Source organism: Schistosoma mansoni, chromosome W, assembly GCF_000237925.1.
Source record: "Schistosoma mansoni strain Puerto Rico chromosome W, complete genome".
Taxonomy (NCBI): Eukaryota; Metazoa; Platyhelminthes; class Trematoda; order Strigeidida; family Schistosomatidae; genus Schistosoma; species Schistosoma mansoni.
Window position 1 is genome coordinate 9,239,909 of NC_031502.1, and position 57,160 is coordinate 9,297,068.

The 57,160-nt window shown below is 34.6% G+C and overlaps 2 protein-coding genes and 1 non-coding gene across 4 annotated transcripts; 2 read left to right on the top strand and 1 right to left on the bottom strand.

Moving 5' to 3' along the window:
* Positions 1–16,004: 16,004 nt before the first annotated feature.
* Smp_134390 (sterol O-acyltransferase 1) lies at positions 16,005–24,966 on the top strand (the record flags this gene model as incomplete). Its single annotated transcript, XM_018788455.1, has 2 exons — positions 16,005–16,421; positions 23,920–24,966. The coding sequence occupies 2 exons, from the start codon at positions 16,005–16,007 to the stop codon at positions 24,964–24,966; spliced, it is 1,464 nt and encodes a 487-aa protein (XP_018653995.1).
* On the top strand, positions 19,029–19,094 carry Smp_tRNA_01787_Gln_TTG.1.1. The gene has a single exon. It is a non-coding gene (tRNA).
* Positions 24,967–33,856: 8,890 nt separating the features above from the next.
* Smp_022810.1 (putative rab-2,4,14) lies at positions 33,857–47,041 on the bottom strand. 2 transcript variants are annotated; one of them, XM_018788457.1, is made up of 6 exons: positions 46,893–47,041; positions 46,762–46,849; positions 46,590–46,729; positions 44,536–44,618; positions 42,995–43,268; positions 33,857–34,821 (listed from the first exon to the last, which is right to left on the bottom strand). In XM_018788457.1, exons 2-6 carry the CDS (start codon positions 46,805–46,807, stop codon positions 34,774–34,776), a joined length of 591 nt encoding a protein of 196 aa, XP_018653997.1. In that variant the 5' UTR covers positions 46,808–46,849; positions 46,893–47,041; the 3' UTR covers positions 33,857–34,773. The 2 variants fall into 2 exon arrangements, with proteins under 2 accessions (XP_018653997.1, XP_018653996.1); XM_018788456.1 differs by having other exon boundaries at positions 33,857–34,773; positions 46,762–47,041.
* Positions 47,042–57,160: the final 10,119 nt, after the last annotated feature.

A 57,160-nucleotide genomic window follows, 5' to 3' on the forward strand; every position in this document is an offset into this window, starting at 1 on the left:
ATATAATAGTTAACTATAACTTCCTGATTTCCAGCCGCCACTCAGGTAATGTAGTTTAATTATGAAACTTATGTTTAAAGTATACGAAATCTGAACAAAATATACAATATATAAACACTACAAGTAATCTTTGATCCTTTATTTGTTCACTTTGTAATACGTTGACGTCATCTTTACTCTAGTAGTATTTTCACGTACACTCATTATATAGCTGAATAACTAACAAGCGTTTATACATTCATGTATTATTTTTGCTATCAACAGTATATCTCCTAAATGAAAAAATTATCCAGGTGTTGGTTCGTTTTATTGGTTACATTTTCTGCTACATCAGTGACCTTTATTATTTCTAACATTGGAGATCATTCATGTGTCCATCCAATGTACTAGTTTATTTCAGATGTTTCATGATTCCTCTCAATATCGTCTTTAGTGAACGTGAACATCTAGAGACGTATCATATTTTCTCGTTATTTAAGTAATTCTTATCATTACAAGCTGAATAGGATAATATTTATGTAGAATAGTTTTCTGACTAAGTATTCAACATTTACATTCGAATCTGTAAAAGTTTTGTGAAAAATAGTATACCTATGCTAGCAGAATATTTGTCCACTTATTTGTATTAATTATTTCCTTGCTACATGTTTATGAATGAAACTGTTGATGGACAGTAATCAGCTAAGAAAAGTTCCATCATAGATTAACTGTTTTTTCTTGATATTGATAAGTATGTGGTTTCTACCACTGATCGGTCATTAGTTGTAGCACTAAGGAAAATTATGACCAATTGAATATTGTTTTGTCGCGGTTTGAGGCTCTTCAGTGGTAATCATATGCAGTCCGTCAGAGTCTGAACAGAAGGCGTTTAGTTCTTGGGGCAGATACTTAACATAGAGAAACCTGATCTGGAGTAGAATAGCAAAAAATATCCAATTTCAATTAGGTGGGGGATATTATGTTGTGGTCAACTAACTGTCATGTGCTTACTTGTGACTTTACTCGGCATCCAGAGATTACAGGAAGAAATAATCATTACGTTTTATCACGAACTTATCAAAGCCACATATGTGGATCAGTGGGTTTAAACTCAGTATTCTTAAGGTTAAACACTTGTCACCAAACCTGACAGTCTTACATTTAGTCATTGACGGTGTTTTAGATGAATTTTGCTTAGGAATCATAAATCACAACAAAAAACGTCATACGCTCTCTGACTTTAAGTGACACTTCAACTGTTATTAATCTATGATGTAAAAACACAGACAAATCAAATGCATCTACATAAAATCTATCGACTATAATAGTAATAATATTTTTTAATATAAACTGAATTAGATAATAAAAAAATAAAGTGAATTTTAAACATCATTAGTTAGATGAATAATATGACCAATCACATTTTCCAATTTCATCACCATTCACATAACAATAATCACAGTAATCATAATTGTTATAAAGTGTATGTACAGATTTGTCTATATATACCAATGGACAGAGTAAAGTTCAACTGATGTATACAATCATAGATATAAATTAAATAAAATATAGATTAACTGTATTATCTCTTTAGTATTTACGTCTATAATATATTTTCCTTAAAAACAAACAAACAAACAGTAATTATAAAAAAGTAATCATAGGAAGGCACATTGATTTATGCAATTAATATAACCATTGAAAGGAATTTCAATATTGTTTACTATTGAGAAAAAGCAAAAAAAAATATTTATTCTGATTTAAAAAGGGATGCAAGAATCTTTAATTGATGAGATGAATATTCGTCGACGTCATGACGAGAAAAATATGAAAACTGCATCAACACAATCATTAAATAATTTAAATTTACAATCGAAAGAGTTTAAAATAGCAGAACAAACTAATTCAAGTAGTCCAGATAATGATAAGCATAGATTTGTACATGATGTTGTTTGGTGTGATTTAGCTGAACAATTTCGATTGAATTTAATTACACAGTTAGATGAACATCTAAAAGTATCATTAAATGATCTAGTTAGTACAGCAATTTCAAGAGATAGTTATCTACAAAATACACAAGCACTTAATGACTGGATGACTGATAAGTAAGTTGCTTCTATTTAGTTATATTTATTTCTTATTATTCTTACATGTGTATATATGTGTGTATTGTCTTTGATTTGAATAAGTTAAACATGGTTTATTTTTCCAAATTATCATCATCAATTATCGAACGGTGTTTTCTCTTGCATTATTATTAGTTAGCACTATGTTTATGAAATTTAGGCTCTCAATAAAATAAATGATACCTACTATTGAGTAGTACCAAACTAGAATGAAACAGTTGATAAGTAGTATAATGAGTTCCATTTCCATTCTGTCTTATTTATTTAAATGAGTTGAGATTCATTTCAACAAGTCTAGAATGTTGATTAGTGTTAAAGTAGTTGACAAATGTAAAGTGCTCATTGAATCGTATGATCTGCTTTAACACTTTATGAACATTTAATTTTTACCTGTTGATGCGCAGCAATAACCGCATAACCATTGGTCAAATTAAATTTGAAATATCAAAACATTCAATGTGGAAAAATGACATGTTTTATCATCTATTGTCCAATTGTTATATTTTGATTAACATTTTCATATGAATAAACATATTCAGAAGTATAGACTTTAAAGTAAATCAAAGAACACATTGAATTTTAAAGATCGTTTTTAATTCCGAGGGAAAGCAAACAAATAGATTTTATGATGATTAAAAAGTATAAACTATTTAATACCAGGAAATGTATATTAAATATTGATTTGAATGAACACTATTCAACTAGCAAGTATAAAATGGTTCCTGTAAAGTCCTTATAGCCAAGGAACTGCCTCAGTTAAAGCGAACAAATCCCACCCCCGATATTGATCTGTTTTTTTGTTTTATAAGATGTAAATTTAATATGTATAGTTTACAAGTTGTACCGAAGTGGTAAATATTCCTTATGATGACACAAAATTTTGATTACGTAACATTGTTTTACAATGACAGACTCATTTTTAAGTCATGACTTTGAGTCTGTATCAAAGTTGCCATTTAGACTAGCTTTAAAAAAATGTTTGCCTAAAACATGCTGCATAATTAAGTTTATATTCCTATGACAGTATATATATATATATATATATATATATTACCTTTACTATAAGTATAATCAACAGTGTTTTGATTTTATGTAACGTTCCATTTGACTTGGTTTGACCTTTCATTGTTTTTTGTTTCCATTTTGTTGCTTCCACACAAGATATCAGCTGTCGATTATGTTAGTTTTGTCAATGTTATAGGATTTTTTCCTCAATTCCACTTTGTTGGTATTGGATTGAAAATAGCTGAGTATGAAATGTTATCACTGTACGGTTACCAAATTAAGTTATTGTTCGATGATACCAGGGTGTTTTTTTCGTTTATATCAATCATTTAGGTAGATTTATTCAAGCATATTTTTCACCACAGACTAGTCTCAACTGAAAAAGCTTTTTAAAATGAAGGACTACTGGTGATTCGTCTCGTCATTGGTCAAGACTACTCAGTGAAAACAACTATGTGGGGAGGGGGGTAAATCAATTATCACTGATAACAGTAAATGGTTGTCGCAATAGCAATACCTAATGAATAGATTGACGTTAGAGCTATAAACCATAGGATTTCGACTCAGTAGTTTAAATATATTTTTATTCTCGTGCAATCTGAGTATATTGAGTTATAATCCTTGTGGGACTGTGAATGTACGTTCCAAGCTTAAAAAACACTTATTAAGTGGTTCTTACTTTCAAACGATTCCCCACTCAATACACGGCATCCTTTAGACGAATTATGCAAAAACAGAATAAATTTATAGTTGAATAACGGTTATGGTTAGATATCATCTACTTTCACTACTATTTTCCGACCCCTTTCATACGAGTATCATATATACAGGAAATAGACTTTTCCTAATGAAGTATTTAGTTCATCTAAGATGTAACTGGATTAGTTACTTTTCTTGCAGTCATAATATTTAGACAACCTGACGCTGATAATAGATTGATACTATCAAACGATCGTTTATATCCTTAGCAACGTTTTTGCAATAAAGGTAAAAATAAATGTCACTCTAGTCAGCTTAGTAGATTTGATTATTAAGACATTATGAATGTGCTTCTGCTAATAATATACTTAGTTCTAAACAATCGAATATCCCCAAAATATTACAGTCCCATATAAGAAATCATGAACTCATGACAGTTAGTATGAAGTTTAATGTTAGACAGTAGAAAATACAAATTGGAAGAGAAAATTGATTGAGTTGTAACATAAAGTATTATCGTGTGGCATTCAGTATGATTGACTAACTTAGCCTAAAAATCAGATATAAAATATAACAAGATACTCATCTATGAGAAAGCTTACGGGAATGAAACTCTGACTATAGTTTTCATTTAGTTTTAAATCAGGCTAAACAAAGATTCACCATACGTTTACTAATTTAACACTGAGTTAGAAGAATATGGACTATTAATTTACGATGCAGTAGGTAAAGGGCATTATGCTTACCGTAAGATCAGCAGAGTACAGGCTGAGGGTTATAGTGACGCGTTCCAAGTTGAGTCAAAAATAAACCGTTTACTGCTCTATTCTCTACAACTGTTTTTCAACTATTGTCAAGCTATGGTGTTTAAAATTTAAAACCCCCCATGAATAGTGAATGATACTTAAATGCATTCATTAACATTCCAGATACACTTTACGTATATATTTTGAAATGTTTGTCTGTCAGACATAGAAAGACATGATTCATTTGTATACAATTGTATCGTTTTCTGCAAAACATTTTCTCTCTATTCGATTATTCCATATCCTACATTGTCCAGGAATATCATTTGAAGTGTACTTTTATAATATTGACCATCATGTGCTAAAATGTATTTACTTGACGTTATTAGGTTTATAATTGTCAATGAATGAAAATGAGTATAGTTTTACTAATTAATTTTACCATGGCAAACTTTTTTTCAGTGTACAGTAGTGTGGTGAACTGAAAAACACTACATGTAACCTACGCTGTTTAAAATAAATATTTTCGTCCTGACATTTTTTAAAACAAAACAAAAGTTAATTGTCTCATCAACATTAGGAAGTTTTGTTTATAGTTTCGATTAACAGTAGTGAACTTCATCAAATATAATAAATAATTTGTTTTTTTTAAGGAATTATTCAACTTTTGATAACTACAAATTAAGTTCAACCTCAGCATAATAGACGAGGTGTATAATGGCTATCTGGATTGATATTTCTTAGTTACTCGGACAAGTATACGATACTCGGTTGTCACACTACTGAGGCGGCTAGGCAAGAATAACAAATACATCAGTCGTCATTTATATGGATATGAGAAAGTGTCTAGTATAGAACCAGTGTAGAAGATCTTAAGGAGTGATCAGACCGTGAAGTTGTTGGCTGTCGGTCTGAAACCTATGAGATGCTTTAGACTTTCGGGTTATGGTCTGCATGACCATTCCTGTATATGGTTGGAGATACTGAATGAGTGTCTTCGAAATTGTTGGTCGAGACAGATGTATTTATTCATTCGCTTGTTTAAATCTGGATATTTTATATTATTCATATTCGTCCTCACTCAGTTGTATTTTTGAAGTTTACCTCTCAACAATAAAAGATATTATTTTTTCAAGCACTTTCCCCTTAGTTTCTTATAGATTTTCTTTCCTATTACTAATGTAAAATTTAGTCGATGAACATTCGTTTATGACTGATTACCCGCTATTAACAAAATGTGAATCATGTTTTTAAACATAGTAACACATATATCACCTTTTCGAGAGGTAAGCTTACTAACTGTACACTCAACCCTTCTCCTTTACCCTTGTTTAGGATGGACAGCAGTCATAGATGGATTTGTTATGCACATATTATTAGGCTCACAGGATTTTCATCCAAATCCCTGGCTAACAGAAAAACCTATGATGATTCAGTAATCTTTGACTAACAAGAATTATCCTAACATAATTGAAACAAAGCAGTGTTTGGAAACAATATAGTCAATTAACGTAACCTGGAAGCTAATTAGTCTCAAAAAAGCAAAACAACAATATAACGCTACCTAATGTAAAGCTACATAGGAATATCGACAGAACAAAAAGAAAAAAAAATTATTCAAGCAGTAAAAATTACTACAGTTTTTTACGGGGATAAGTCAGGACGAGAACATTTCCAGAATTAAATAAAATACTAATGTTCAGGATACTAACCAAGAGAAATACAAAAACTTATGTTACTGAAATACATAGATTGGTCTTTCCAAGTTTATTCAATACAATATGCCCTCCATAAATAGTTTAAAATCGATATTGAAACAACCATAGATAATATGAAGTCTATTTATTATTATAAGAAAGTTTGATTCGAAGTATTTGAAGTAGTTTATTAAACAGTCGTTTATACACACACATGTTATTTTACTCATTTAGTTAATTTTCCTTTTTAACAAAAATCCAAGCCTAAAGGTTTTCACTTAATTGAACTATAGCGTTTGATTAATTAGCGTTTACCAAAACACAGATTGTATAAGGAATGATTTCATACACTGGAAAGCGAATATTCACAATACACCCGGCTTCCCTTACGAGTCATAAAAGTTAGGATAAGAATTTAGGTTACTCTATAGTTGTCTTATGATAGAACATACAGTCTTTATGATTAAACCAATAGACTAAGATGTAAATCGATGTTATATAAGTTGAAACCGATAGCTCTTGAAGATGAATAAAATTGTTTGTTGATTTTGTCAAACTTCTGAAAGAGAAGATGATGAGAACTAGGAACATTTCTCCACAAATTTGGTTAGTGTTTTTCAAATACAGTCAATAATGATGTTTAAGAATGTTAGAAAATAAATAGCACTTTTATTCATAGGACTTTCTAAAGATCAGAGGGGGTTTTGTGGAGAATTTTCACATTTGAAATCATGGGTCAATTGAAGCTAGACCACCATCGAAAAACCTGGAAGCACTGGACGGCCGTTTCGTCCTGTTATGGGACTCCTCAGCAGTGCGCACCCACGATCCCGCACTCGCGAGATTCGAAACCAGGACCTACCAGTCTCGAGCTGAAGCCCTTAACCGATAGACCACTGAGCCGGCAACCAGCGGTGTTAATGTCTAACTTCAACCAATCCACGATTTTGAGCGACCGTTCACCAATTGTCTTCAGTGAGTTGATATCTCTACAACAGACTTGGTAGAACTCCACTGGCCACTGCTTCCCACTAGAACTCAAGGAAATATCTCTTGAAGTCAGTCTAAAGATCACAAAATTTTTCTGAAATCATGAAACACTACAAATTCCATCAGTAAATATCGTTTCATATACTTCCAAAACATGGTACATTATTTTTCTCAAAAACTGATATTAATGAGACAACTGTTGAAAGTAAGAGACCATCAAACGGTTCGAGTCACCTCAGAGGTATCCCTTCATGGCTCCTTAGTTACTGTGTGACAAGTTTTGGAGAAGAATGCATCAAAGTTTCAATCAAAGCCATGATTTATCAAATCATTAATACGATTAAATCGCTCTACAATCCAAGCGCACTGATCACTGGGTTCTCATCCAATTTCTGGATCACATTCAGCTTTTCTCATGACATTAAGATCTTACATTTAACCTTTTAAGGAGTTGTAATTACTCAGTGCTGAATAGTTGGAAAGTCGTTCTTCTAAGTGCTTCCTGCTTTTCAACAACTTATTTGATGAAATATAGCTTCAACTCATACAAATTACAAAGTTACATGAATAGATAATCGTATTCGATGTTGTATTTTTTTTTGTATTTTTAACAAGATGAATCCTTCAGTTCAAAATACACATGTACTGACAAATAAAATAAACAATCGAATATGGTTATTGATTATCGTTAAGCTTATTATAGTAAAGTTAATGATCTTTTTAAACTGTACTAAACATGTCTTAAAATAAGTAATATAATCCATAGAAATCCATAGATTAATTGTCATGGTCATATTGATCAATTATTTTACAGTATTTTGACTAAAATAAATTTAGTAAAGGGGAGACCAATCAAATAAATAATTACAAATGATTTTTCCAAGAAAGTTTGATTTTTAATTTCCTCCTGAAACTATACAGCCAAATATTTATCTTAAAATAGACATATGTATTTTCAGTGTTTGAGCTGAAAATTTTAAGCAGAATTATCATTTCCAAGTAATAGTAGTAAGATGGAATTCTTCAGTTTAAAGGGAAAAAGGTTATGTTAAACTGAAGATTGGTATGATATCTTTGTAGTTAGTGAAACAAACTTACACCTATTTTATAGATTTCCAAATTAGGTTTTCAGTATATCACTTTTCGATTGACTGGTTTGTAAGTATATACTTAAAAAATTCATCAAAATTCTTCAAGGAACATGTGCCACGAATTATGAAAACTGACGATAATCCGTTGACAATTGATTTCGAAACACGATATGACTTGAGAAAGACGTCTTTCGAAAAGTTTCGATTTCATAAGCTAGATTATAGTTTTGATTATTTTTATCAGTATAGAATTGTGGAGATCGTTGAGTTGTATTTGAAATCATAAACCTATCTATGTTAGACCACTATTGAAAACCTGGAAGGCCTGGACGGCTGTTTCGTCTTAGTATGGGACTCCTCCTCAGTGCTCGTGCACGATTCCATACTTGAGACTCGAACCCAGGACATTTGATCTCGCGTGCAAACGCTTAGCCTCTAGACCACTTAGCAGGCCGGCATCCGACTGTGTTAATGTTACTTCGACTAGTCCGCGATATAACGCGAACATCTTCCATCGTCTTCGGTGTGTACCCGCCTCAAATCTGACACAGTTGAATTCTACTGGTAACGGCTTTTCATTAGGACTCCGAGAACTAGAATTTCGCGTGCGGGATCGTGGATGCGCATTCCTAAGGAGTCCCATACTGGTCCGACATGGCCGTTCAGTGCTTCCAGGTTTTCAATGGTGGTCTAATACTGATATGTTCGTGATTTCAAATAATACTTCATTTTTAACAGATTATTTCAGCAAGTTTAATGACTGGTAGTTCGTGATTTAATAAACCGTGAAATTGGATCGACCACTACAGATAATCTTTGAAGTGAAATTCAGTCAACATGAAGATTTTCCAAGGTGAGCTATTCTGTAACTGTGAACTATAGTCATATTTACAAGATGGGTTTTTGCACACCTGTGTTGTAAAGTTTCACGCAAAATATTACGTTGTTTTCATTAATTCACGAAATAATTTTCATCATCGTATTAAACTAAAATCAACAGATTCTTTATCATTTCCTAAATATTTTCACGTAAGACAGATAACTGTGGGATCCAGATAACCTCAGATGTGGAGTCCTAATTAGGATGGAACACACATCCTGGATTCAATTGAGTGTCACATTCCATTTGTTTTATAAAAAGGGGTAGGCTATAGTTCTATGGGAAAATTTTTAAAATAATGTGTGTCATGATTTACAATATGCTTTAGAAATAAATTTGCCATAAGTTTACAATGGTTGGGAAAATTTCAAACAATCATAGGGAAATCTGAGAGAATGTTGGTATGTTTAGATTAGTTAGTATGCTTATCGTTAGTATAATGAGTAGATAGTTTAGCGAGGTAAGTACACCTCTACATTCTAAAGTTATGAAAGTCACTTACTCTATTCTTTAGTATGTAACAGACTGAGGATTTTAAGGTTCAGATTAAACTAATACTATAGAAAAATTTAAACACTTTTAGGATCTATATATAAGCCTACTTTACATTGGGAAGGCCTTAGTTGTACAATTAAATCAAATTTTTTTATATAATCTATTTATCAGATCCTTTTTAGTTTTTATGACCTAAATTAATGATCTCTTACTTTCAAGTAATGTTTACACTAATGATTTCACTTCTTAACCTTCGTCTTCATTTACATTTCATGGTTGCCGCACTTATTATACAGCCTTTGTACATAATACGTTTGGTCTGATGACCGACGGTTTCCCACATTTCGTAAACTTCCATATTATATGCTACTTATTCAATAAAATTGTAACCGATATTATTAGGCTTGTATAAATTCCATTCTAATTTATAATTAACTTACTAAACACACTTATGAAAATAGACTAGTTGAAATGAATTCCTTCACAGAACTACTAAATAAATATGTGTATGCTGTGTAATTTGTGCACAGGTGTTATTTTATCAGACTCTAATAACATACATTTCGTTTGGTGATGAAATAGCTTGTTCATGCAGAAATGCTCACGTGTAAAATATACAATTTTCGCTAAATGAACAATAACAGATTTGCTAATCATATTTAATAAGGTCTTTATCACGTTTATACAAACCTCGTGTGACACGATGAATGTATGCACTGATTATTTCATTTTGTTTATAATGATTCAGTAATCTGACAAGGTCATTTTAGTTACGTTGTAAACGATAAGCACATAAACTAGATTTTAGGAATCATTTTCTGTCGATTTGACTTAATAATCTTTATTTTAGCCTTATTTGAAGTTGAGTGAATAAACAAGATGCCTATTTATAATCAAATTACGTAATGATCATTTGTCTTTATGGAATATTTCAATAAACATTTTATTTTGATGAGCTCTGAGCATCAGAGAATAATTTGAACTTAAAATATATACAAAATTCTCGGTAGTATCGGATCGGAGATGTTAAAATGTCAATGTAGAAATGTCGTAATTTATCATACTGTGAAGTTTCTAAAAAATTTCAAACCCGATAGGTAAAAATATCAAATATATATCATTACACACTTGAAATTTCTACTCATCCAAGTTCACCATTGTATATAATTGGAACTTTTCACTGTAATCGAGAAAATGTTAGTGTATATATGAAACAAATGATTAACGGACATTTTGTATACCCTAATTTATTATTGAGTTTACTGAGCATGTGGTCACCATTAATATCAGTTCCAAACATTTATTCCTCAGTTATTTAAAATTTTCTAGACTCAGATACTGATTGCCCAGTTGTGGTAATGGATCATTTTGTTCCAGACAACAGTTGATAATCTTAGAGACCATTGAAGTAAAAGGTGAACTTAGGTTATCAGGTATCCTATTTTAGTTTAACTCTAAAGCCAATCAACGGCGAATAATAAAAAAAGGGTAACTATTACTTTTAGCCAGTCGTTTGAAAGTTTACGTTTTCACTCAACTTTACAGATTAATAGGGAATCATTTCAATTCAGTAAAACCATATACTCAAAAATGAGAGTTCCTTTACTGATTTTAAATATTTAATTATAACCTTGATTCCAGTGTGAAAAAAGTGACCAGTTAAAACGAAGGAAATTCGTTTTATATGTGATTTAATGTATGTATTTTTAAATATACAGCAAAAAGATTACCTTGTTAGTCAATGAGTAGAGAATGATGTCTATCACTTTATTGGGAATTTTATTCTCTTTAAGTTTGATTTTTACTTGTTCATGTTAGGCATATTATCTGGTTTTAGCAGTCAATAATCAAATTTAAGAGAAAATATGAATCATACCACTAGTCGAACTCAATTTATGTTAATTATCAATTCATCAGTTAAATAAAAATAACTGTCAAACAAGTCCTGTATAGCCTTTAAATAGTGAATGCTTTCTTTAAATTCATTTGTATTGTTTGTTTTAATCTTCCCATTGATGTTTAGAACTGTAAATGATCAGACTCTTATTAGCATACGTGCATCTCGTGAGGATTGCCTCAATATTACATCAAGTCTTATGAATTATAAGCAAAGATGGATATTGGCAGTTCGAGTCCCGGAGGGAAGATCAACTCTGGAATACAGTTACATATAGCTGACGAGTCCCAGATAGGATGATTCCAATGCTAGCCAGCGTTCATCTTTGCTTATCAAACTCTTTGAAGTTTCTCATTTTTTTTCTTGATTGGTCATGCCTCTGAATATGGTAATTTCATTTCTTCATAGTTGATAAACTTTTCATATTACTTTTTATTGAATAGTAGTATATTTAAGAGCCTGAATTTTTACGACTAGACCAACTACTTTCGTCATGCAGCAAATAAGATAGCAGTTTTAGGATATTTCTTTGGATGTAATTAATTGCGTTTAAAATAATTCATTGTTTGTTGTAATAAATAATTTGTTGACAGTAATGCATATGAAGTCTTTCAGATGTGCACTTACATACACCTGTTAATTTTTGTGAGCCAAGGGACACCGACATGGGATGGCCAATAAACGCTGTCCTGGATTCTCCTTTCCAGTAGTCCACAACCTTAGATAGTAATATATTCCCAACCCAGTCATTGCTTACTCGATGGTCCAAAAATACACGAGCAATGCTTCATAGATGTCTATCGTTGAATACTAGTATCTTACAATATTCTTTAGGCTTAATGGTCATAAACCTGTGACCTGTCCAACATGTACTACGACTCTGAAGTACAGTCCCTCGTATGAGTTCTGTATGTTGATGAAGATCTCCTCACGTACTCCATGGTGTCGAAAGAGATTCCATAAGTTGTTTCCATTCACACTGTAGAATGTTTTCTAGTAATCAAGGAAGTTGATGTTCAGTAATGAGATCTATTCAATTAATTGTTCAACAATGATTTGTAGTGTGGCGATTTAGACAGAACCCGATCGAGCCTCACGAAATTCAAATTTTTGATCTGGAAGTTTGTATCATATATTGTTGGTAATTTGTTGCTTCGACCCACTCCGACCTTGCTGATCGTTGTAGGTCCTTGAAAAAACCTATATTAAGCTCTCATAGTGCTGTTCATCCATTTTTCCAAAGCTTCCTCATTTTCAGCTTGACTAATACCATGTGTTGGTGTGAGAGCAAATTTGTTCTTCTCTCTGTTTGTACATCTTCCATGGACCTTGTGGATATTTCATTGATGCCGATATGGTCGATCTGGTTTTTTGTGGTGTGTTTCTGTGATTCCCGTGTAGCTTTGTGTATAGATTTGTCAGGAGAAATGCTGTAGTTCATAGCCACCATGTTGTTGATAGTACATCCATTCTCCAGTCAGACACCATTCTCGTTACCCTCTCCTAGTCTATGTCGTCCCGTGATGCGTTAGTGTTCGGTATTGTCTGTCTTGACTTTGATTTCCAGGTTCCACGTCAGGATAAACAGTGTTTTCCTTCAACATTTGTTCAGGGTGAGTTGGAGCCGTTCGTAAAACTGGTATTTATGATGTTCTCCATAGTGACTGGCAAGTGCATTGTAAAGGATGACATTGATCATAGTCGTTCGTTTCTTTGTCTTGATTGATGCTTAAATGGTCCTGTAGCCTTGTGTTTCTCATCCTATAAGCGCTTATCGTGGTTCTTCGGATAGTGTGAGTGCGACTCGTTGTGCGTATTGAATTTTTCTGTTTCTGAACGAAACACAATGAGTGGTCTGTGGAAGTTAGTCTTTTTGTTCAGATTGTGTTTAGTGGGTTTTACTTATTCCAAACACATTCAGGTTGCGTCAACTCATTTTCACTGTTACTTGAATGGTTGTCCCAATCTCTATCAGTCTTCGACATTCCATGTATCTATATTAATTTTGGGTTTTGTTTTTTGTCGTAGGAGATATGGGGTTGATGGTTGCCGAAGAATGTGTGCTTTCATCATGAGGCGTGAATAACTGTTGTATCGGAAAACCCTTGAACTTCCATGACTGAGGTTAAGTGGGTTGATTGAGTATTGTAATTGATATATTTTCGCGAGGTAATTTGTACGATGTGTGGTTGTTGAGCCTACACTGAACCCTCCTTCTATGTCAATATTCGGATCTTCAGTATCCACAGTAAGGTTCCAGACGGATTTCCTCTTAGATATGCTTGGTATTAATTATTTCAGCTTATTTACATTTTATTGTTTTGACAAGAAAAGGTTCATTATGTCTGTCATAATCTGTTTATTTACGCTGTTACATCGAATAATAAAAATTCGGTTTTATAGTAGGCTGCATTGTTAACTGAATATACTTCAGAATCATTGCAAATTAAATGTTCCGCATTCTGACCTAGTTATTTAATTGTAACGTGATCACTACAGAGTTTGAACGTTTTTTGGGATCGTTCATGTGTTTTCCTGAGCGGTCTTGAAACCAAATATTTGTCCAATGTTATCTAATTTTTCGTAGTTTCCTACCACATGTCATTTTCTGATTAAATACATCTTCGAACTTCATTCATTAGTCTACAAGAACATCTAAATTAGTGCTTTAATTTTAGATTGTTCATTTAAAACTATTGATATGTGTTAGATATTACAATAAACTTTTGGGCGACATAAATGTCAAAACTATCGAAACGTGAGTTTACAGCTTCAAGAAGCAATCAGTTACGATCATATTTTAAACACTGTGTGGACTGATACTGTCAGAAGGATTCCCAACCATACCCTACAGCGCTATAGTTATGGATGTTACTACTGCATTATTTGGGTAATGGACGATCTTTTGAAAGACTAAGATGTATGTACACTAATTAAATGGATCAATCAAACTACTGAAAACATCGGAATGTAATCGATAGGATTTCGTCAGTACCAAGGACTAGACAAAATTATTTTTGGTACTACTTTAAGTAACTTTCATAGATGGTTAATTGTAATCGGGTTAAACAGAAATGGTATGAGTTCCTAGCTTATGTTGAAGTCACATCCCTCTATCAGTATCTAATCATGTCTATCTTGTCGTGATGACAATGTGAATCACCTTACTTGGTGACTGTCTCGAATACATAGAGTCTAACAGGGACAGTTCCATCTCTTAGTAGGAGCAGATTAGAGGAGTTATAATAAAAAGTAACACTGAGAACATAGAAAACTTCGAAACTATTAATCCTTTCGATTAATTTAGCTAGAGTAGAAAAAATATGACTTTTTTGATATATCTTAGTGATTTTAAAAGCAAATAAACCCCGAGGGTGAAAAATGAATCCTTATGTAATTTAGAAGAATATATTATAAACTAGTCATAAGATTGAGCCTTTCTGTGATGTGTACCAATAGTCAGAGATAAACCCCAGTCGAACAAAAATTCAAGTCTCCATAACTTATCGAAAATCTTGGAGTACATATTCTGGTGACGATGATTTCAACTTCTTCATTCAAAATGGTGTAAATGTTTTTGTTGTTATATTATGACCCGTCCAGTTAGGCAACTTTTGTTCCTTATATACATATCTTAAAAAGTTATAGAGTGATTAGATTGTTCAATATATACATATTCGATAACAAATAACCAACTTTAAGTATTTATCATATCAAATATTTTATTGTATTCGTGAATTATTCTAAGTTGGATCACCACTGAAAGCCTGTACGGCCAGTTAGTCCCAGAATGGGACGTGTCAGCAGTGCACATACACGATTCCGCACTGAGAACTGGGACCCAGGACCTTCGGTCTCGTGCGAACGCTTAACCTTTAGACCACTGAGCTAAAAACGGTTAGATTGGTTCATGATTTTAATGAAGTTCAACAGTTTCCATACCTCTATAATCCAATATTTTATATTAGACTAGGAGCATATGTAATCCCATGTTTAACTTTCGTCTATTTTCGTGGTTTAAACATTACTCTGTCCCTTCTAATTTGGACATTTAATGAGCCTTCATATAAGACTTACCCCAAAAAGTTTGTATACATACATAAAAACTCTTTGCTTTCAAAATACTGAAGAAATCTTGAATTCACTAAGTCAGCACCATTTTGACGAAAATCTCTCGTAAAATTGTCACATAAAGATCCAAACAACACATATGGAAATATCTAGAAGAGTTTAGTTATTCTGTAATCAAAATGCTCGTTAAAGGTTTCTAACTTATGAGTTGAAAATTTATTGCGAATATAATGAGTCACAGACGGTCTGTAATGCCAGACATTCTCGTTTTCTGAAAATCCCAGAAATTTTCAATCTTTTCACTAGTATTCCTACAGTTTTATCATATATGGCATATATTCCTTTATCTTACAGGCAAAAAACAGACTGTAAATCGTTAACATCCCACAGTCTACCAACGAAACATTATCGCACTCGTGACTCTGTACTGACTACACTGTTCCAAATCTCTCATATACGTACTGTTTACAATATATTTGTTGCTGTGACAATAATCTTCTCAGCGAATACAGTGATACAAGATTTTATTGATCCTAAGATTAATTTATATGCTTACGATATGGACATATTGAGGTTCACGTTTGGCAATTTAGATGATGTATTCCGTATATGGCTTTCAATGAAGATGTCCACTATTTTCATACCATTTTGGGGTGTTCTATTGTGGATGGCTTATAGACCAAAGATTGGCAAGAAAATCTGTTCAACGGACTGGGTTTTCTTCATTGCGTATATCATTTATCAGGTTAGTTAGTTCGTGGAACGTTGAATTTTAATGTCCGTTTTTTCTTCTGGATTTATATTTTTCATCTTCTACTTAAGTAAATTTGCTCGCAGTTTTAACCGTGCCGATCACATAAACAACCACTGATAGTTGTGGTTCATACTACTGAAAAAAGATATCAGTCTTCAGGATTAAATTGCATACACATTTTGTATAATGTATATCATAATCTACCATAGTTTAATTAGTTGGTTGGTAGTTTTTATTCCATTTCTTAAACTACTGAGAATCTGAAAACTAAACAAAATTATTTATTTTCAAGGCTGTACAACAGAGGGAATTTTCACGAAATACCATGACCAGTGATCTTAGTCAAGATTAGAGTAGCAGAATGTGTTTACTATTAATATTAGCCGACAGTTATGAAACACCAATGTACTATTCTTGAAATCGGAAAATGTTGTGTGGTGGAAATGTTTGAGGTGATGTTTTTGATTAGGTAAGTTGATGTCTACGAGGAACACATACTTCTACCTTTTCTAATGTGTTCTGTTGAAACACATCGATCATAAAATGTAAACGAGAAATTTATTAATAAATAAAACATCTTTAGAAAGTTTTGACAATATTAGTGAGTTTTTTTTTATCAAGAATTAGAAATGCCAAAAACTATTGAAAACCAGTAAGTACTGAATAGATGTTTCATTTTATATTGACTCACTTCGACAGTAAGTACTAACGATGAATAGTATTGAGTTTAACCTTTAGATTTACATATTGTCGTCATCATTTAGGAAAAACATTTATTGTTCTTTGAATTTATTGACTATCAAATGCAGGAAAAGAAGAACAAATAATATTATCTGATCTATTTCAAGAAAAACAGGACAGTAAACAGATGTTTCAATCATCAAACCCTGTAATCACATAACTGCCCTTATTTTTCTTATATAAAATGAAGTCGATAAAAATCCAAGGACTAAAATTCGTAAGCAACAGTAAAGAAAATAATGGCTCAACGGTTCAGTGTTATATTGTTAAGAACTTTCATCTAGGATTTGAAACATAATTTTCAGTATTTTCATAGTTGAAATCATGAGTCAATTGAAACTAGACCACCATGGAAAACCTGGAAGCACTAGACGGCTATTTCGTCCTATTATGGGACTCCTCAGCAGAAATAGGTCCTGAGTTCGAATCTCGCAAGGCGGGATCGTGGATGTGCACTGCTGAGGAGTCCCATAATAGGACGAAACGGCCGTCCAGTGCTTCCAGGTTTTCCATAGTGGTATAGCTTCAATGGACTCATGATTTCAACTATGAAAATACTGAAATCTCCACAAAATCTCCTTTTGATACATAATTTTCAATTAACAAGCCAATAAAATTGAATGTAAAAAAGTAAAACTAATCAACTATCCAACACATCGTTAGCTTCAAAGATTTTTCAAAACACAATTAGAGAATTAGGCTAGTGGATCACACGAATTGTTCAATATTTCAATATGATACGCACTATGAATAATAATACTATTGATAGTATAAACTAATAGAACTTCTATAGGATAATCAATTATTAAACTTTTATGATCATCATACTTTACTATAAGTTGTAAATTTCACCAATAAATACCATTGGGAATCACATGATAATAACGAGATGTAATTCATATGAAAAAAAAAGTAAAACAGATTAATTTCAAGGTTTAGTATATAGAAATTCGGAATGGTCGATTAGGGTCTGTATAACATTTTTAAAAATAATATGATACCCACCTTACGATTTATTAATTTACCTATGAAAAACATATTAAAATGATTCATCTTTAAATAACAATTCTAATAAAATCATCTTGGATTAATATCGCAGTTTTGTCTTACCACCAGGGTACTACAAAAAAATTAAAAAACATCTAGAAAACATTCGGAATTAAAGCTTTCTACAAGACAACCAACAATATACGAAGTGCTTTAGATAGAATTAAATATAAGATCCCGTTAACATCCAAACAAAGTTGTGTTTACAGGTTGTGTCGATTGTAATACACTTTTGTTGTTGGATGGTCTCCTCGTGAAAAGTGGACTCTCTTTAAGGGACACTTGAACTACACTAGAAGATCTAGTAATCCTGGGGAGTTGGGAAATCTATAAATTAAACCGGCAATAGCAGTACAGGTTATTTTGAATAACCACCAAATTGATATTACAAATATCAAGACAATCCTAAAAGGTTTTTCCAATTATAAAGAAAGGCGAGTAGCTGAAGCATTTCATATAATGCTAAACCCCTCTATCCTTAACAGGAAAGAATGCCTGACTACTTACTCATCCACCTTGACCTATTTATCTAAACAATAAATATTAAAGATTCCCATTGTGAAAATTAGAACAACATATGTAAGCGAACAATTGTTTTCAATTAGATCGTCATCAGGCTTTACTCTAATATACATGAATATTTATATGAAAATGTTAGACCAATCAAGGCTATTTGAGTCAATAATCACAATGAAATAGAATACGTAACCAAGCATAATAATACACTTAGTATTGTCTGTTTGAATCTTCCCATCGATACTAAGTGAATTTAAACTTCACCCCATCGCACAAGCAAGTGGCTATCAGGACTCAGTGGCCGAGTGGATAACGCGATGGCGTTTGAAGCGAGGGTACTGGGTTCGAGTCCCAGAGTGAACATCAACTCTGAGATGCAGGTACATCCAGCTGACGAGTCCCAAATAGGACGAAACGCGTGTCCTGGATTCCACTGCTAGCCACTATCCATCTTTGCTTATCAAGCATAATAATAGTTAAAAGTACAAGTTGATAGTGGGAAGACAGATGTACTGATAGTAGTAAGAATATTAAATTACGATAACAAAAGTCTTATCAATAATTAAACATAAGAAATAAGAGGTCAAACGTGGGTAAATAGACTGGAATAGTAATCATAAAACATTAAAATCATTACGTAATAAGAAGTATGTAAGTAAATAGATAGTGAAGAATACAAACGGAAAGAGGTAGAAAATTACAAAAAAAAATGATAACCAAATTAAGATAAAAATAAATTTTACAAATAATAATAATAATGTCATTTATTAAGTTATGTCCGGCCATGGAAGGGATAGGGGGGTTACGAATTTCTTCTGTACACATAAATTGGGATGGAATGTACGAATTCCTATGGCTTCTGCTATATGAAGTAGACGGGAGCGAACTCCGTTGGGAAATGATGGAGGTATACGATAGATCACTTGAAATGATTTCAATTTATCAACAATATATATAAACAATAAATGTAGCTTTGTTCATATCTTACACAACTAGCACATGCTTACACACACAGATTCTAATACTACTACTTTATACTGAAAATTTCACATTTTTTCATATCCATATAAATACACAAATCGATGTCTCACACAGAATTATTGACCAAAAATTAACATGACATTGACGTGACCAGACCTATTTTAACTTTGATATCGACTGAACTAAATATTCTGTCTTGTTCCTTTGCTCTATTTAAACTTGTGTTGATTTGAAACAGTCATTTATTTACGCTTAAGAAGTGATTTGCACTGAATCACAACATGCCAGGAATTCAAAATTTCACAATCGTTAGGATACTATTATTTGTCATAATAATTGTTATACGTCACTCATAAGTCTGATATGTAGTAGACATTTGTTTGTTAGCCATTCAGATAGTCGTAAACAACAATGCTTTGACGAAAATATGCGTTGGTTCAAGCTGTTACACAATATCACGACTACGAAAGAAACTAATAAGATTCTTTATAAAGAATTAGAATCAATAATCCTTTTACACTCAACTTTAAAACATGTGACACTCGTGATAGTACTAATGAGGATAGGAATATTGATAATAATAAATTTACAATATGTTAGTGCCTCTGTTTGTATAATTTCGAAATAAGTTTAGAGAGAGTTAAATGATACTTTGGAATGCTTTCATTCATTACCAAGTTTGTTCGTAAACTTGTTAACATTTTTACCGGGCAGTTGTTTACAAAGCTTCATGTACGCGAACGTACTCAGATTTTGGAGAAAATCATATCCTAACTAAAGGAGGTCAATTATTTGAAGCTTAATACTAAGGAGTGGCTTTGATTAAACAAACATTGAAAACTAGAATACGTCGGACAGCTGTTTCATCCTAGTATGGAGCTCCACAGAAGTGCACATTTATGAACTTGTAGGGGAAAGAACTCAGGACCTTCAACTTCAAAAATCTTCATAATACTCTATAAAAACTTGTCAAATATGATTTATAAGTTTCGTTCTCATTCAGTTTATTTGGCTATAACTAATGTGTTACAACACGAATTCTGTTAAAGTTGACAGGTTAGTTAGGATTATTAAATCTTTAGCGATGATCTGTAAATGTTTTGTAGAACTGTATTGAAAGACATGGAAATGTTTAACGTTATCCATTTATTCATATGTTAATCGTTAGATGCTTGATGAGATCTTAAACTTAATGAAATGGAATAATAATACTCACATTTAAAATTAATGGTCAGAAATTCATTTGTTTTGGTTGTTTCAATCTTTCCGTTGATGTGATCAGTCCCTCTTGACACATGGGCATCCTATGCGAATTGCCTCGATATTGCCATTAAGTCACAAGCATCTTAGGCAGAGTTACAGTGGTATCCAAGACAAGAGTTTTATTCTACTCGAGACTCGTCAGTAGGATGTCCCTGTACCTCTATGTTGTTGCCTACACCAGGACACGAACCCAACAAAACACATCTAGCTGACGTGTCCCAAATGGGATAAACCGCATGTTCTGATTCCTCTTCCTAGCCACTGTTCAACTTTGTTTAAAGTGTTCTGAAATTTCCAGCATCAAATGCTTTTCCTATGAATGATTCACAATTTAATTTAAAAAGACTGTAAAGACTTCAGATAATGGGATAATATTTCCATAGTTTCTTCAAATATTTACATGACATGAATTCTTAATGAAGTAATATTTTGGTAGCGAACTACTGCTTTGTACGAATCCCCATGCATTATGTAGGCTAAATAGCTCATCCTTCTGTAAGTTATGACTAGAAAGTTGTTGCTCAAGGAGACAACCCTAAATGATGTCAGTAAACTTATCAACCTCTGTAATATCTACCGTTACAATCAAGAACTATAGCCCCACCCTATTATACATTCATAATAAGGTCCTATGAAAAGCATTTTTCATGGTCCTGAAGGATAAATGATGTCCAACTGCTCTATGAAGTTTTAGTTTATGGCTCCATCTGCTGACAGATAAACATATCAACGGACCATATAAGCCTTATGGTTTTACTTGATATAAGCAGACAGATTGTACTGCCCAAAAATCATATAAACTTCCATTCGGTTGCATCACTTCATATTTGGCAACTTCATTTTTAAAGTACTTATTTATTTAAACCGATTAGTCCTTTGATAACTTTATATAATCCAGAGAGAAGAGGAATTGCTTCCTCCTACCTCTCAATTTGTCTTTTTCACCTTTTATTTTTCAGATAAAATGTCTTAACGAGTATATGTACATACATAGTTCCGATAACCTTCAGCTTCTAATTGCATTATCTGAACGTATTTATTTGTTTTCCAGTTTAGCTCAGATGAGATATCGAGTATTACCAAATTATACAATGTGTTTTTTATTGATTTAAAACCAAATGGAGTTAAATCATATGTTTTTAAATACAATACAGATATCTGATTAGCACTGACCTAATACTGCGTACAACTTTTAGATAACCTTCAATTATATCAACATTTTCTTACTGTGAAAATAATAGGAAATATGATTGAAACTAAATTAAACAACCAGAGAATAGTACAGTAGATGTAAATATATACTACAATTCATTTAAATGTATGTTCGAATAAGTACATGAACAACTATTGATTAGATTTATCACATATTAGCTGTACCCAAATTTCAATCGCCAGACAATGTTGCATTAGTCAGATTTTTAAGTAATAATCAGATCGTAGATTGGTTGAAGTTAGACATTAACACCGTTGGATGCCGGCTAGCTCAGTGGTCTAGAGGTTAAGCGTTAGGGCACGAGACCGAAGTTCCTGGGTCCGAGTCTCACATATGGGATTGTGGATGCGCACTTCTGAGGAGTCCCATACTAGGACGAAACGGCCGTCCAGTTCTTCCAGGTTTTCATGGTGGTCGACTTATAAATTCAAATATTAAATAATCTCATTTATTGATCAATAATTAATATGCAGTATTATTTTTGTTTTGCTCTCTCAGTTTTGTTGGAATGTTATCAATTGAGTTGTAATATGGGCGCTAGTCTAATTAACCCAACACTGAAGCACAATATTTCCAAAGTATTCTACGGGAATTCTTTGGCATAAAACTTGTTCCACTGTTTTCTCGAAGATATTCATCTGAAGAACAATAAACCACGTTTTTTTCACTAGTATAATACTATGCTACAAAGTGCAAGAGAAATCCATTTTAAATACTATTATTTATGCATGCGGATTTGTGACTTAAATACATCAGTGAAAGAAGCTATATTGTTATGATACTAAACAGGTTTTTTTCTTTCAACAATAACAAACTACCTGGTTGAGAAGTTTATAGGGATTATTATGATTACTATTAGTTTGGGTCTCCCAGCAGTGTACACCCACAATTTTACTAGGGTCGAACCGAAGACATCCAGACACTTCAGTGAGGAAAAATCTTCAAACCAGTAAGTTAGGGTCGAATGGTTCACATTTACGAATCCACACACCTCTTGATTGATAAACCGGGTGCTGAAAGTGTGTCATGTGCTGAGCATTTTGAAGATAAAAGCACTAAAATACTTAATACTCTTAATCACGTAAATTTGAAATTGCTTAAAAGTTTGCAATTCATAGAGTTGAATATTAAATCGAATTTTATTTAAAATAAAGTCCTTTGATTAACATAGAATAGATGACTTGATAAAGAATTGAGGGTTTTTATGTTTTTACTCACAAGTTGTTTCAATTGTAAGCGGATATAAATCGGTTAATCAATGGCATTTTTGTGCCTGGCTATTACTGATTATCATCATATTTTCAAAGTGTTTAGTTTTATGCAAATCTAACTTCAGATTTATGTGGGACCCCAACCATCCCTTAACCAATGCTGATGTTTACGTTCTTAAGAAGCATTTGAAATTTTGTAATTGGTCGGTTGTGTAAACTATCAATTTTATAGCTAATATATTCCAATTCTTGAATTAAGTAATCACCTTCAAGTATTAGAATTATCCTATTCACCTGATCATCATTCCAGGATATGACTAACTAGTCATCACTTGAAGAAGATTAATCTTATTATCAGTTCTTAATCATATATATGTATAATGTTACTTTGTTTTCTAAATGTCTAAGTGAGAATTTTAACCTTAATTGATTATATCTGTTCCAAAATGACTTCATGTTGATATTTTCCAAAGATTTTATCAATAACTGTTTTTTCTTTCAATAAACGTAAATATAGGTGGTGTTTTTTATGACGTCATTTCGGTTTACAATAATTTGTGACTTACCACCGGCTAGTACAGCAATCGTCACAGGTGAACAAGTTCGACTAATTATGAAATCACATGCATTCGTACGCTATGCAATTGGTAGAATATTTGAAGAAGGTCAAGATGAATCAACACCACCATCACCGACGACCACTGTAACAGCAGCAATCAATAATCATCACCATGTAAACCAATCAAATTCATGTGTTACAGAACTAGAGGAATTTCCTAATTTCTCACGTTATCTTTATTTTTTGCTAGCCCCAACTTTAGTTTATCGTGAAAAGTATCCACGCACACGTAGTATACGATGGTATTTTGTTTTTTCTAATTTCTTACAAGTAATTGTTTGTTTTATATTTAGTTATTATATTTTTATGCGTTTTTGTTTCTTACCATTTTCCCAACTTGGTAAATTGAAAAAGTTTTCATTCAAAAAATATATTCTAACATCAACAGCTTGTACATTACCAGGTGGTTTATTAATGCTAATTGCATTCTATTCATTTTTGCATTCATGGTTGAACGCATTTGCTGAAATGTTACGTTTTGGTGATCGTTTATTTTATAAAGATTGGTGGAATGCAACAACATTTAGTGTATGGTATCGTACATGGAATGTAATTGTACATGATTGGTTATATACCTATATTTATCGTGATATACAATTCTTAATTGGAAAACATTCACGTACATTGGCAGCAACCGCTGTTTTTTGGTTATCAGCTGGTGTACATGAGTATATACTAATGATGAGTTTAAGATATTGTTTACCAGTGTTATTTTTATTTTTTAGTGTAGGTGGTTATGTGTTATTTTTTGTACAGGGTAGTGGACGTGGTTGGAATGTAGCTATTTGGATATTACTATTTATTGGTTGGGGTCAAATGATTTGTTTATATTCAATGGAATGGTATGCACGAAAAAACTGTCCACCAGTTATGGATGGTTATCTGAATTTCTTTATGCCACATATTATATTATGTCCTAGTACTAACTATACTGGGCATGTTTGATATATTTAGGAAGAAACACAATATAAAATAAAACAGGCAACTTATTGAAATTTCTATGTATTTCATTTCTTCTCAATTTTATGTCACTGAAAAGCTCTTCAACTAATATTTACTCTGTCATCTTTCATAAACATATTTTCCATTTTGCTGTCATACAGTTCGATTTTTATTTACTTACATTTCTATTTTATTTTATAAATAATTAAATAGACCAAATACAAAGATGTTTCGTTGTTCACAAGATTTTGTTTTGCCGTTGAAATTAATTCACATGACGGTAGTGCTTAGATGAATATGATTAAATAATTATTGATATTAATGACCTTTTAGTTTTGAGGCGCTAACTGTATGGTTAATTTTGAATTTATTACAGATGGGAAGAGATTATAGATAAATGAATGTATCATTGCTAGAATATAATTTGGTAAGCAAGCTTCAACTTTTAAGCCTGAACAGTTTAGCAATAGATGTTGCAAAGTTCTGGGTCTAGGAAGTTAAATATTTATAAACATTTACATAAAATGCCAACTGTAAAAAGTAGTGGAGAGATGGTTTATAACAGTCATAAAGTTACTAACTTTTAGTAAGTCACAGGAAGTACTGGAAATATGTCTGAAATTGCTATTATTATTAGAAGCATTTGAAACTGCTGAAGGACGAGCTATGGGAAATTATGATATACTTTTAAACCACTGGTAATTAATGAAGAGTTTCCTATAGTTCAAATAAAGCGAATGTTTTGAGAAATGCTGATTCGTTATGACACGAGATTCTAATCGATATCAAGTACTATATTGGCCAGTTGGACCGGTGAAATATTTTATGAAGCTACACACTGGATAATGAACAACCGTCAAGATCTTATTGCTTTTAGGTTCCTGAGCCCTCTTTTAATCCACCAGCCAATAAGAAGACGATGACAGGAAGAAAATGAGTTTTCTATTGTACCCAATTTAATCATGACTCAAAACTCGTACAATAATATTGCTGGAAATGCCTGACCACATAGCGCACTGTATCAGAAATCGCACTTTAAGCACAATAATACCATAAGTGAAAGACTGCGGAGCAAACAGTACATAATTAATTAGCAGTGATTAGGGAATAATAAAAAGTATAACAACAGTCAATAGGTCCACTGAAAAAATACAATAACGGATACGTCGAAATGCAAGAATATAATTATCTGTTAACTATACAATAAAGATATAAATAATGGTAAAACGAAATATAGCTCTGAATTTTCAACTTTCCCAATATTCTATGTTAACAGACACCTATTTTGATTATTTCTGGCTGAGTTTAAATAAGTTAAACTTTAACTCCAAAAAAAGAGTTGATTAACAGATGTTAACTTGTAAGAAAGTTACACACGTGCTGGAACCAAACTTGGGGACTTTTGATTTATAAACGACACGTGTACATCCAGCTATACTCATTTAGTCTTTCGCTCCTAACGAACTCAAATAACAGGCCTATCAAGGCCACTTTAACTTTGCGTTAATAATATTACTGACTATTCGAGAATAATCACTCATAACCTAAATTTTAGGGCAGGAATTTTCATCAAAAAACTAAAATCTAACTAACATTTAAAAGCACTTCCTAGTTGTGTAGTATTTTATTTCAATTCACCAGTCCACAAATTTTCCTTCCTTCTCTTGTCCGAATTGTGTTCATTTTATTACAAAAAGTTATTTAATGACATGGGATTTTAAATTCAAGTAAACTGTTGTCTAAATGCGCTTCTCTATCAAATGTTAAGGATCCATATATTCTATAAGTATTCATTTTGAACCTAATTTGTTTGATATCACACTTTTTAAACATTAATTTCAAACAATACTTACTTTTGAACATGATATATGTATGTACATCGTTTTGTAAGTAACTTAGATAAACATTTGTAGTGTGTATAATTGGAAACAATAGATAAAACAAATATTATCACGGTCCAGATATACATCTTCACTTTGCTGTTTTAGTGAAACCATACATTAATGTACAAATAAATATATCTATTGAAATTCTGAATAAATTACCTCAACGTCATTTCTTTTCGAAGGATTCGCACCCACAACAACAATGAAATTTGAAACTAAAGTATTCCTTAAATCAACGTAAAATTTACTAAAACAACGTTGAGATAAAATGTTTGTAAAAATGTAACTGAGTGTATCTGAGTGAAGATTAAATTATGGGTAACTTCTGAGAACTATTTATGGATTAATATCATACATATGTTCTTATTGTATTACTGTTAAGAGACTGAACCATATATATTTATATTCCTTCTATTATAAGCTTTTATTTGACCTATTGGTTACTGTTATATGATTTACTATTCTCAAGTCACAGTTTCTCACAATCACAGACACTTTTGGCTAGATCTTGTACAAATGTTATTTTCTATTTTATGGTGTGATGTGGTCTGAATTTGCTTGTATATAAACCAAGTATGTTTGAAATATATGATGTGGATATAACGGAGGCTGATAATTGCGTTCTGGACTTAATCAGCTGGGTTGGACGAAAAGCTGCTATCTCAAGGTCCAATAAGAAGTCCAGGTCTCTCGTACTGGTTTGGTTAATAAGTCGGTGACTCTAATTGGCGACCGTATCATGTGACATATTAACAGGGTACAAATGCCACAAGTTATAACAGTAACAAAGCCCAGTATTTTTTACAGAAAGTTCAGATTCAAAAAAATATTTTTTATTGAGTATGAATATTTTTAGCGATATATTTAAGCCCTTTCAACTACCGCACGCGCCATCTATGAGCGTTTACAACTAGGTCTTTTAGATATCAATAATGATGTAGGTGTCTGTTGTTTTGAAAGAAAGTTTTCGTTTTCAATACCTTATTTAGGTTTTTCTATTCATTAGTTAGTTTTGACCATTATAAAAATAACTAACTAATTAACCTTCATCGGTTATACGTAAACATGGTCTGTTGTATGAAAGCATCTTTGTCTAACATCAGTCTTCAAGTGGAATACAGTCAGTCAGTCAGTCAAACACAACGTAAAACCTGGTACGTCTGTTCATCGATTCGAGTTGCCTTACAGCGTTAGCACAACGAAATGGAGTTGTTAGGATAAATCATACGGTATGAGAAGTTGTAACAGTATTAGTGGTAATTGAAAAGACTGAGAAACGAAGATTTGACTCAAGGAATTATAAATTAGTCAAATAAAATGATTATGGGGAATACAGAAGCTTAGAATTTGTGAGAAGACAAAGAGTGGACATACCTGGACCATTGCAAACGATTTTGTGTCATGTCATTTACAGTCCCCAACCACTAATTACGATAATCACGAGCACCCCAACCAGGTAGTCTATACTTGTTAACATGACTCAATCCACATGACAATACATTCATGGTATGGTGGCATGTTTGGATTTGGCCACCCTTAGTTTTCTTCCATCATACTCCAACACCAGACCACGTTGCCCGTCGAGGTAGGTGGTTGTCGAGCATGGGTAACTCACGTCTCAAATACCTCAGTTAATGAAAATTTACTTCCTCATCAATCGACTCACCAACCCCACTTAATACCTTATTCCTAACCCAGTAATTGCTTACCCAATGGTCCAAAAGACATGAACAATGCTTAGAAGGCATCTATTCTCGAACACTAGTATCCGACAATATTCTTTGGGCTTGATGGTCATAAACCTGTGACCTGTCCAACATGTACTACGACTCTGAAATACAGTCCCTCGTATGAGTTCTGTATGTTGATGAAGATCTCCTCACGTACTCCATGGTGTCGAAAGAGATTCCATAAGCTGTTTCCATTCACACTGTAGAACGTTTTCTAGTAATCAAGGAAGTTGATGTTCAGTAATGAGATCTATTTCATAAAATCGTCACATAATCCGTAGTGTGGTGATTTGGACAAAATATGATCGAACCTTAAAAGATTCAACATGTTGATTTTGACGTTAAACATCTACTGAATCTTTTACTCGGTTTAGTAACACTGTTGGAATCTATGCTTGTCACTGAGATTAATGTGTTACTTCTGTAGTTTGTACAATTACTAAGACCTCCCTTCTTCGGTGTATTGGTGAGTCATCCTTCTTCCCAGTCTGTATGTACTTGTTATTCTTCCCGAATCTTGATGGAGAGGACGTGAAACATCTTTGTAGTTAACATTGTATCAAACTTCAATGCTTTAGCTGGTGTGCTGTCTAGTCCAACTGCTGCTTTTCGATTGTTGATTTACCCGATTACCGTTGAGTGTGATTTATGCAGTAGTGTAATGTGTGTGATGCTTGGACATCCGGTGAGTTCATTGGTACTAGTCTATTCAAGAGCTCTTCACAGTGATCCACCCACCTGTTCAGTTTTTCCTGAATCTAAGTGGTCGCTCTGGTTTACAATATTTTCATATTAGTTTCTTCGTTGTATCATGTAGTCGTCCCGTATTTTTTCCTACAGCTTTTTCCGTTGTCATTGCTAGGTCTTGCGGTTATTTTCTCTTGTCGGCTCCGATGTTCCTCTCCATTCTCTTATTTGCTTCTATGTATTCGACCTATGGATTTGCTTTCTCTGCTGTTGTCGACTGTTATCTTTTTTTCCTTTCTTGAATCTTGTACAGTCTGTCTACAACGATAGATTCGTTATAATTGTGTTTCTGGAGTCCGAATAGTTGGACAGATTTTGAAGTTATTGCCTCCTCAACTCTTCTCTAGCTGGCCTACATGTTATGATAATAGTCAGGGTAGATCATATTGTATTCCTTGTGTTCATACATAATGTAGTTGATTTTAAATGTTACAAACTCCAAAATGTTATATATATATATATATATATATATATATATAAACCGCGTTACGTCCTTTCACTTGATATTATGGCCTCCGAAGGACCAGTCTCTACTGGCTCAAGTTTATCATGTTTAGAGCAAATAACTAAGTTCAACATTTGTAAAATAAATGAGTAATAAAATACTATATTCTTTCAACTTGGTCATTGTTCCGAACGTAGAAACCGATGTAATAAAACAAAGAACTCTAAAATTATCCAAATCCAATTATTAATGCTGGATATTGTAGGGTTAAAATCTGATCGCAGTTCAATTGTCATAATGTCATGTTTGTTAACGTGACAGTAAATTATATGCATTGGATTTAGCAACGGGCGTACATGAGCACACACAATTGTATCAAGTTCATTGACAATCTAGATAACAACATACAGAAGTATATTGTGGTTAAAATTACTTAATGTGACCTTATCAATTTCAGTTGGACATTCAATATGATTTAACGACAATACTAACCAACATAATCGTTAACAGTAATTGTGAACGAGACAAATTTATTTTATAAGCTGAAATTTGATCTCAACAGAAAAAAGGACGTGGATAGTTTGGCCCCAGTTAATTTTATTGCGTTGAGCATAATCAAAGCTTGAGTCAAGTGTACATAATCGACACTTAAACACCGAGTGGGCTTGTGATATCAATAACTAACTAGGTAAAATTTCGATAAGCAAGTTTACATATGAAATAGTAAGCGTTTTTGGTTTCTGATATCCCTGACTGAACATGATTTGTAAGTCATAGATATTCAGATAATAACTTTTAATTAGGAGCATTTTCGCTCAACAGAGCATCAGGCTCCATACCAATTTAGTTTATTAAAGAACCATCTTTAACACGTTTACTCTAAGTTCAATCTGTTGTTATTAACAGGAGAAAATCTCTAAAAGACAATTGTTATTATGACAAGTTGTCCGAGATAGGATTCATTCAGAAAAGTGTCTAAATACGACATCTTTCGAAGTTAGTTTTGAGAACTAGAAATTTTAGACCGAATAGTGTAAGCTAACTAGGATATTATTAACAACATTATTTCTAATAAACATATGCATGAGACATACTATTGATTGGTATGTGCAGAAATCCCAATTAGTTTCTGTTTGTTTTCATTACCAATACATAGTACTGTGATTAGTATATCAGTCAAGGACTATACCACTCTTTAAGCTTATTTAATGCTTTATTGAAGCCTCTGACCCAAAACCAAAACAGACACATGCTTATAAATAAACAGTAGTAAATTATTTCAATCTGATAACTTACTTAAAAACTGACACTGGCGTCATTAAGCATAAATTTTACGGAGATCTCCAGATACGTTAACTGAAAACATACTTTTGGAATTAACACCACATTGAATTCATAACTACATTTAAAAAAAACATATTTCGATGAAAACGTTCCTGTCGATTCCATTTATAATAGCATTTATAACAGAAAATAAATGTGTTGAATCAAGCACTTTCGTACATTTGTGTATGCTTAGCATATTAGACTTTGATTTTCATTAAAAATTTCATTTCAAAACCTGAATCTTACTAGATTTAAGTACTTCTCCCGGCATGTTGTGCTGCGCTACACTGATTTCATAAATGATCACGAAAGCTGACTTCGATTTTGAATAGTCATGATCAACTTCGAAATAGGATAAATCTACACTTCTGCGTTATCCTTTATTACCGTCCTAGTAGGTGCTCTCTTATACGTCGGGGCATGTCCGTCGATAAATAACTTGTTCACCTAGCTTCATATAACCAGATGAACTAACAAACGCATATTAAAGTGGTAAAACGAGACAATCTGCCTTTTGTAAAAGTCTGAACTAATGAGAGATTATTATTGTTATTATTAATAGTAGTAGTATTATTACATGTTCAGTACAACATGAAATTCTCAGAACGAAGCATTTTAACATGCTCCTTTCGTGAAACAATATAACCGGTAACTGCACACATATACATATGAATTAAGTAGATAAAATATCTGGAATTAAATGAAATGCTTTTTAATAAGGATATGCACAGCTTTTAGTAAGAAACATGTTTAAGAATACAGGTCACTGATTAGGTCAGCTCTTAAGACTTGTTCGTCACACTGTATTTGATAGATAAAGTTATTAGCGTATTAACAGTAAATTTCTAATGTTTCCCGCAGTTATTTGCCCGGACAATCCCATAAGGCTTATTATGCAATATTATCCTTAAGCTTCAAATTAGTATATTTTACCCCTGAACGTTTATTAATCTTGAATACTTCAGTGGTACGCTTCATATTTACTCAAATAAAGTTATGAGGACGAATATTGTACGAATACATACTAACACGAAAAGCCTGTTCATCACATTTATTGTTTCATAACACCGCATTGATGATTTTGAACGTGGATCTCTAAGATATCAAGACATTTCCAAAAGTACTATCAAAATAAATGGATTTAAAATAGTTTCTCACACCCACATATCAGCAAGTGACAATGTTAAACAAAGTCTTTAAATAAATTATCCGGTTAAGCAGCACTAACCAGTTACACAATGTTGATAGTCAATACAAAGTCACGTAAATCGTTTAATGGTGCATAAGGTGTGGCTCAAAATGTACAAATAAACATACTCTGTGAGAGTTAGAGTTGCTGTCCAGATGGGATTGGCATAGACCTGTGAACATCGTATGAGCCAAAAGCTCACACAAGGTAGATAGTTTCAAACAATGTTTTGTTGGCATATGTAAGAAATTTAGTAGACGTTCTGAAAAGCTAACGACTTTGTATAGATACCTCTTGTTTTACTGAGCTGCCAGGGGACAAGAAACTCAAAACAGTTATGCCAAAAAATATTCACGTTCATCTGTTGCGTCTACATTTCGACAAACAGGTAGCTTATAGTCCATAACTGTCATAAAAGTGTCTCCATACTTTATAAACTAGTCAAGTAGTGAGAACAGAAAAGATGCAGTAGACCGAATGACATAGATTACAAAAACGATATACTTTTTATCCTTGCCTATTGATACTTATTTTACAATTAAAACGTATACATGAACTCATTAGATTAACAATGTATTATGACCACTATCGGATTTTAATTTCCTTATTTAACTGCTAGGTTTTCAACAAGACTTATTCGGATGTTAAATATAGGTTGTTTTTATTAGCAAAGATAAAACCAACTTAACAAGAAAGCAAACTATTTGCTTGTTGACTTTTTGAAATACAAATAAAAGGGCGCAAGAATCGTTAAGGAAATTTAGTATTAATTCACATCCTCTAGTTATTGTGGTTGTTTGTACGCGTCTAACAACTAAGTTCTTACCTGAGAAAAATCAACCATTTGATATCAGTACTAGGAACATTATCATATTGGAGATGATTTCACTATCTTAAAACACGTCTCTTTAGCATAGTAACATATTGAGCTAAATTAACTAGATAGCTTAACTGAATCGTACAACCAAATATGTCTATTATGATGCAAATTACATCTGAAGAATCATCAAAGAAACATTAGCTTCGTCATATAAGAATCTATACTTGAAATATAAATCAAAATGTTTATAGATTACATACATCATTACTGAGTCTGTTTAAATAAAACAATTATTGACAGTAGAATAATTAATCTAATTGTACTTAGAATCATGGTGTTTGAATAATAAGACAAAACTTCACGGAGAACTTGTAATATTTGTTTAAATAAATCGTGAAAATAACTTGCACTGTCTGAAATTATGCATCCATGGAAATGTAATAGCATTTTAGGCGTGTTATCTATTATCTCTAAGCACTCACAAAAACATTCTGATTAATATTACCTAATTTTATATTGTTATCAAATCATATCAATAGGATAAAAGTACTAGAAAGCAAACATCGTATCAATGCTCAAAATGTTTTCCAAATAATTGCAAATAAATCTGGCTTACGGAAGCATATTGAAGTAATAAACGTGAATGTTATAAATATGGCTTAATAAGAAAAATCCTTTAGATTATCTTTATCAATTAAAGATCATCTGACGTAAAGTATAAGCTAAAATGAGTAGCTCATGAGAAGAATTAAACGAGTAATAAGGTTTATTCTGATATCTGACAAAAAGAATATTTATAAAAGAACCTCTCAATTACGATAGAAATTTTTATACACACTTGAGCACATTTCAATAAAATGATTATTGCTAGCGACTCAACAGTTAAACAAATAAGAATACAACCACAAAAGTGTGTGTGGAGAAAATTCGACACAAAACAATTAATTTTGTTTCACAAAACTGTCTATGAAAGATACACATTTGGTAGCTAAAAAAATGTCAGGAACAATATTTCCGTACATCGGGATACACAAACACAGGATGAAAATAAAAGTTAACAAGTAACGACAGTAAAATTAAATAATGCGAAGGCAAGATGATAAACTTCTTGCTTCTTGAGGAGGAAATGAAGGAATGTGTTTTCACAGCATGTATCATTTTATAGCTATTTTGTAACATTAATGTTGCATGATTAGAATTTGGATTTTCATTTGGAATGAATAAATATCTGCATTCTTTTATAACGTATTTATAGAGATAATATAGACAACTAATTGATCGAGAATAGTGAATAAAGTCAAAACAAGAAAAACCAAGAAATATAAAGTACAGAGAAGTTGTCGAACAACAACGTACAGACAAAAAGACAATAAAAGTATTCATTCAAAACAATGGGATACAAATAAAGCACATGAAATTACAAGGTATAAAAAAGAGCAAAATAAATGAAATAAAATAGTGAATGAGAATCATAGAATGGTTGAACTTAACATAAAAATAATTAATCGCAGTTGTAACTTTTACTATCTTTCCATAAATTGATCTTTCTTTGGTATCACCTAACAACAACGCCTTCTTAGATTACCTCCAGAATCTGAGCCAACCGGACCGTAGGAACCAGTTTGTCGAGTATTTATTTGCTGGGGACCTAACTTTATGCCATTTGCCTAAGTTACAAAAAACAAGTACATTGTTAGGCGAGTACGGAGATATATCTGGCCATAAAACGGGATAAGAAAAATTTTTTAGAAATAAAAGTTAGTTAGCAAGCTAGTTACAATTGGATTGTTAAACAAAATTAAGTCTACTTATAATTGAAAATCATTAAAACTGAGAATTATTCTTATACGTGGGAAAAATAGTGTCTTATCGGAAGCCAACAAGCAAGGACACTAGTTATGCAGTCAGTCAGTTACAACGTAGAACTTCGTAAGTACGTACATCAGTTCGAGTTGCCATACCACATTAGCACAGAGATGAAGTTGTCAATTCAAATCCCATAGTGGTAGAAGTAGTAAGAGTATAAGTATTATGTGAAAGATAAGGGTTTGAAGATGTTATTGAAGGAGTATAATCCAGTGAAATAAATTTGGAAAGAGAAAAAGGATACGGACATGAAGAATTCAGAAGATTAGAATTTGGTAGAACACAAAGAGTGGATGTGCCTTCGCCATTGCAAACGATTTTGAGCCATGTCATTCAAGGTCTCTAACCATCGATTGCTATCGTCTCGCGAATCCCAATCAGGTAGTTTACACCTACCAACATGGCTCAGTTCACTTGTCAGTGACTTCATGGATTTGTGCCACGTTTTGGTTTGCCCGCCCCTAGCTTTCTTCCAACCTACTCCTATACCATAAAACATTGCACGTCGGTGGTTGGGCATACGTAACACGTGTCCCAGCCATCTCAACTGATGAAGTTTCACTTCATCAATCGATTTGCCATCCTTACCTAGTACCCGTTTCCTAACATCTGCATTACTTACCCGGTAGTCCAGGATATACGAGCAATGCGTCAAAGACACCTATAATCGAACACTAGTAGCCTACGAATATCCTCTACTCTTATCGGCCATGTTTCACTGCCATAAAGTAGGACGGAACGGACTACTGCACAGTAAACCCGTCCTTTTGTTGCTAGACGGATATCTCGCCTACGCCATAAATGGCGCAAGTTGGCGAAAGCTAGACGAGCCTTCTGTATCCGTGCTGAGATTTCGTCACACATCAGACCGCAAGGGCTGATGAGACTCCCAAGATTAGTGAAGCTGTCAACACGCTCAACCACTTCGCTCCCTATCATTAGTTCAGGTGTCGATGCAACCCAATCCTGAAGTAACAATTTGCACTTTGAGGGAGAGAATCGCATCCCGAACATGCCTGCATCGTTGCTTATAGTGGTCAGAAGACTCTGCATTTTGTCAGCGTCTTCACCGAATAAAACTATGTCGTCGGCGTATTCTAAGTCAACAAGTGAGTCTCCCGGTAAAAGTTCAACTGGAAATTTAGATGATGAAAGTGTTATCGCTAAAGGCATGTCAACGACAAAGTTAAACAAGAATGGGGAGAGTGGACAGCCCTGACGAACACCACTTGAGGTAACCAATTCTGATGACAGTTCGCCATAGGCTGTAACTCGACCAGTTGTGTCCGAGTAGAGAGCCTTTATGAGGTTAATGTACTTCTTTGGTACTCCTTTCAGTGACAAACACTGCCATAGAACCTCATGATCAACGGAGTCAAGTGCCGCCTTAAAATCAAAAACTACTACTATTGTGGGGCGTCTCAATGTGTGTCTGTGTTCTAGGACCTGACGTAGAGTGAATATCTGGTCTATGCAACTACGTCCAGGTCGAAAACCAGCCTGGTTTTCTCTAGTCTGCTCTTCACGAGCTTTGGTTAGGCGTCCAAGTATTATTGAAGCTAATATTTTAGACACTATATTAGTCAAACTGATTCCTCTGTGATTGTCACAGGAGGACTTTTGTCCTTTCTTATAGACTGGCACAATCAGTGACTGGGACCAGTCAGATGGAATTACGTCCAGTTCCCAGATTCTACCTAAGACCTCAGTCAATTTCGCTGCTAGTACTGGACCACCATCCTTAAAAATCTCAGGGGTAAACATGTCAGGGCCTGCGGCTCTCCCTCGCTTTAGATTTCCTATAGCTTTTTCAACCTCGTAGAGAGTTGGAGGACTTACCTCAATTTGCCAATCAGGACGACTGGGGATCGTGGGTAACTGAAGTGTGGCTGAAGGCCAGTTGAACTGATCCCTAAAGTGTTCTGCCCATCGATCCAATCTCCTGGATTGAGAATGAATGATATGCCCATCTTTGTCTGAGATAGTTTCGCTAATAGTTGGGTTCCTAATGCCGGTTTCTTTAATAAGTCTGAATAGCTGTCTGCTGTTACCTATTGCCGCTGCCTTTGCCATCTCTCTTGCTTTCGCTACCCACCACTGTTCACGATCATTGCGTAGGCATCTTATTAACCTTCGCTTAAGCTGACTCCGCTCTTCGTTATGTTCGGAGCCAGGTGGGATGAGTTTTCGAGCATATATCAGTGCGGTAGATGCTGCCGAAATCCATTGTTTCTCCCTGACCTTATGGCTTACCTTACTAGCGGATATCACTGCTGTTTCCACAGCTTTTCGGATGTCATTCCACGCTGCTTCGGGGTGGGCACAACTTACATGTCTGTCTAACTGTTTTTCCAGTTGTTCCTGAAATATATTCTTAGCTTGCCTATCATTAAGTAGAACCCTTAGAGGCTTCCCTGCAGTGTCTTTCCTACATCCAGTAAGACGCAGAGAGATACGTGCTCTCACTAGAGCATGATCTCAGTCTAAACATGTGCTCTAGAATGAGCGACAGTCTTCTATCGAGCCCCTCCATCGGTGGCTGATAGCGATGTGATCTAATTGGGTCCAACGTTGGGACGAATTCGGGGGTCGCCATGTCAAAAGATGTTTTTACTTATGCTTAAATTTAGTATTTGCAAGAAATAGGCGGTTATCTGAGCACAGCTGCAACAGACAGTCGCCATTATCTGTTCTTTTAGCCACGACACCATAAGATCCTCCCAGGTGTCTTTCCCTTTCAGTTAGTTTACCTACTTGGGCATTAAGGTCACCAGCTACTATTACTACATCAGAACGCCTAGCTTTTCGGAGAAGGTCAGAAAGTTTCCTGTAGAACCCATCTTTTATATCGTCTGAGCTGCAGTCAGTGGGAGAGTAGGCAGAGACGACGAAGAGATAACGACGAGTTTCCCTATTTTTCCGAGTCCTTACTGATCCGTTTAGTCGGACAGCGCATAGACGACTGTCTACTGGGATCCAGTCTAAAAGAGCTAGTTCTGCCCTAGGACTTAATGTTATACCTACTCCAGCGAGGCCACGGGAAGCAGCATCAGGCCTTCCAGATACACGAAGCGTGTATCGAGATGGTTCTTTATTTTGATTAGGTGAGGTCAAATGAATGACACTACTCGGATCTTGTATGCTCGTTTCGGAGACGCAGCACACATCGATGGTGTAAGATTCTAGAGTCCTAGCTAAGGAAGCCTGTTGTCCTATTTGGCACAATGTTCGGACATTAAAAGTTCCTACATGTAGTTTAGAGCGTGGTTTCAGGAGACCAGGAATAACGTTCCGTGTACTCGAATCGTTAGCCCTAGCGATGCGAGGTGATAAAAGGACGTGGGAAGGGTTAGTCGTGGAGATAAGAGAGTTATTAGGAGGTGTAGGAAGGATTTGAAAGTGACCAACTTGATCTCGTGTGCTGTTACGGGTATGAGGGCTAATATCACTTCCCGGTTGCCCAAACCGTGGAAGGGTATTTCTTGAGGGACCTGAAAAAGAAGTTGGATTAGTGTTGGTCTTAACGACCTGGGAGCGTGACCGCAGTGCCCAATGGACAACAGCTTGAGGCTGGTCACGCACGGCCTTTTTGTGGGGGATTTTTGACGTGTTAGCTCCGTTCTTCAAAGGACCTTACCGCCGGAGACGGAAATCCGTGGGATAAGGCGAGGTGTGCATTTTCTAACCCCACTCCTAATTGTGGGAAGGCAGCATCGCTGTCATGCTGGTTGTCTGAAGGAAACTTCACTGCCGTCACACCTCTGTACAGTCGGCGGTACGACTTCGCCTTCGGACCTTGGGATTGCTGCTTTTAGTCTTACCGCTTTTCAACCGACCTGTCTGGCATGGTAGGACCTTGAGGAACGATTGTTCCAGCCAGCATAGCTCGATTGGTTCATCACGATAAGCAAGCCCGACCACCACGTCAAGGTAGCAGCAACGGTCGGGTTATGCATGCATGCATGAAAAAGGTTTGTTGCAGTTTATGAATCCAAGCAAATGTTTCTTATGGCGTATTCCTTACTGAATTAAGGAGGTTTACTGAAGGTTCAAAGACCAAAGTAAACATACAACTCATAGCAAAAAACCTGTTGATGAGCGATATAAAAGCATTAGAAGATATCAACAGCACAATTGACAGATACTTCCATCGAAATACTTTATACTAACACTACTAGGATACGGTTTCTCTTTATCTTCAGAATACAATAACGCGACAGATTTAAGCTTTGCCATCTACTTTGGTAGGGCCATTACAAACTCCATAAAAACTGAATGGACAGCTTCAATTTAGTACTAAAATCTCCTGGACTTTGTACGAATAGTTCGTACTCCATTAGTAAAAACTAACAACTATGAACCGTTTAGCTATATCATGCGAACAACAGATAACGACCTATGCATTTCAAATGTCAATGACAATATTAAGATGCGTTCTACGTAAACACACACTTAAGTTATCTAACAATAAACAAGACTAGATTACAATTATTGTAAAAAATTAAATGGGTCATCTTGATAAAATTTGACGTCAGTGATATGAATGTTAACTTATATTGTATGATGAAAATATCTAATTTCATTGGCAGTGAATTATTTATTATGAATAAATAAATAAAATTTCTAAAACCAATGTGCAAACTCGTTTGGAAATCTAGTGAAATAAAGATTCACGTGATATCAAAAACCAATGAAATAAATACTTGGATATATTTATTCACAATTCGGTCGACTTCACAGCTACTTCAATATTATAAATAAACAAATGATGACAGTTGATTTATACGAACACTGGTCAATATTTGAATAAATAGTAGGACAGAAGTTAAGATCAGAGTATATAGAAGACATTATTTTCGAAAACTATACTTAAAATAATCGGAGATAAAAAAGACGACGGCTTGTGGGAAGACATTTAACTACGCCTGCAGCACCCTTGGATTGCTGACAACTTTAAACCTTAATAAAGGAGGAAGGCTAATTGCAGGCTCAATAACCACACCTCGTAAAAGTAACCCAATCAACCCACTTAACCTTAGTCATGGAAGTTCAAGGGTTTTCCGATACAACAGTTATTCACGCCTCATGATGAAAGCACACATTCTTCGGCAACCATCAACCCCATATCTCCTACGACAAAAAACAAAACCCAAAATTAATATAGATACATGGAATGTCGAAGACTGATAGAGATTGGGACAACCATTCAAGTAACAGTGAAAATGAGTTGACGCAACCTGAATGTGTTTGGAATAAGTAAAACCCACTAAACACAATCTGAACAAAAAGACTAACTTCCACAGACCACTCATTGTGTTTCGTTCAGAAACAGAAAAATTCAATACGCACAACGAGTCGCACTCACACTATCCGAAGAACCACGATAAGCGCTTATAGGATGAGAAACACAAGGCTACAGGACCATTTAAGCATCACTCAAGACAAAGAAACGAACGACTACGATCAACGCCATCCTGTACAACGCACTTGCCAGTCACTACGGAGAACATCATAAATACCAGTTTTACGAATGGCTCTCTTCAACCAAGGTCAAAGTCAGCATTCTCAGCACTAGCGTCGAACAATCTTATTGTACGAAGCTGAGACGTAAAGAACTACCACACTCACCACCTAAAATGTGCAGAAATTTACAAACAGCTGTCTGCGTAAGATACTTAAGATATTTATTGGTCAGAGACTATCAACAATAACTTACTCTGTCAGAGAACATTCCAGCTACTAGTTAAGAAAATTAGGGAATGACACTGGAGGTGGACTGGACACACTTTGAGAAAACTGTTAGCCCCTATCATAAGGCCAACCCTAACTTGCTAAGTCAGCTAAAACGTAGGACCAGGCACATATATGCATCGGTTCAAGTTGCTACACCTCATTGACACACCAAGATGGAGCTAATTCACCTGGCTTTTGGAACTTCAATGTTCCATTCAGGCTGTTTGGGAATGATGGGTAGTTGTGCAGTAGCTGAAGGTAAGCCGAACTGCTCCCTAAAGTGTTCCGTCCATCGTTCTAAACGTCTGGGCTGAGAGCAGATGATAGTTTTATCCTTTCTGAGATTGTCTCGCGTACACTTGACTTCTTAATGCCGGTTTCTTTTACTACTCTGAAGAAATGTCTGGTGTTACCTTCATCCCCCGCCTTTTTCATCTCTTTTGCTTTTGTTGCCCACCATTGCTCACAGTCGTTCCTTAGATTTTTGGTTAACCTAGATCTGATTTGTTTTTGCTCTTCATCATGTTCAGAGCCTGATGATTTTACGAGAACCCATTAGTGCAATAGACTTAGTAGAAATCCATTAGTTTTTTATAACCTTTTGGTTTAAATTACTAATAGATGTTACTGATGTTTCCACAGCTGTTCGTATATCTTTCGAAGTAACATCTGGTTCGGCCTCGTTTTCAGAACTGCCTAGATTTGACCTCAGTTGTTCCTGGAATCTACTTTTGGTTTTCTCATCCTGCAGTTCAATCCTAATGGGTCTTCTTAGTGTGGGTTTTCCACGTCCAGTGAAGCGCAAACAAATGCGTGCTTGTATTAGAGCATGATCAGAGTCCAAACAGGTATTCCAGAACGAGCGACAGTCTTCCATCGAGCCTCTCCAACGATAACTGATGGCAATATGGTCTATTTGAGTTTATCGCAGTGCCCAAGGGACAACTGCTTGAGATCGGTCACACACCTTTTTGTGAGTAATTTTCGTGTTAGCCCCGTACTTATTGGAACCTTACCGCTAGAGACGGATATCCATGAAATAAGGCGAGATGTGCATTTTCAGGGTCGACAATTTCTAACCTCACCTAACCCTCCTTGTGGGAAGGCAGCATCGCTGTTATGCTGGTTGTCTGAAGGAAACTTCACTGCCGTCAAACATCTGTACAGTCAGCAGTACGGCCTTGCCTTCGGACCTTGGGTTTACTGCTTTGAGTCATACCGCTTTTTAATCGACCTGTCTGGCATGGTAGGACCTTGAGGAACGATTGTTCCGGCCAGTATAGCCCGATCGGTTCATCACGATAGACAAGCCCGACCACCACGTCCAGGTAGCAGCAACGGTCGGAACACGGAACGTGGAGTCGTTAGGGAAATGGAAAAGAGGTAAAAAAAGGACACATGGCGTCGAGAATCGGAGGTAGACGTCAAGACAATAAATAGTACTTGGCAACAACTAGAAAGGAGAAGTCATGACTTTGTTGTAGATTTCCGATCAGTGACCTGTGCCCCAAAGAGGTAACAGGCCTAAGGATGTAGTGTGGAGATAATTGGAAACTTCTTATTTTCACCAAATTGTTCGATATAAATTCAACGGCACTATGAAATTAATTCACAAATTAATTTTTTTGGAAGTCAAGATAATAGCTGATACGTGGACATGTCATTTCTGAAAGGATTAACACGTGCATTCAAGCATAAGAAAAATAGATTATAAAAGACAAGTTCGGAATGGTCGAGTGTTTAAAACATTGATCTTCAGAAATGATGCGGCAGGTTCCAACTCCCCTTCACCTTATTTGGTTTGAGCAGTTGGGTGGTATTCCTGATATTTGCCACACAAAAAGCCCTACCAATCTTCAACTCCTTGGGAATGACCTCCAAGGAATTTCAAGCGGATTTAATACGTATAAATTGGACTTGCGATGCTCGGTGATATGGAGACTGAGATATAGAATTTTCATGATAAGTGATACTTTGTTAAGATACAAATATAACAAGAAAGTATTTGCAATTTTGTCAGAGTCCATTTGCTCAAAATTTAACTTTCATTCTACTTCACAGTAGAATATTTGAGGGTCAAGAAAACTTACGTCAAAATAACAACCTCTGAATAACCACAGGTTTAAGGAAGACTGCTTTTATACAACAGACCATGTTTACGTATATCCGATGAAGGTTAATTAGTTAGTTATTTTTATAATGATCAAAACTAATGAATAAAGTATCTTTATACAAACCTAAATAAGGTATTGAAAACGAAAACTTTCTTTCAAAACAAAAGACACCTACATCATTATTGATATCTAAAAGACCTAGTTGTAAACGTTCATAGATAGCGCGTGCGGTAGTAGCAAAAGCTTGTTCTACATTTACTCCGGTTTTAGCTGATGTTTCTACAAATAATAAATTATTCTCTCGTGCGAATGCTTCAGCTTCTTCCTGTTTAACCTCTCGTCGAGCATCCAAATCACACTTATTTCCAACCAATGTAATAACCATATTTGGGCTTGCATGCTGCCGAGCATCTTGTAACCAGGATGCCAAATGGTTGAATGTATCACGCCTAATAAACATCAAGCATTGAAATGAAATCAACATAAAATATGACCGATTGATTTTACAAAATACTGTAGAGAAAAGTAAAGTTATTCAACATATTAGATTACGACTAGCATTTAATAACTGTGGAACAAGCATTTTACTCAATAAATTGACTTTCATAGGCCTTGAACTTATGCAACATTGATTAATAAAATGAAGATGCAGATGTCAACGTCAAAACAGAAGATAAAATTTATAGCTGGGTATTACAACTATAATGACGAAAGATCAGTATTGAACCTGAAGCTATCTAAGTAAAAGATCTAAGTGGAGTGTACGAATTCGGACTCACCACATTAACATGCACTTCGCTGGTAAACATTTCAGAACTTGGAAGAGGGAGGTTAGCCTCAACTAAAAATCAGTTTTTACACAGAACTTAAAGAACAAGAGTGTTTCTGCATTGAATTTTACACCTACGGTTACTGGGAAAGACTGAAAGGAGAACTCAGCAACATGACAAGACGTAAGCTGAGGCTACTGATAGACTTGGTGGTATCAAGTTATGGGGTAGTGATTTCGTGCTGAAAGTTCAGTTGTAGGTCCGAACCCCATTTCAGCTACTTTGATTTGGATAATCAGGTGATGTCATTAGCCCCTAAACGTGTTGGTAAATGATGTACTTAAAAACTTACTTGATATATGAGTTACATCAAGCGAAAACCATAAGCTGTAACCCGAAAACTTCAATGAACCGTTAAAATTATTTATCTTTCTTGTGCCTGAATTACTATGATTATTGAGGTAAACCTATAAACGGTTGGCTTGGTCTCAGTAGTAATAGTTTAAGCAATTTATCAGTCAATACAAGTAAAAATAACTTTTACTAAGTCCGTTGGATTGAACGAAAGTTTATTTTATCATTTTGGTAACATTTAAATTCAATTAAGCCACACTAATCGTTTTATTTCTGATCCATTATGATATATTAACGATGGCCTGTAAAGCTAAGTAAACTTGAAAAGTGCCCACACTCAACTGTCTACTAAACTGAAATAACAGCTAAGAAACGTGACATTCAATTTGCCATTTACAAATCTAGCTAAGAAAAAAATAAGCACCAATATCTACAGTGACGTTGAGGTGCCTAGGACGCTCTAGTTCTTCATACTGAGTCGATATAAAGGGAAAACGTATCAAAATAAATGCAGTTATTGCTTTCAATTAATATTTACAATAAGTTAGTGGAGAAGTGAGGAAATCTAAAAATCACGGGTTTTATAACAAACCTGGTAACATCGTAAACTAGAAGAGCACCTGCCGCACCCCGATAATACGACCTGGTTATGGAACGGAAACTTTCTTGCCCAGCCTGCACAAGAATTAAAGTAACGGTAAATAAAATGTAGTGAAGATGAACTGAAGTTTCTGGAATTAGTGTGATTAGATAGAAATCTAGATAGACGGCTAATTAACTTTAAATGTAGAATATTGAGTACATATCCAAGCAAATAACTAGTCTTTACTTAAACAATGATCATCAACACGACACTAATGTCCTAGTACGAATGTACTCCTGAGGTTTAAGAGCCCACAAACTTCGAAGACAGTCGTTAAGATGAATATACAGTAATACTGTTTAAGAATGTGAACGACTGCAGAAATTTTGTTGTAGAAAATAAATAATTGATACGAAATAACCTTAAAATTAATTTTTATCAATAGTTAACGTCAGTTGGGACTTATTTTCGCACATAATATATAGGTAAAGTACACTATTTAGGGACACAACGAAGTGTTTTAAACCCAAGATATTTCATAATTACAGCTCGACATTTATAAAATATACAGTATTCGAGGTTAGTATTGAGACCATTTAAATAACAAGAATAAAGTTGAACCAATCAGTATCAATTAGTACAATAGATATAATGCCATAAACCTAATGTTTATTTATTTGACCACATAAATATTGGTACAAGGGGGCACCAGATATATATGCGCAACACAAAAAATTGTCATTTCATTTGATTGTGTAAGGACTATGATACTGCCCGGATGCCCAGACCGAAGCAGGTGGTTTCTTAAGGGGCCACACCCCGAGCCTTTGACCTAAAGGTCTAACCCACAAGGCAGTGGAGCATCGTGAGGAGATGCAGTCCCATGGTAGCCGGTGACCAATAATTGGTTCATACGTCATTTTTTCCCTCAGGATCCTAGAGCCCATGTACACCATTGGTTTGAATCAGGGTTTTCCAACTCCCCTGGGTGGACTTTCGCTGTCCACCAACCCGGTTGAAGCGCCGGACATTTGCTTTTCGTCCTCTCGATTTCGTAATCAACACCCCCGCCACGAGAAGGCAGTGAGTAGGACTTCCCTGGTAGAGGCTATGTACGCGTGGTCGTGTGAGAGCATTTCGACAGAGGGCGGGCCCTCCCCACTCTCAGCTGTACCAGGGCATTTGTCACTATAAAAAGAGAAATATCACTGGTACCAGTTACTGAACACCGATGAAAATACAATCGAAGGTGAATAGCAGGCTCCATATTTAACATACAAATGTAATTAGTCGATCAGGATGAGAAGTGGAAGTCCCTTGTCACGAACGGTGAACAGTCTCAAAGTACTCATATTATTTACATGGTAAATTGCAGTTTTACTAGATCAAAAGAACTACAAAATGGACTACAGCATTGACCCACCGAAGCCCAGATTTTGGACGTCAGGTAATTCTAAATGAAACTGATTGGTTATAAATACTTCTTAAAATAGAGACTTATACAGCGAAGCTTAAAATGATATATTGGTGATTAACTAATTTAGGTACAACTAATCAGAAAAAGTCCCATGACCCACCTACCACTACATAAGTACCAGCTTTAGAGCTTACGTGCTTACACGAAAAATACTTCAGTAGGATTAGAGCTGTCATAAATGCCTAGATTTAGCCAAACGTTTTTACAGTTAGATTACAATTGATGGACGAACCAATAAAATTTAGGGTAACAGGTCTCGGAATTCGGCCTGAAATTTACTCATCTAAATAGTTTTTGACACATAAGCTGATGTCAGGTCGTAGAGAAAACTATGAATATAAATCTTAACCCCTACCATCAACTGTAAATCATAATCCTTTTTCTTCACAATGCTTTATAAACCCTCATTTCGCCCTAGTAAGTAAGCGGACATTCTAAAGTTCACTTTAACGTCCCTCAAAGGTCGTCCATAAGTTATCGTCTCACCAATTTTAGGCTGTACCTTTGTTTCAGTTTGTTTCCGAGGGAAGGTGTATTGATTACTTAATAAAAGCTCGGATAAGTCTGGCTTTAAAAGGAAACTAACCGTGTCCCAGACTTGAAGTTTTATTTGCTTGTCACCAATATTCACCATTCGAGCGCCAAACTCTACCCCAATCGTTAAATCATATACAGGTTGGAACCGTTGGTCCGTAAATTGGAGAAGCAAACATGATTTACCAACAGCTAACGAGGTAATTTCCACGTACACAACATACCAGTGTCCCCAATTATAATATATTTGAACAGATATGCATAAGACATTCTCAGTTTAGTTTAAAGTATGTGGCCAAAAGTGTGCTATTCCTAAAAACACCACCCAATATATGCGCAGTCACGTGTAACGTACAAGTTACTGTCACAGTTAGGTATTCGATCAAAAATTAATGTCAGAGATCTGCTCAAATGTGTTCAACCCGCAAGACAGGATACAGATTGAAACTACTGACAGTCGACATTCAGCAAGGCCAACCTGCGACAGTACAAATGACCTAGACCTGTCAAATGTCCTCCCTTATATTCAATATACCCAATATCAATGCGATGAGCTTTATTTCTTTGCACCTGCTTCATGTTTTGTCGGTACGGCTCTAGGTATTTAGTAATGTCTAAAGGCCACTAAACCGTTGAAATACGAAATTTGTGAAATCGGTCGGCATAAACTTATTCTTTTCTTTGTTCCCCACTCTTAGTGTTACAGAACAGCTCTGAACTTTTGAGAACTTCAGATGAAATCATGCTAATCGATCAGACGCACCACTACCAGTGAATTTGACGGAATTTCGGTTTTGTATATTTTCAGTTTAAATGAGTGACCTCGTCCTAGACCAGTATAGTTCCCTGAACCAACAGCCATCACACTACCAGACAGAAGATTGGTCAATTGCAACACAGTAATTATGAGTTTAATGTGCAGATGGGTTAAGGGCTGACAAGTATTAGGTAGAAAAGGCCTCAGCTATTCTTAAAAAATTGAGGACTTGGCCTAAGCCCATCAATTCTCAGAGAGGATGAATAGATTAAATGTAATCTTATGACGAAACAAAGCAGCAAGCCCTGATGATTTAACCCTACCGGTGTTCAAGGTTAGTGGTCCAGTTTTGCTGTTTATTTGGCCAGGCTATTAGCCAGAGTCTATGAACTGGATGTAATCCCATCTGATTTGTCTCTATCGCGAACCGTTTTAGAATATTGGAAAGGGCAGCAACTTTCATGAGATCTATCTAAAATACTACTCTCAATAATCATCCAATCCCTAACATGGGCTTCGGAAGAGTGGACTTGGAGACCTAGACCCTTTTCCAGACCTCGATGTAAGTAGCCCAAACATACACAATTCCTCAACGTCCGAGGCACAAACGTACCTGTCAACTCTGAACAACAGCTGTTTTTCTCAACCTTAATACAGGATCGAACTCCGTGGATTAACAGTTTGTATGGCAATGTCTACAATTGTAAGGGGTACCAAAAAACTACATTGACCTTGTACAGGCTTCCACTCGAAAACCACTAGTCGAGCTACAGCTTACGGTGAAATCGCATAGGAATTAACAATTTTATTCAGTCTTCAAGTCTGTATGCTCTCTCTATTATTGTTTAACTTTATCATAGACATTATTTTAGAGATAACACTCACATCGTCCAACATCTCATGGGTTGATCCACCAAGAGGTTCTCTTAAAGACGTAGAAAAAGCATATGAAATGATTTCGTTTGGTGAAGACGCTGAAAAAACAATCTTCTCAATTCTTTGAGCAATAGTGTAAGACCTTTTCGGAATATCTTTCTCTATCGCGATGCGAAATTCCGCTTCAAGAACGGGTCTAATCAAGCCTGAAACTCAGGATAGGGAGTGAGGTAGCTGAGTATATTTATAACTTTACTTATATTTAAAGTTCCATCAGCCATGAAAAGTTGGTTTCAGACAAAACCCCGGCACCGATTCCGAAAGGCCAGTAATAATGGAATTCGGTATGGCTAGGAGTCGTTTTTACACAAGTATCCAAACTGAGGAGAACACAGTGACAGCTGGAATAATTGAATTTGCAAATCAAATCAACCGCGGAACCATGTACATAGGTATTATTACTACATACAAACCTCTCACTTTCGTCAATATACGGGATATCTGTTTTATCAACTCAAGGATGAGTTTACTGCGCAGCAATTCACTCTCTCCTACTTTACAGGTATAAAACGCAACCTTTAAAAATGGAGGATATTCGTGGGTTACTAATATTATCCCATATGTGTCTTCGAAGTATTACTCGTATATTGTGTAATTCAGTAATTCTGAAGTTAGACGCAGAGTATTAGTTAGGTATGAAAAACCAGTTGACAAGGTGGTGAATATTTATGGACTTCGATGGTTGGGGCATGTTTTACTAATACCTATCCAACGACTATATCAACCGGCAATATTGTCTGGTGTAGAAGTAGGGACAGAAAAACCGAAAAATGACGTCAATTCATAGAGCCACCGACTGCTGGACTGAGGCATGTAGTAAGTGTGTACTACCTGGATGGTGTCCAAGCGATTATCTCAACCAGTGGTTGAGACCTTTCAATAACATGACTAAGAATAGTTCTCAATGGAGCAGATTGATTCACTCCTTGTTTACTCTAAGAACCAAAGTTTTTAAACTCCCCAAAAACTTCTATTGTTATTTCACTAGTTTATGTTTCCTTCTGTTACCACTAATATGTTGCTGCCTCTACTACACTGGGACTTACTCCGATAATTTCATTTCACTGTGCTAATGAAGTGTACAAACCTGAAAGTCAAAAAAGAAGTTATAGAATTTCAGTCAGTCAGTCAGTCTCAACGTATAACTTCGTAAGTACGTACAACAGTTCGAGTTGCCATACCAAATTAGCACAGAGATGAAGTTGTCAATTCAAATCCCATAGTGGTAGAAGTAGTAAGAGTATAAGTATTATGTGAAAGATAAGGGTTTGAAGATGTTATTGAAGGAGTATAATCCAGTGAAATAAATTTGGAAAGAGAAAAAGGATACGGACATGAAGAATTCAGAAGATTAGAATTTGGTAGAACACAAAGAGTGGATGTGCCTTCGCCATTGCAAACGATTTTGAGCCATGTCATTCAAGGTCTCTAACCATCGATTGCTATCGTCTCGCGAATCCCAATCAGGTAGTTTACACCTACCAACATGGCTCAGTTCACTTGTCAGTGACTTCATGGATTTGTGCCACGTTTTGGTTTGCCCGCCCCTAGCTTTCTTCCAACCTACTCCTATACCATAAAACATTGCACGTCGGTGGTTGGGCATACGTAACACGTGTCCCAGCCATCTCAACTGATGAAGTTTCACTTCATCAATCGATTTGCCATCCTTACCTAGTACCCGTTTCCTAACATCTGCATTACTTACCCGGTAGTCCAGGATATACGAGCAATGCGTCAAAGACACCTATAATCGAACACTAGTAGCCTACGAATATCCTCTACTCTTATCGGCCATGTTTCACTGCCATAAAGTAGGACGGAACGGACTACTGCACAGTAAACCCGTCCTTTTGTTGCTAGACGGATATCTCGCCTGAGCCATAAATGATGCAACTTTATATTTTTATTTAGTTATAAAATTTAAGAACAGCGAGTGAAATTAAACGTTATATGTAGCGGTTATCAGGGGTCTTTCAGGTGAAGTTAAACTGTGACGTCTATGTTGACAAAAATGAAATTACTGATGTCACCATAGATACTGACGTCTTTACAATCTTGTTGACATGTGAATTTAACTCAGAATTATACTCAAACAAATGAAATGAACAACAAATCTTTTTATGAAGTCATTTGGCCAAAAGGTTTCTTAAAATATTCTGATTTAGTTTTTGTCTACACTGAATGCTGTAATGTGTCAGTAAACTAAATAACAATTACAGTGATCTTGAAATAACGGATTTCTAAGTGTTTATTTAATGTGAAGTCACTTAAATTCTAGCCATTAAATTACGTTTTCTAATTGAACCACTCTGTCTTACAGTCAGCCATTATGTATCACGATGTATGTTGAAGTGGTAGGTATCATTACCAAGGTGTGAACTGTGAATTATATCAGACATGGTAGCTTGAACAGATGGCTCAAGTTGGACGTATAATGAGGCCTTCTTTTCTATTTAGAACAGTAGGATTAAGCATGATATGGAAAGCTTCAGCTAATTTCCTTTCTTTGTAGTTGGGAAAAACTTTTTGTAATATTTTAATGTTTTTGATATCGATTTGGTGGTTATTGAAAATGGTGTGAACAGCTATTACTGATTTGCTTTGAAGTCTCTTCAGTTCAACAGGATTATTAGGCGGTTTCTTTGTGTACCTAATATGTTCTTCTGCTCGAGTCAAGACTTCGCGAAACGTCAGAAAAAACGAATTTTTATACTCATTGTGTATTACAAATATATTATTTTATTTATGGTGAAGTAGGTTTTTAGAACCATGAACTTATGTATTTAAGTAAAAATGTAAATGCGAAGTTTTTATTCACCGGAAAAATTCTCATGTTATTATACAATAGGAACAATAAAAATGAAATATTTGTTCGCTTGAAGCGTAGTTTCCCTATAGAAGACATTAATAAACTATTTAAACGTAGAAATTCAGTTGGTGTTGTTTGTTTGTATCTTCCCACTGCAATTGATTAGTCTCTTATTGGCATATGTGCATCCTGTGCGGATTGCCTCGATATTGCCTTAAGTCACAAGCTTTTTAAGCAAAGATGGATAGTGGATAGAACGCGCGTTTCGTTCTATTCAGCACTCGTCAGCTGGATGTACCTGCATCACAGAGTTGATGTCCACTTCAGGCCCTGGATTCCACTGCTAGCCACTATCCATCTTCGAATATTTAAAAGTTTTTTTTAGTTATTTCTGACGGCATAACAAAGACGTTGATTGTACTTTGAGTATTCTGAGGTTAAATCAGAATATAATGTTTGGTAGAAAATTAAAAAAGAAATAATCTGTTCATTAAATTATGTTAATTAAAAGTAGTCAAATCATCTAGCTCTGTGAATTCAATTTCATCATTATTAGTAAAATGTAGTGTCAATTTTGTTAAAAGACAAATGATAAATATATGTTAAATGTTTGGTCAGTCCATTTAGGTATGTAAAATGTGAAGACCCGAACAGTTTTCTTTTTTTAAGCAAACAAGTGAAATCAATCATCAAAAAAATAAAACAAAAAACCAATACAACAAACTTTTAACACTCATTTCTTTAGGGTTTAGATAGTGAGAATAAGTGTGTTTGTTGCACTACTGTTTGTTGTTGGAGAAAAACAATTAGCCATGCTACAAGTCAAACAAAATATACTATTAAAAAAACTAGAATAGAGTATGCCCACTTGCTATATAAGTAGTAAAAGTATTGAATATTGAAACTTTCAGTGTAGCCTAGTTAACTTGATGAAGCTTCTTATCCTTGTTTTTGTTTAATTTTCATTAAATATTATGATTTCAAGTTGGGAAGTAGACCAATGTTTTGAATTATTTATTAGGAATTCTGTTCATTACCGATACAAGTTGAAGTCATTTGGTAGTAAGGCTAACACTACATTATAGGGAGCTTCAATAACTGATTTAGATATGTATAGGTCTATACTTGTAAGTATATACTTCGATTTAAGACAGAACAAGAAGTACCTAATACACTGAAATTGCAGAATACATTTACACAGACTTTTATCATTTTACAATAACATGATTGGAAACCTGACTTTTTTCAATTTCTTTTTTTAATTTCTCTTAATTAATTATTTTTACGTGAATGAATCCCGTGACTTTGCCAATTAATCAATTCTACCAATTAATGTTCTGTTAATCAGTTTAAGCTTTACGTCAAAGATCTAGGTGAATAAATCGAAACTCAGACAGTCTATTTCTATTATTCCAGAAATGTTTATTTATAGTTTGGTTAATTATTGTTCAGTTACCAAGATTATGTTATACTTTTCCTAGAAGATAACAATTATACATTGTTCAAAACAAAATGTTGCGATTAGCATCTACTACGTTCTTATGTTTAATCATTGCACGAAACGTTAAATTACTAAATTATGTTATCTGCTATACTAAATAATCACCAGTCTCACCATGTTATGCCATTTTACGAGCTTCTAGTGAATTGAAATGTATGTTTCTATGTAATATAACTTATAATAGCCATTTTCATCGCAAAAATTGTGTGATGTGCATGTTGGCGTATATGATTCTAAGTGAGTGTAGAATAAATGCCTTTTAAGTTTAAATGCTATGAAAAAATTAAAGATGAAACTGCAGTGAAGTTATAATGAAATTCTAGTATAAGAGCGTATATCCATGTTACGTCTTGTAAGTTGAACGCTATATTCAGATACTAAGCTAGTTCCGTAACCCCCGAGCTAGAACTACTCAGCGCGACTTGAAGACCAGAGAAAAGGCACAAAGTATGAGGGAAGCACTTTACTACAGGGTTCATTTATGTACAGAAAATATAGGGATTTTACAGTAATTTAAGAGTCCTTGAGTTTTACCGAAAATTCTAGAATACTGCTAAACATAGTAGCAGTGTATCAATCAGTCAATCAGGATCTCCACATGTGACTTTTCCATTTTCGTTATTTTAGTAACATAACTTCACATAACTTCTAATTAATCGCTGATTGGTTGAAATGCACCTTGATGACTCCTGGGCTTGTCATGTCGCTTGCGAGAAAATTGCAGGGTCATCCCAACAATCCAAAAAATAGGAACCAACAAATATTTGAATAATATAAATAAAATGTAGTGTAACGGGTTTTTCAGAGGACTTCCATCCCTTACTCACCAACAATTGCAGTCAAGACAAAAAGTATAGCAGAAGCCTCTGAACCAGTAGACCTCAACATACACAAAGGCAAAAGCAAAGTCCTCAAATACAACAAGAAAAACACTAACACAATCACACTTGATGCAGAAACTCTGGAAAATGTGGAATCTTTCACCTATCTGAGTAGCATCATCGATGAATGTGGAGGATCTGATGCAGACGTAAAGGCAAGGATTGACAAAGCAAGGACTGCATTCCTACAATTGAAGAACATATGGAACTCAAAACAACTATCAACTAATTTCAAAGTGAGAATCTTCAATACAAACGTCAAGACAGTTCTACTGTACAGAGCTGAAATTTGGAGAACTACTAGAACCACAATCAAAAACGTACAAGTATTTACAAACAATTTTTTACGTAAGATACTGAATGTCCGTTGACTGGATACCATCAGCAGCAGCCTACTTGAAAGAGAGCAAACCAGGTTCTAGCTGAAGAGGAAATTAGGGAAAGACTTTGGACGTGGATAGTACATACATTGAAGAAATCATCAAACCGCTTCACTAGGGAAGCCCTAACTTGGAATTCTGAAGGGAAACGGAGAAGAAGACCAGAGAACACATCGCGCCGAGAATTGGAAGCAGACATGAGAAGGATGAATAACAACTGGAAAGGATTGACCAGGACAGGGCTGGATGGAGAATGCTGGTGAGCGGTCTACGCTTCTCCATGGGGGGTGACAGGAGTAATTAAGTAAGTAATAGGTTTTTGATCACTTAAAAAATATATGTTATAGAAAGCTAAATTATTACATATTTTACATACTGATGTAAAAAAAGAAATATGTATATATATTCACTTGTTTATTTTAATTATCAGGTCATTGAAAAAAATGCATTTTCAGCTACTTTTTGCATAATAATAACTCACATTTTTGATAGCTAATTAACATTATTAGATAAATCAATGCATAAATCGATGGCTTCACAGAAGTTTTGAATGTTGTACCATTTTTTTATGCTTAAACGTGAACATTGATGTTATACCGGAGTAGCAAACAGTAATGACAAAACTATCAATTTTGGCTTCAGCTCACTGAATATTCCCTTCAAATAAATGTTTGGTGACACTATTACAAAAGAAAGCACTGTTTCATGGACTTCCTGTGTATCTAACTGATGAAGCATTTATACAGTTACAAGCAACCCTGGAACTATATAATAATTTCAAGTGTATATGTATGCTGGATTGTAGAATTATCCGGAATTCCTCATTTTAGGTAGTCTATTATAAAAAAGGTTTGAAAAAATCTGTTTTTGTAGGGGTTTAAGAAGTGATGGCTGATGTCCTGAAAAAAAAGTAACCACCTTGAAATTCGGTGAGAAAACACTTTTCGGGTAGTTTATAAGCTATAGGTTGGCGCTTTTTAAACAACTAAGTTATGATGACTACTCAACAAATAAGTATTATACCATATTTTCAAACAGGTCATAAAGAAAAGGAATAAAACACAGACATTTATTTCAATATTGTGCTTAATTCCAACTATTTTGAAAGATATAATCTCTTTCATTGAAGTTTAGTCAGTAAATTAATGATCTTTTCTGTGTATTTCCATAGTGGTCTAGCTTCAATCGACTAATTGTTTCAACTATAAAATGACTCAAAACTCCACAAAACCCTCCTTCTGATAATAATCATCATGTGCAAACTAGTGACTGTCTTCAAGAGGCATTTCCTGGAGTTCTAGTGAGAAGCAGTGACCAGTGGAGTTCAACCAGGTCTGTTGGGAGATTTCAACTCACTGAAGACAGTGGTGAGCAGTGGCGCAATTTCGTGGATTGGTTGAGGTTAGACATTAACACCGTTGGATGCCGTCCAGCTCAATGGTCTGCAGGCTAAGCGTTCACACGCGAGAACGGTAGGTCCTGGGTCCGAATCTCACGAGGTGTGATTGTGGATTCGCATTGCTGAAGAGTTCTATACTAGGACGGAACGGCCGTCCAGTGCTTGAAGGTTTTCCGTGGTGGTCTAGCTTCAACTGACTCAATCTTTTTTAAGTTTGATGTAAATTGTACATAATTAGTTTACTATGAAGTTACAATTTATCGAATATTATTTCTTGAACTGATTTGAAGAACAAGAACATACTTTGTATAATAGTGATCATAATCAGAAATTGTCAGACCCTTTTAGTTGGAAGAAAGATCATTCCGTTTCTAAAAACAATAATAACATATAAATATGGCTTTTACATATTGAAATGACTTGTTCACAATCCCATACATTAAAAATCATCATTTATCACTGACATCTACATTCCAGAGGCAAATTCTAGACTTCTAATGCAAAGCTATAGTTAGAGAGTCCCGATCGTTTGAAGGATGAGACAAATATTACCAGTGGCCCTTATATATGGTCATGTAATACCGAAGATATACTGAGGTTAGAAATATAGATCAGTAGTTCCAAATAAGTGGTGTGAGCTAACTTGAAGGTCGTGGGTTAAACTTCTAGTGGGATAGTGGGAGCCCACATTATAGGAGTCCCGTACTAAGACGAAACGAATGATCATTATTTACGTTTATACCTCTGTTAGCCACTACCTAAAATATAATGGATAATGCCTAGATGACTTACAGTAATTTTAATTTCTAGAAATCAAAGTCTTAATACACAGATAATTAGAAGAAAGGTTTTTCTAGAATAATTATAATCAATAAGAACGAAATTGTCTACTGATAACTGAGTACCAACATTTTTACCATTATCTTTTGAAATGAAAAAATTAAATATCGTGAGATATTTAAGCTATAAGATAATCCCGTTAGGAAATCCAAAAATTTCCATCTTCAGAATTTCTAGAGACCAAAGAAACACCAGGAACTGTTTTATTCAATTGACGTTGCATAGTAGCATTCTAAGAAACATCTAGAAAATAAGGAATCAAGTGTTATGGTTTTGAATACATACTTACCTATACCGTTAGTATGTTTACACAAAGTTCTAGAAGTCCAAGTTCACAGCTAACCTCATAAATCGTCCTTTGAGTAAAGCGCTAACTTACATTTTGCTCCTTTTCTTCATTGTTCTAATTAACTTGTAGAAGCAGTTTGCGAAAAGACGGTAATCAGAGATCCAGTAGTAAACATATGAAATACTTATTTGAAATAGTTTCTAAAGGGATATATTCTTTGAGAACCGAAAAGTAATTTAGAATTGGACTGCTTTTCAAGGTTAAATGTAAATTTCTTGTCAAATACATCCATAAATCACACTAAATATCACCTTGAATTGTATCAACTAATTTGCATAGCCTCGTGGAAGGTAAGGAGGGCTGAATGGATGAGTCCTACTGGATTATCTGAGGATGTTCTTTGAAAAAAACGTATCCATCAGGGAAATAATTTACAAGGACATTTGCCAGTCATGAGCTGAATATACTTAGGACTGAAAAAATAATAAGATGTAATGTTTTAGCCGAAAACAATTTAGGGATTCATTAATTCCGATTACCTTCTTATGTTAGTCCTGCACTGTAACTTATAAACTTATTTATTTCAACAAAACTTAATCAACGTAAACTAAATAATCACAACAAAAGCATTGATTTATATCGACTTCATGGATTTAAACCAGTGTTGTATATTTCCCTATTCATCAACATTAGAAAGGACTTATTCTACCTGACATTTCAAGTAAATTGTAATTTACATTCTCTGGTACATGAAACTATAAACACATTAAGTACAAATACTCTTTGGATGATTGATGTGTTTGTTGTAATTAACTCTGTTTATGTTTC

What these genes read in the sequence shown, in the direction of transcription:
- Smp_022810.1 (XM_018788456.1), bottom strand. Translation starts at nt 46,807, where the DNA reads ATGTCTTATGCATATCTGTTCAAATATATTATAATTGGGGACACTG. An exon ending in TATTATAATTGGGGACACTG is followed by an intron (nt 46,730 to 46,761) that starts GTATGTTGTGTA and finishes TTACCTCGTTAG; the next exon opens with CTGTTGGTAAATCATGTTTG. An exon ending in AACTTCAAGTCTGGGACACG is followed by an intron (nt 44,619 to 46,589) that starts GTTAGTTTCCTT and finishes ATTCTTGTGCAG; the next exon opens with GCTGGGCAAGAAAGTTTCCG.